At 33.4% G+C, this 72,089-nt stretch overlaps 1 long non-coding RNA gene across 1 annotated transcript; it reads left to right on the top strand.

Moving 5' to 3' along the window:
- Positions 1-29,184: 29,184 nt before the first annotated feature.
- Positions 29,185-38,528, top strand: LOC129219427 (uncharacterized). Its single transcript, XR_008580413.1, has 3 exons — positions 29,185-29,255; positions 32,131-32,222; positions 38,443-38,528. It is a non-coding gene; the product is annotated as an uncharacterized LOC129219427 (long non-coding RNA).
- The last annotated feature ends 33,561 nt before the right edge of the window (positions 38,529-72,089 follow it).

Here is a 72,089-nt window from a genome sequence, read left to right as displayed (position 1 = left end):
TCAAGAAGTTTTAGTATGTTAGTATGTGATAATAAACACATTTTATATAAGACTACTTTATTTAAAATCTTCAAAAAAAAAAAAAAAAAAAAAAGGAAAGAAAAAGAAAAGGTCGAAAGGTCGATTCAAAATCCATTGTGTGAAAATTCCTAACACTCAAGGACTTTTATTTGCTTTGAAGAAGTAAAGTATTTAAGATTAAAAAATGATTAAAATAAATAAGTGCTGAAAGTAGGGCTTCAATTCCCGAAATCCCGATCCTGAATCCCACCGGATCCCGCAGGATATTTAGCGGGATTGATCCGATCCCGCGGGATTCCCAATCCCGCAATTTTTTTCCATGCAAGCGTTTTCCAGCTTTTACCGCTCATAAAACGTTTATTTTCACAAGCATCATCTGAAGTTTGAACCTTCTTCCTCGTATATCTGCAAGAAGAGCAAGTAAACAGATTCTAAAACCCGCTGAGTACCCTGAAAGCAATGTTGGAGCACTTTTGTAAGCTTTAATAATGTACTCAAAACCTTTAAGTAACAAAAAGTTAAGTTCCAAAGAAGAAAGCAATGAAAATTCTGACATTATATATTCAGCACGACTTTAAAAGGGGTGACAGAAAATTGTATGAAACACAGGATGACTCTCATGACAGTGCAAAACTGCTCATTTTTTTGAATTCCTCTTTAAAAAGAGAGGTAAAATTAGCGAATTGATCAAAACACTTTCACTGAGACTGTGACTTGGTGAAATCAAGCAGTATTAACCCCTTCCTGTAACGAATCAAATTCACTGATACAATGAACAGCGTTAATGAAGCAACAAAAGTATTATCGATGCAAGTTAAATTGGATACAGCAAAACACATATCCAGCAAACATCGTTTTGGTCCGAAATTTGCAGTTCTTGAGCAAAAATCCAACATAAAAAAAGAAAAATCTATTTCAGAAGGTAATGATGTTGATGCAGATCTTTTTCTAAATGTCCACAATTATTTAATTTTAGTAAAACCAATTGCAGTGGACCCACAGCACGTGTTCTCATCAACCGCATTTTCTTTAGAGTAAAAATCCTTTACCATCCCGTACAGACAGCACACTTTTGTTTACCAAACGATAATTGCTGATTAAGATCTGACTTTGTAGTGCTTTACAATTGCTGTACGGAATTCAAGAAGACTATTAATTCAAGTAATAAAATCAAAGCACAATGTTTTCTATTTGTCATAAAAATTTAATGTTTAGACGAATAAAGTTGTTCCCACGGGATTTCTCTTTACAATCCCTAAATCCCGTGGGACTTAATTGGACGCGGGATTGGAAACCCTAGTCAGTGAGTAATGCAGAATTATTTAGGCTTTTTGTAGTATCTATATCATTACGAAGAATGCCTGCTTTAAGAGCATGTTAGGAACAAATATTTTGCTCAATGAACGAAAATTGAAAACTACATTTATCTAAAAATATTTATAACAGAATCATGAATAATGTGACAAAATGAAAAATGGGTAGTTGTTCTTCAAATTGACTTTATTTATTTATTATTTTTTAAGGGAGCTTGGATATTTTTTTTTTAATTAGACACAAAAAGAAACTCCCTATGCACCACATAGTATCACATAGGGCCCGAAGGTAAGAGGCACAACAGTACAAAATACACAAAACGATATTTTCACGACTCTGAATTTAGATGTAACTGAAATTTTTTCTCAAATTTCAAAGAAAATCGAAAGTTGTTTTGTATGTAACTTAGGGTGGTTCAAAAATACAAGCAAAAAAAAAAAAAAAACGTTTTTCCTAGATAGCAGGACACCCTTCAATATTTTTAGACTTGCGGATAGTAGTATACTGAAAGAATTTTATCTTCCTATTTCAATTGAAAGAGGGTGCTCAACCCCCTCCCCCAAACTTCATACGTATAGGGAGGGGGTTTAAAAAAGTACACTGAACTGAAAAAACAATGCTACATATTATAATATACAATAGTAATATGCGTATACATTGCATTAAAATAATTATTTCCCAAAAAAAAGCTGGGGAAATTAAATGTTTCTAAATTTGTTGCATTTTTTATACTACGGCTAATGTTAAATTAAGGGGTCATTGAGCACCCTCTTAAAATTTGAGTAAGAAGCTAAAACTTTTACAGCGTGATACTGTTAGTAAGTAAAAAATTAGGGGTGTCCTTTACTTTAGGTCGAAAAATACTTTTTTTAACCTCCCTAATGTAACTACAGATTTTTTTTCTATGTGAAATTGAAATATAATTAAATAATAAATCAACACGATCGGAGAATGAACTGCAGCGAGCGTAATTTTAAATTGGGATAAATGATTATTCGTATTTCTCCAATCCCAAATTTTCAAACACTTTAAAAGATTTGAAACAGGGAAAGCATTATGGAAATTGAATCAGCCTTTTACACGTGAACTGCTCCCAATCGCGCTCTGGTGAAATTCCCAAATAACGAAAACCGCTTAATGTAACCGCGGAAATGAATCAACGATAAATATTCCACTTGTATCGAGTTCAGAGTTAGTGAAAATTCCGGAAACGTCATTTGTTAATGAGTAAACTGTCAATGCGCCGTAAGGTTATTTTCAAATGGACATAACTCATGCAAATTATAAGCGGAGCTCAGAAATGAAAGCTCGTATTTACAATAGCAGCCGAACATGGCTGGAAAATAGGCGGCTCTTTAAATAGTAGCTAAAATGTGAAGGGCAAAACTGGAGAAATTCTTTAGTCGCCAGTAGCCGTTTAACAATTGCATTAGTAGCAACATTTTTTGAAATAGTCGTCACACTTTTTTTACTCCAAGTGCCATACTATATATTTTTTAATGTGTTGAAATTAATGGCTCTAAATACATTAATCAATGCAAGTCATATATTTGTAATAAATTAATGCATAAAGGCTACTTCTAAGCTTGGATTTAGGTGATAACAGTGTTACAATTTACTTACTGGCTTTTAGGCACTTTAAAGTCATTTTTTTATTTTTTGTGGTACAACACAAGATAACGTGCTAGGATGCAGTAAAAAAACTGTTTGACATTTTTTAGAAAAGTAAAATTCATTTTGAAAAGTGAACTGTACGAAATCAGTAAAGACCATAATATAGTGATTAATTCAAAAAATAATAATTATAATTTTCTAAGCATGAAAAGGAGGATGGCGGAAAAAGACGAGACGTGCAATATTTTCATTTTTAACAAGTAAAATGTTTGACATTTTAAATTTAAAAAAAAAAAGGAAAACCGTTCGAATTTTCAAAATTAATTTGAATTCTGAATTTTGAATTCAAATTATGTGTTTCGCAATCACGCGTTGCGATAGGACCTTACTCATTGGTTACTACCACTCACTCGCTAGTTTCTAGAAACGGTTCTGTCCCTCCTCTTGGAAGGTTACGTGTGTATAGTTGTGTATGTGTAGGCTTGTGTATGTGCATAGACCTGTGTGTATGCACGTTGGCGTGTGTGTATGTGTGTGAGTGTGTATGAGCGTGCGTGAGTGTAGGACATGGACGCCACCGATCAGGAGCAGCGGCTACCGGGGGACAGTGCACAGGACCAGAAGAGAGCCGCCGGAGCCGCGCCTGCAGAGAGCGGTGGGGTTGGAAAAGGAACCGGACGTCAAGGACGGCCAAATGCAAACAATTAGCAATCGGTGATTGCTCAAAAATAGATAAAATGCAATATTTTCGTAAAATTCAATTTCTGCCGCCCCTCCCCCCATTCCACGAAACAAATAAAAATATAAACATGTAGATTTTTTTCCAGTTAAATATGGAATAAAACTGAAAAAAAAAAGGATAAAAATGTAAAAACCTTGTTTTCGTCTTAAAATATAAAGCTCACCCTTCTAGAATACTTGAAACCTGATCTAGGACGATATATATTGCGCATCATTAATGGACAGAGGTGAGACGCGTAATTCATTAAGTTGGGTTTAGTAGCCTCGACTGAATACAACAGATTGAACTTGATTAACACCATCGAGTACAACACTTGTAACTCGATGGTGTTTGGCACATTATAAACAATGCGTTTTGTAGTGCCGCTTCGAATTGTTCGTAAAATATTTTAAAACTTATTCAACTGAGTCGGAATACTTATAAAAATATTTATTTTTATTATTTACAGTGTAGCATTTTTTTTTTGCTCCGAATTTTCCTCTGTTGGTGGAGGATATCGATTTATGCTGTGAAAACTATAATGTGCGTGTAACAAATGGTCTCTATTAAGAAAAACTCAATTAGAAGTGCTAGCTATAAAGCATCTATGAAACTTGGTACGTGTATGCATCAAAAGTGCGTAAATACGTAAATGTATCTGAAAATTTTTTTACTTTCATCTCCTATTTCAACTTTGTGTGAACCATAAATTACTTGATCCATAGAAATATCATCATGGATATAGCTTTCATTCGCAACAGAATTATCAGCATAAATGTCATGAATAAATTTCCCCATCAATTGATCAAAAATTCTCCCACACTTCTACGATCAATCAAATTCTCATGAACTCCAGTTTCCCATTCTTCACGCTGATTTGTCTGAGCATATGGAGCTACGAAAGAATAACCACCTTTTTACGACGAAATGGACCAATAAGATTTTTTGTTGGATCAAGCAGTGAATTTCTCACTCAATTGTTATGCTGTAGCAGCAATAAGTTAGTTCTTAAAAGTTGCCTTTTATCTGAAAAAGCATGGTTAAAAACATGGGAATACCTTATTCAATGTATTTTTTAAATTCAGATTTAGTTTCGATTTTAAAAAGTACTATTCTTAAACGATGCGCAGCCGCTGATTTATTTTTTCCACTAGTGCGCATTAAGTTACAAGTGAGGATAACTTCTACAAAAGCAGCGGAACGGTCTTGTGATTTTGCACTGGCTTTCAGCTAGGGTTTCCAATCCCGCACCGAATTCAGTTCCGCGGGATTTCGGGATTGTAAAGAGAAATCCCGGGGATCCCGGGATCGACTTTATTCTTCTAAAAACTAAATTTTTATGACAAAAAGAAAAAGTCGTGCTTTTTAGGAAGGACTGATTTTATTACTTGAATTAATAGTCTTCTTGAATTCCGTACAGCAATTGTAAAGCACTACTAAGTCAGATCTTAATTAGCAATTATCGTTTGGTAAGCAAAAGTGTGCCGTTCGTATGGGATGGTAAAGGATTTTTGCTCTAAAAATAATGCGCTTGATGAAAACACGTGCTGTGGCTAAACTGCAATTAGTTTTACTAAAATTAAATAATTGTTGACATTCAGAAAAAGATCCGCATCAACTTCAACACCTTCTGAAATAGATTTTTTTTTTTTTATGTTGGATTTTTGCGCAAGAACTGCAAATTTCGGACCAAAACGATGTCTGCTGGATATGTGTTTTGCTGTATCCAATTTAGCTTGCTTCATTAACGTTATTCATTGTATCAGTGAATTTGATGCGTTACAGCAAAGGGTTAATACTGCTTGATTTCACCAAGTCGCAGTCTCAGTGAAAGTGTTTTGATAAATTCGCTAATTTTACCTCTCTCTTTAAAGAGGAATTCAAAAAAATGAGCAGCTTTGCACTGTCATGAGAGTCATCCTGTGTATCATACAATTTTCTGTCATCCCTTTTAAAGTCGTGCTGAATATATAAATAATGTCAGAATTTTCATTGCTTTCTTCTTTGGCAACTTAACTTTTTGTTACTTAAAGGTTTTGAGTACATTATTAAAGCTTACAAAAGTGCTCCAACATTGCATTCAGGCTATACTCAGCGGGTTTCAGAATATGTTTACTTGCTCTTCTTGCAGATATACGAGGAAGAAGGTTCAAACTTCATATGATGCTTGTGAAAATAATCGTTTTATGAGCGGTAATACCTGGAAAACGCTTGAATGGGAAAAAAATTGTGGGATTGTGAATTCCGCGGGATTGAGAGCGAAATCCCACGGGATCAATCACGCTAAATATCCTGCAGGATCCCGTGGGATTCCGGGTTTGGAAACCCTATCACTGACAGTCGTGAACGTTACATGGCGTTCAGAACCTAGTTTGAAAAAAAGTTAAATTTTCGTTTTTTTTTTCACTCTAATGAGAAATTGCTTATGGTGAAAAACCTATAACAAGTGCTTATTTGTATTTTATTTTTCTGTTGTTTAGATTCACTTAACGCTACATTTTAATATTTTCGAAAGACGATTACTGTACATAATTTCTACAATCAATTCAATTGTTGACAATCAGTGTTGACAGTTAATTTATTTACCTTACCATTTGAATATCACGCAACCATTATTTTCAGGCGTTTCATCTCTTAATGAGCAGAATATTTATTAAGTTAGTCGAAACACGCGGCAACCGAGTACTTTTTCTTTTCTGCCGAATCGATAGAATATTTATCAAAACCATTTGCACACCATCATACCTCAACTAAATATTCGTTTTAATGGTAATTTAATAAGTTTTACTGTGATCAAATAAAAAATTTCATGTTATTTTGAAACACGCAAAAATAAAAACTGTCAAAGAGATCATCTAATTTTACGACATATAATCGTTCCTAAGTGCCCCATCGAGAAAAAACATATTGTTTGCAATATACCGACTGCCCAGTTATCACAACCAGAGACTGTAGTTTCATCCTTATTGTCGACTCATCAGTCTGGAGGACTGAAACGAGTTCTGTCTTAACCCTAGCTTAAGGACGGTAACTTACTATATATTATTGTTATTATTTATTGTTATTATCATTATTAGTTTAAAATGCCGCTTTGGACACTAATATTATGTTTTCGATATCACCACTGTTAACCCTAAGGGTACATTTACTGCATGTAGAAAACTGTATTTTAAATGAAACTTATAGCACTTGAAATTACTGTTAGAAACAGTAACAAGGAATTGGTGCCCTAAAAATTATAAAACTATGTTTTTCAACTGATGGTTATGGTTTTCGAAACTATTCCTAACGTCCCCAGAAAAAAAAAAAAAAAAAGTCTGCCATAAAAAAAGTTGTAGATACGTGTTTCGAGGCTACAAGGAATCTCTTTTAAAATGTGGGGAAAAAAGAGTATAAATGAAAAGGCATTCGATAAAGCGATTTCTTAAAAAACTGCTTGAAGGAAATTGGGATTTTTACGAGATGTCTTTTCATTTATAAGCTCCCCCTTTTTTTCATTGAAAAAGCGCCCTTTCATCCTAAAAAAACCGTGTCCGTAATTATTATTATTCGTTCAATTTTAACGCATTTCCTAACCCATCCATTTTAACAAGTGATTTCTCCTAGAAAATTGTGGCTTTTGTGGGATGTGTCTTTTCATTCATTAACTGATTCTTTTTTGCATTGATAAAAGGGTTAATTGCAACCCTCAAACACGCATTAGCAATTTTTAATGCTACGTATTTGTAACATTTTAATAACGTTATAATGATTTATCTTACAAAGCAGTGGGGGCCCAGTCCACGAAGTTAACTCCCGTGACCAGTAAAAGTTACTGGCATCAATGTTGCCAGTAACTTTTACCGTAAAATCCTATTTTCCTGTAAAATTTTACGATAGAGTAAAAGAGAGTTATGCCAAATGCGACAGTCAGGTTCGATCTCGAGAACCTTCTTATTGGCAGGCGGCTTTGCTGACCACCAGTTGGGACACATCGAGTGAGGGAAAATACGGTGTTATCTGTTTCGCACTATAAGTCACGTGGTATATCAATTGGCGCTGCAATCACTTTTTTTCGGTACAACTTACTGCAATTTTTTTCTCTACTGTAAACACTCCATTTTACAGTTATATTTACCATAAAAGTTTCCTGGGTTTTTAACAGTGTACAATGCACTAATAAACGGAAAATCGCAATTTTTGGACTTACGCTTGTCTGGCTCTGAGGTACAGATTTTACGAACAGCTTGCCAGTCCCGAAAAAAATATTTCATTGAAAACATGTTACTCAATTTTTTCCAAATCTCGAATTTCTAAGCATTTTTCGTGACCCAAAAAGTTCGTACAACTGAGCGAGAACCGTATTTAGTTTTCCTCGAAAACGCTTTCGCACAAAGCAGCTTAATAATAGCTTTTTTATTTATCAAATAAGTGTCGAGGCAAAAAAAAAAAAAAAGTGTCTCAGATTGAAACATATCATTCCATAAGGAGATGTCGATCCACGCTATCGACGTTATGATGAATGGACTGCAAACAATGTCCGGTCTTTTACACGCTACTCTAGCGGTCCTTTGATCGATATGACTGTAAATGACAAGCATTCCCTTCACTTTGTTCATCGATGCATCAAAAGAACTAACATAAACACGTGTCTATAAAAATTGAGTTCTTGTCATGTAAAGTGTACAATGGCAAAGGTTTTCTGTTTAAAGTATGACAGGTTTTTGTTGTTGCATACATGATGAAAGATGGATGATTTTTCTGCTAAGGTTAAATAGATGAATAAAAATGTTTTTGGCAATATAATTTAATAAATGTTAATGAACAACATTTTAAAGTACAAAATTAGCAGATTACTGCATACACGTGTTTCGGAGTTCAACCCCTTTTCAATGCAAAATAGTGAGCTTTTGGATGTAAAGTCATCCGGTGAAAGACTTACACTTGTTTCGGGTTTCAGGGAACCCCTTTTTCAATGCAAAATAGTGAGCTTTTTGATGTAAAGACATCCGGTAAAAAACTTTTCCTTTTACCGGATGTCTTTACATACAAAAGCTCGCTATTTATTTTGCATTAAAAAGGGAGTTCCCTGAAACCCCGAAACACGTGTATGCAGTAATCTGCTAATTGTATGCACTAAAATGTTGCTGATTTTGCATTTACTTCTCTGCATAAAGGTATTTATTTTTTTCTAATATGCATTAATATTAAGTTGTTAACCATACAATTCAACAAGGCATGTCCCTTTCCTCCCGTAACAAAATTTCATCAGAAACTAAAATCACCCATTATGGAAAAAATGCCTTCTGGAGGGGATTTTTTGATCAAAAATACCTTCTAAAGGAGGTTTTTTTTTTTTTGCTGAAAAATGCCTTCTGGGGGGGGGGTGATCAAAAATACCTTTGAAGGGTTTCTTTGATCAAAACAACCCTTTCATAGGCATAAACTACTGTATTAGAATATGCATTTATGTTAAAACCAATGACTCTAGGGGATGTTTTCACCCTCCCCTCCTTCGCTGCGCCACTGCACAAACCTTGCTTAATGGGGAGTTTTGTTCTGGTAGATTGTAGTTTGATACGCTGATATGAGCTTTGTTCCATCATTCAGGACCGAAGTAGCTCCAAGCAAATGTCGTCCTAACATTTGTCACTTTTCCTGGCCGTTTTCAAGTCAGCAGGATTTGAAATTGGTCGTCAATACTTCAAAACGCAAAACTTCTCTAAAACTCCTTCATGCCGCTTCTTCGCGAGATCACTTCAACCAAATGATTTGAAAAATGCTTAATTTATGTGAGATAGAGGAAAATAAACATTATTTACCAATAAGAATATGTCGTTGCAGGAAATAAAATTGGACTGTCCTTTTTTCGTTCAAGATTAGAAATATTTTTCATAAGAATTAAAACTACCTCTCCTATAAATTTTCCTCCCTATGTAACCGTGAGTTGGGGAATGTGGGGCTAGTATTTTTTATTTCTGGCAATAAATTTCCGGTTTAAAAAAAGTGTAAAATGTTTACCTTTTTTTTTCATGGGACAGAGTGAAAAATGAAATATTTTTGTGATGGAATATTTCCCATTCGATTATTAAAAATATTTTCAATCAAAAGAATCAGTAAATAAAAGGTTGAATGAATAAATGAAAACATACTGAAAAATAAACGAATAATTAAGCAAATAAATTTGTTAATGCATGAGGAAAAATAAATGAGTGAGTAAAAGACTGAATGAATCAGAAAATAAGTGACTGAATGTATAGATATAAATGCATTACTAAAGTAAGTTATGTTAATAAAGTATTTAATAAAGAATCTGTAAGAGATTTATAATGATAGAAAAATTAAACGAAATTAACTGTTTCACTTTGTGCCATCTACTTTGCCCCGCATGTGCTTGATGTTATATTGTACAAAATATTTAGAATACAAATAAGCTCAATATTAACTAAATCACCGAATATTAGAAGACCTCGATTAATATTTAAACTGTTAGTTGTAAGAATTTTATCATTCAATAAAACCAAAAATAATTTTCGACTTACAACAAAATATTACAATATATCAATTTTTAAAAATTACTTGTATTATCATATTCAATGATTTTCAGAGGTAATTTTTTTCTTGCCTGGAGTAGACTACATGTGTTACTACATAGTTAAAATATTACTAGATGTGCTGAGCTAAAAGCAAAGTAAATATTTCACGATTTCACTTTGCCCCGCTTTTCACATTTCCCAACTTAGTTACCTAAGGCTACCAACTGTTGGCTACCTACTATGCATTATTAAAAATTCTACATTGCTTCAGGTAGCAAAAATGTGAAATACAGTATTTTGATTGCCAATAAATAGTGTTGGAACATGAGGCCTTAATAACTAACTGTGAGCAACTCTGTGGGCTTGCGACGTTTTTGATTTTCTTTATTGAGTTTTGCATAAAACATGAACAACGTTAAGGAAAATTACAAATTTACGAAAATCCCATAAAATACATGCGCAATTGCCATTTTACGCAATTTTTTAACATTTTAATGCAAAACGACATCATAGAAACATTATCGATCATCATCTACGAAATTTTCCCTTCGGGCTTTGCTTAGTGCGATAAAAAAGTGTGAGCAGGGCCCATAAAGATGATTTTTTTTTTTTCATTATTATTGATAAGGTTTAAAATATTTTAATATTTTTTTCCTCTTCAGTACATTTTTTGAAATTTTAGATTTTGTCAAGTTAAACAAGAGAAGTAGTTCATTTTCAGAAAAATAATGACCTGCTAGTAAAATTTTCGAAGCAAAAATATCTTGTTTAAATTTCAATTGTAACGCTTTGCGTAACTGTTTATTTCCGCTGTTTATTCATGGGGGAAAAATCAGATTTTTTTTTCTACGTAAATACGTATACAAAAAAAATTTGAAATGTATACATATATTTTCGACATTAAGTTTTTAATAACATTGAAATTTTTAATATGATGAAAAAAAATATTTTTAAAAAGTTATTTTTAAAAATATTTGTTTTTTTTTTTTTTTTTTTTAAACTAATAAACGCGTTAGGGGAATGTGGGGCAAAGTGAAATGCTGAAATATTTCCTCTGTTTTTTGCGCCACCAATCTGGTAATATTTTCACCATGTTGTAACACATGTATTCTATTCCAGCCAGGCATAAAATTATCTCTGAAGATCAAATCATATGATAAAAGCATTTTTTTTAAACTGACTTATATTTCAATATTTTGTTGTAAGTCACAAATTATTTTTGTTATTATAAATGATAAATATTTGTTATTGACATTTTAAATATTAATTGAGACCTTTTAACATTCGGTGCAGTATGTATTTATTTAATATTAAGCGTATTTTTATTTTAATTGTTTTGTACTATTATAGTCAAGCGCCAGCGGGGCATAGTGAAAAAAATCATTTCGTATATTAATTTAATCATTTATTAAATCATTTACGCACTCATTAATAAATTCATTTCAATTCCTTTTTTTAATAATTCACTTATTTATTCATCTCTTCACTTATTTTCTAACTCCTACACTATTTTATTAACTCATTTTTATCATTTATTAATTAATTATTTTTCGTTTATTCGATTCATTTTCTATTTATTTATTCATTAATCTTTTATGAACTCAGGCTTTTGATCAAAAATATTTTTAATGATCAAATAGAAAATATTTCGAAACAAAAATATTTTATTTTGATCCATTAAAAAAAGGGAACAATTTCCCCCTTTTTTGGATGCTATAAATTTATTGCCAAAGACCAAAACATATATAATGTTTCAATGCATGTTTTATTATAAAATACATTGTTCTTTATTTATGTAGGTACTAAAATTTTCAAAATAAATTTCCAATGTGCTCATTTTGGAAAAGATAGTTATCTTAACCATCACTTTATCCAACACTCTCTTACTATTATTCACTCCTGTTTGTGGATGGTAGTGCTTATTTAGCTAGGTTTAGATTGAGTTATGTTTTGTAGCTAAAACTTTTTTTTTTATAATAGATTTTTTATTAAATTTATTTGTATTTAAAATTTTATTTTCAAGTTTGTGTTCGTTCTTTTAGTAAATGTGTGAATTAAATGCATTGAATATGTTTTTCTGGTACTTTGAAACAGCAAATGATTATCAAAATAAAGTTCATTGTTTGTCAGGAACACAAGTTATCAAGCCAATTGTTCACGTCTGTTTGCACTTGCAATGAGTAACAGAGATTGTTTTTACTTTTAAAAACTAAAAATTTCGACATTTCTTCCGAAATTATAAAAGTTCTCGAGACTTAATAAAACTTTAGTTACTAATCGTTGAAAATAATAAAATTTTGAAATAAAAATATTCTTTGTTTTTAAGAACTCCTGACTTACAGAGGATTTCTTAACTATTAGAGTATATTGTAATGAAATAGTAACTGGAAAACGTATTGTATCATGATTATGATCACGATTATCAAAATGTAAAAACGAATTTGTTCGATATTCTGTCGCATCAGATTATGTTTTAAGAACGTAGTAAAGGTGAGTATTTTACTAAATGTATTTAAATTTTCATTTGGGGATAGTTGGGGTAAACGGAAACAGAATTTCAATTTTACACCCTTCCTTTTTGTCTGGGTGAATAGAGAGATAAAAATTTTGTGCATTGTGTCTACGATTCTCTGAGAGTAACTGGTATGAAAATAATGACTGTTTGTTAGCCATTCATTGAACAGGCACGAAAGAAAGGCGAAATGCATTTTTTTTTTCGAGTTGAGTTTAATATGGTAGTACTGAGCGTTTGTAGAGTAGACTTTGTTGCTAAACTTAAACACGTAAGAAAGGAGAGAGATCAAGGTGAAAAAACACCCAGTTTTCACACATAATTTTTCTGTGCACTTCTTGTGAGATCACTTAAGATTAGTAAACGGATCTGCAAATAGATGGCGCACGCATCGCTATAGGAAGAAATCCTGACTTGAAAATGTACCGAAAGCAATCTTCGATTTGCTCGTTTAAACTAAATTATTGCTTTGCAATTTTACAAAAACAGTGCAGGTAAATAAAAACAAGGGAAAAGAAATGAAATATCAGAACCTTAACCCCCCACTAAAAAAAAATCTTTTATGAAATATGTAAACATGAAGTTCATACACTTTTCAGAACAAAACATTTATTCATTTATTCATATGGTGCAACAAAAGTTTAAATTAAAAAAACAAATGTAAATTATGACCGCATTTTGCGAAAAAATTGCCCTATCATGGTCGATTAAATGAATCAATCACCGACATTTTTGTGCTCAAAAATTGCAAATTACTGTAGACACGTGTTTCGGAGTTACAGGGAACCCCTTTTCAATGCAAAGAAGTGTGGGTTTTTGGATGAAAAGTCATCCGAGGAAAGCCCGAGTCACTTTAATCGGATGACTTATCATTCTAAAGCTCACGCTTCTTTGCATTGAAAAAGGGGTTTCTTGTAACTCCGAAACACGTGTTTGCAGTAATTTGAAATTTTGCGCACTAAAGCGTCGGCAATTTATTTAATTTTCAAGCACGAAGCTATTTATTCGTTATATGGTCTGTATTACATTATTATTGATTTGTTTCTAAAACTAACCTTACTTATTAAGCCACTATGGCGTCAATGTCATGAAGATCACTGACCCTACGACATCGTTATAACCGACATCGACTATATTTATAGTTACATGAACAGTCGTACTCTCTTATAGAGAAGTCATATATTACGAATTTAAAGCTACGAGGTAATAGCTTCAACACCCCATTTGCGTTTTACTACGTATTTTTTAACTTTACATAGCAAAATTACAGCAAAAAAGAAATTTTTATTTGGTCTCTTCGACGTCACTATAAACGGATTGCAACTATATACAATACAGCAAGATCCCATTACAACGAATACCAGTACAACAAAATATCCGTCTCAACAAAATAAGTTTTCAGTCCGGATTTTATTTCTATTACATTGCTTGAACTTCAACAACGAAATTCCCATTACAACGAACAAAATTTGCGGTCTTCTGAAGTTCGTTGTTATGGAATTTCACTGCATACCCAGTTGAAGAATGATGCTGTAACTTACCATACCATCTACTACGAAAATATTAAATTTGTTTTTTGAAATGCTACGCTACGAATAAAGTACGAAGAAAGACATGTACGTAAAACGTATTAAAAAGGTAAGATAAAAATTACTTCTTTTCAGTACTTAATTTTGTAATTGCAAGTGTGCCAATGAAGAAGGGATTAGATAAAAAGGCCTGCATAGAAAGACTTTCCAATGAAACTTATACCTAAAGAGAAAACGATCTATTTCATGCAAGCATAAGATCATTTTTTACATAGGTGCTTAGTGAAGAGAAAAATAAATTTACGCTCTTATCTAGTGTCTAATTTAGGAAAGTAAGAATTCATCTTTGTGATAGGGTCGCTAATTTATGAAAGGGGGATTCGTCTTTCTAATATATCTTACACTAAGTGGGATGCTGATTTAGCGTTTCGACTAGGTTTTCAGCAGCTCCACACTTTTAAAACGGTATACCATCATATTTTAGGAAAACTAGCTGTGTCTAAAATTTGCGGGGGTGGTTGGGCCAGTGTGGATCAAGTTGCTTTTTTAAAACTTTTGTACATCATGCATGTACAAATTGCAGATATGGTAAGTGTTTTCTTTTTCTTTTGTCTCAAGACGTAAAAAACTTTTTGACACTTTTTAATTGAAAGAGCTATACGAAGACACTAAAGACCATGATAGTGATAAATTCTATTTAAAATAACATATATATATATATATATATATATATAATTAAAAGAGTAAAACAAAAAAACACTTTTTAGGAATGAAATGGAAGATGGCTGAAAAAGAAAAAATATTAGATGCATTAAAAAAAAAAATCAAATGCAATATTTCAAATATTAAAATTTCTCCTCATCCCTCTGGTTTTCAGAGTTTTTTCTCTCCTTTTTTGGTTTTTATTTAAAATATAAAGAGTGTAAAAACACTTACTAAATTTTTATCTTTTTTCGCTATTTTCAATGTGATTACATAAGCTTTTGTAGTGACGTTAAAAATAGCTCTAATAATGTGATAAACCATCACGCTGAGCCGCACTTGAACCAACAACCAATAAGAGTGTGAAATATTTTTGTGTACCCGTATAAAATGTATACCGAACCATCAGTTTCGTATTAATTTATTTGCGCATTACAATATTTATGATAAATGCATTGTTTAATGAATAAAATTTTTTGTCATTCGATAAATGACTTCCACGGCTTTCCTGCGCACTCTTTTGTCAAAATGTTCCGTGACCATTTTGCATAAATGTGTCTCAATGATACAGCAAAATCTTCTTTATCAAATTACGGGTAAATATCAGCTTTCTCATATAGACCTTTGGCTTCAAGTAACCCTATAGAAAGGAATCGAATGGCGCTAAATCTCCTGATTTAAGGACAGCTTTTCTCAACTTTTTTGACCCACTGAAAATATTTCGCAGATCGATGAAGTTTTTTTTATTAAAAAAAAAAAAAAAGACAACTGGTATACTAGGTATTAAAAAATTGTCCATAAGTTAATTGTACGATTTTATAACGATTATTTTACAACAACATTTAAACATAAAGATAATTAATTATTGTAAATTAGGCATTATTAAATGTTTCTTCAAAATAAATCACAATTGAGGTAGAGAGGAGCAAAGGGATGTAAATGCCAAAACTGAAAATCTAGAGATAACCAGTGTTGTTCCTATACAACATGATTAAGAAAAGAAATTCAATGAAAGCCCGGACCTACCTATGACCGAAACTTTAAATGTGTTTTACTCAAAACTTGAAAAAGTCCACTTACATCCCTTTGCTTCTCACTGAATCAAATGAAAAGTGACCATAATCTCCGGGGACCAGCGGTTGTGAATCCCTGAAAGCCAACTCCGACCACCGTAATGAGAGAATATGGAATGTTCGATGCAGTAGCTATGGATTGTTCAACAATAATATCGCGTTGTTCTTTCTTGTATAGTTTTGATTTTATGCACCCTAAACTGTCCGCTGTCAAACTGTTTTGGTTTTTCTTTCTTGGTTGCCAACACTAAATTAATAAATATTGTGTTTAATTACATTTAATTCAGATCTTGCGTAAGTTTCGGGACACCCTTTAAAAAAATGATAAAAATTCAAGTCGGAGATGTTCCTGTAGAACTACAAAGGAGAGATATTTTGGCATTGTCGCATTTACATAATTACAATTCTATAGCTCAAAAGCATTTTCTTTATTATTTTTGCTATTCATTAATCATTGTCCGCATTTAAGCACTGTAAAAGCTATTTTCTCTACGATTGATGTTTCAGCGCAGAATTTGGGAGATGTGCCTAGACTTTCACGTTTAATTTCAATTTGAATTCACCCGATTATTTCAAAAGCCTTGTTCAAGTGAAAAGTGAAAGAGAAGCAGAAAAAGAAAGAAAAGAGAGGGAGAGAACAGTTTGTGCAAGACTACTCACCGTCAACGGAAGCCGATGTCGTTAATAGCATCTTTAAGGATTTGAAGCCGCCAAGTTAAAATTGGTATTCACGGATGAAAATTACCTGGGTGTCTCAACCACCAGGGTTACTCAACTACGCTCTGATCATGTATCACCTATTACACTTGATTGGGTCATTTTCTACCTCATTTGTTGACATTCTTGAATCTCTTATCTACTCACTGTGGGTTGTCAGAATGGAGAAATCAAGAGTAGAATTAACTGTCTTCGAAAGGGAGTCATTATTAGTTAATTACTAAACGGATTAATGTCGTAAGATTTCTTCGAAAAAAAAAAAAAAAAGAAAGAAAGCTGAGTGTATGAAAATTGCAGGATTACGTATTCATTTTATAGAGTAGCAAATTGAAGGTACCACTAAGGAAGTGTAATTTTAATGTTTCTGCTCAATGTGACATTTGCAAGTAAAATTTTAGTGAAAACATAAATAAACATTGCTGTTATTTTAAGCCTATGTAATTTCATTTTTCGTTTTAATTACATATCTGTGACTACCTATAAGTTGAAAAAATATAAGTAATACTGAAACTTTCGTTACTGAAGATCTGCGAGGCAATTCGTACGCAACGTAATTTTTTTTTTAATTTTTTTATAAGGTGAAAATTGTTTTGGATATGGGTCTCATAGGAGTGAGATCGATGCTCTGGTTTTAAGCCGAAAAATTAGTGAAAAAATGGAAAAAGCACTGAGGGAAAAATTATCGTTTTAGATAATTTTTCAAATAATTTAGGGGGGGGGAGAAAATAAAGGTCTTGCAGGTTAAAACGGAACACACCCTGAGTATACATATATAAAGACAGATAATTTATTAGAAAAAGGATTTAATTTCGGGTTTAGAAATGGATAATTTCTTGAATATGAGCACTGAAATCAAGAGAATTTGTCACATACAGGGTCGTAATTTCGAATTTTCCCAGCAGGGCGGGAGGAAGGGGTCAAAGGATGTCTATATTTTATTGGAAAACAGCAAAAAACACGCCGACTTATATATAAAGTTTCTTTCAGCAGTTTGCGACGCAAGTTGAAAATGACAAAAATAGTCTGCAAGAAACTGATATTAGATTCATCGTAAAATCTAAATAAGCATTGAGAAATGTTTAGAAATAAGTTTCTAAACTTGAATAATACACGGGCTCATGCTTGGTAGAGTAGTTTTTGTTTTCCATTTCACACAATAGTAAATGTTTGTTGAAAATACAAAGCATGAAAGTACGATTGACTAAATTTCAATGCGTCAAATACGTTTTTAAGTGCGTTAAAAATAAAACCCACCGATTTGCATCTCATAACTATAGGGTTCAACATACTGGTCTCGGCATAAAACTCAATTTTCCGCGAAATGTTTACAAATGCTTGCTGGTCCGTGGATCAAAAAAAAAAAAGTGTAAGCGGCCAGGCGGTCGATGATAGTTGGGTCTTGGGATGTTTAAAGTTGCTAAAGAACGTGACTCGTTATCTTCCACCCACGTTATCCTGTTCTCTAGTTTTAACAAACTTTAATATTGTAGCGACATTATTTTATTCTTCATCAAGAAAGGGTGTCCATGGCTTTTCCAGAATCCTAAAAAATAAAAAGAGGTAATTGCTTGTTTTTCCAAAGCTCGTCATCTTTGAAAATAAATACCTGCGTGACAATTGAAGCTATGCCAAGAATAAAAACACTTTGTTGAAAGGAAATTTACTCTCCATGACGTTGCAACCGGTGATTTTTCTAGCAAGTAAAAAGCTTTTGAGATATAATAGGAAAACTGAAAAAAAAAAAAATCCAAAATTCAAGTTGGTGGCCTTGCCAATTGGCGTCGCCTTGAAATGTCTAGGGGCCTGAGGGGAAGGGTCAGGCACGGATTAAAGGAAAGAGTAGTGTGAGCGACCGCCACCTCAAAATGAATTGTTAAGACCGGCAACAGAACTTCTATCAGAAAAAAACTCAAAAAATAGTCTGCAAAATGGACATTAGATTAATTGTAAAATCTAAATTCGGTACCGAGAAATGCTTAAAAATCAATAGTTAAAGTAAAAAGAACCAGAGAATTTGCTACCAGTGGATTATATTCCAGAAAATACGTACAAATCTGCGCTGGATGAAATGTAGTACTATTTTTAATTAAAAAATGTCTAGCTTTTTCTGCCCCATCTAAGAAATACTTTCTCAAAAATCTGCTAAGTACGCCGCAGTATTACGCTGTTCAGTCTGCTACCGGGTGTAACAACATTAAATTTTCTAAGCTAGGGGCTGCAATTGACTCCCCTGATCCCACTAAATGACGAACAAGTTTACATATGAGCAGTAAAAAAGGTAATAGTATGAAATAACTATGTAAATATAACATTTGCACAAAAGGGGGGGGGGGGTCTGGGGTAAAACTGACTCTTGAAAATTCCGAAATTGTGTTTTTAAGCACGCAACATTAGACTATATTTGGCGGTGTGAAGAAGAAAGAAGATTTAGTGGCATTTTATCGTAAAATGTTCAAACTTAAAGTTTTAAAAACGCGATTATTAGAAAGCACTTTTAATGTATTAGAACATACACATAAAATACTTTCTGATTTGATGGATGTTTTTGGACAGTTCAAAGAAGTTGAACATATATGTAACGTTTCAAAGTAAAGGCTGTTAAAAGTGAATATCAGAAGTTTAACCTTAGAAATATTTCCACTGACATCGTTACTATACTGTCTGATGATCGATATGAAGATTAAGTAAAAGAGTAAATAACTGATGAAAGATTTATAAAAGATAAGTTGATGCTGTAACAGAAAAGTTTGCTCTGTTAATCGGTCCGAATACAAACTTTAATAACACAAGGGATTCGAGATTCAATGTTACCATTCTGGTTTCGATTTTGAGAAGAAAACCAATTCTACTTCCTCAAGTTCCCATAGAGAAAGAAAGCAAACCCTCGAACACCCCCGATGCTCTATCCCGGAATATTTAATTTGAAACACACTTTATTTTGATCACATCTGAGGCGAAATTGAGGTTGGGCGGCAAAATTGAATTTGAACTGACAGAAAGGGGAGATGGAGGCTGAAATTTCTGCTCAAATTCGTGCCAGCAGTAGCTCTCGAACATCATTACACTTTCTTTACGCACTCTGTTTCCTCAAAACTGATCTCAAACGAGATCTGTGCGAGACAAAAACCACTAGCTTTTGAAAAAATTGCAACAGAAGGTGGAAGAAGCACATCAGAACGTGACTGAAAACTGAAGAAGAGAGGCAAGCGTACACCTTGCGTGACTAAAGGTGGAGGGAATATGACAGATCTTTCTTTGGTAGAAATTCTCTTTTCGTATAAGACGGCGCTAAAATAACGGATCTGTCTCACCTCTTTATTTTGCTAGTGTTGTTTCTAGACGGTAAAACAAAATGAAAAGAATTTCCCTGCTCGGAACGCTGCAAAGACTTAATAAGGCTCTCTGCGGCCTGTCCTTAATCGGTGGCAACCTCTTCGTCTTTTTCTTACTGCAAGAATTGCGTGCACTCGAAAAAATAAAATTCCATTTTTTTTCCTGTTAACTAACAGAAAAATTCTTTTTCACTTTTTAAGATTTTCAGATATGGCTGTGCTCAGGACTGTCCCCAACAGAAAAATGCTTTCTTGGTATCCTCATATATATAATAGCAAAAATCACCGATAGAGTAACGCTTTGACGTCACCAGCAATGAAGTTATTTACAAGCACGAATAACTCTACAATTGAGAAAGTTTATTAAATTTTGCGTATATTTTTACGAAATAATTATGACAGCTGAGAATTTTGGTCCCCCCTTCCCCTTTAACTGTTGCCCGTTTTTTAGATCCAAAAAGAGTTAATGTACTCCGACTTCGGTGATTTTGCCAGAACGGAACAATGAATAGCCCAAAATTATGCAACCAAAAATTTCAACGATCGAAATATAAATTTCGTTGCTTTACTCAAATGAAGAAGCTATTTTATGACCCGTCATATCTGGACGGGTGATTTTCTAGTAAGCAAATAGCCCCAAACCTCAGGATGAAATTGTAGCTGCGCTAGTGGTGGTATTTATTCTCACTCTCATGCTCACATCTGCTTAATTGCAAATTTTTATTCAGATGTACAGATGAGTCTCGAAAGTTCGAGGTTCCGCTTAATTCGTGATGATTACTTTATATTATCAGTTACATTTTTTTAGTTCCAGAAAAATGATTTTTATTAAAATCTGAAAATAAAAATCTTTTGCTGCTGTTAAACTTAACTAGATATAGCAAATACAGTAAGAAATGCATTGAGAGACTATAGTGGCAAACAGCACTGCCTAAGTGGCACGAAATATTCATCAACAAGCAGTACCCTCACGGCGACGCCGGTGCTAAGAAGATAAAGGAAGTCCGTTGAACAAAAGAAAAAAAAATCTAACCCCCCCCCCCTCTTCTGATGTGAAATGATAGTTTTTCTTCAAATAAAATGCGTACACACCTTTTCAAAAGACCAGTTAAAGTCTCTTTCGAATTTTAAACTATTCCACAAAAAACATAAAAATATTAACAGTAGCTTTAAAACTCAAAATAATTCTTCAATTACATAGTTCATCACTTAACGCGTTAAGCAACTACGCTACCGTAACCCTGCCCTTCAGCGAGTGAAGCGGTTTTTCCCCGACCTCCTGCAATTTAAAGTATTTCGCCAAATAAACAATGCTATAATATAAACGTTAAAAATAACAATCACAATTGATTAATACGACAAATCAAATTGTTTTTTTCTTAGATAAATAACTATCTTCAACTATAAGAACAAAAACAAACGTTGAAGAAGTAAAGAAAACAAAACCAAATAGAAAAATCATACAAAGTCAAATTATGTACCTGAACATCGAAAAAAACGCATTCAAAAATCTGTTTGCCGATCACAACAGCGTAGCAAGGGCATGATTCCTCGCAGCTATCGACACTGTCGGCCAGCGCCCTCTCGAAGAGTTAACTTAACACGCCATCTATTAGGAATTCATAGAACTAAACAATTAATTAAACATTTAATTTGCAATTACAAATATTTCGGTCAATCTGATTTTTAAAAAAAATAGCCTATCGCCTTCCTCAATAAATGGACTATTCAACACAAAAATAATTTTTCAGTTCGAACCAGTAGTTCCTGAGATTAACGCGTTCAAACTAACAAACTCTTCAGCTTCATATTATTAGTTAATTAATAAGAAAAATAATACAATGATACGTATATAATATAATTTTTACGAACCATTTTTAGCATCGTTTAGGATTTTCCCTGAAAAGTACTCTCGAGATTCGCCTCATGGCTGAACTCGAACCTACGCCCAGTGGAACGCAAGGCCCACACATTCAGGTCCGAGCCACCGTGACTACTCATATTCTGCGTTCCAAACATTTTATATTGTAATATAAATTTTCCCGTTTTCATAACATTCTTATTGCTGCTCCACTCCTATTAGTCATAGCATGATGTTATATAGCCTATAGCCTTCCTCAATGAATGGACTATTCAACACAAAAATAATTTTTCAATTCGAACCAGTAGTTCCTCAGATTAGCGCGTTCAAACAAACTCTACTGCTTTATATTATTAGCATAGATTACAAAATGTATATTAAGAGATGCCTCGGTGGTAATAACTTGATTCGCCAAATTAACATTGATTTGCCACAAGAACGTCTGAACACGCCTTTTGGAATAACTGATTATAGTCAAAAAAAGTAAGTTCAAAACTGACTCCTCACGAATCGTATACGAAATTTAAACCTTCTACAACTAACTGTTTTTATGGACGTTATGACAAACTCATCGAAATGGATTCAGGCACCGCTAAAATGCTTGTTTCGATGCCTACAAATTTGCACGCATAAACAAGTACAGACCTCGTGAAAAAAAAAAAAAAAGGAAATTTTTGTTTCGAGGTACCTATATAATTAAAAGCGAAATTTATGTTGCAATTTCAGTGATAATTGTTCATGAAGCCAATACTTCGTTTTCTTTGTACAGCGAAGTAAGAGAGGCTCATCCTTATGTCATCCAAAAAGTTTACAAATTTAATGTGGAAGAATTTTCCCGATAATTCGAGGTGACGTGAACCCCAATAACTCGGATTTTCGAGATTCTTCTGTAGTGTTAACCTCTTACGTAGCTTCAGGTTTAAACACTAAGTCTTCTTAGCTGATATTAATTTGAAAATGCAGTCTGCTAAAAAAAATTGCCAAATTAAGCCAGACTTTGCATTGAATTTGATGTTTTCATTTTTACTATCGAGTGCAATCTCGGTAAAAGCCTTTTAGCTAATCGCAGACGACCGGGAATCATCTTGTCGAATAAGAGGAAGAAGATTCAGCTCTTCTTCTTGGGGGAAGATTAAAAGCACTCAAGTTAGCACCCCCTGTTATCAGTGTTGATTTTTTTACATATCAATTTTTAATGGTAATTTTCATTTTGCATCATTTTTTTTTAAATTGTGAAAATGAATTGCCTGCTTCTGTAACGCTGAGGACCGTACAGTGGATGCCGGTTAATTGAATCAGCTGCTTTAATGAATCAAACTGACAAAAACAGAATAAAATCCAACTTTATTGAATTAGCCACTTTATGGAATCAAAACTGTTTAGAACAATTGCGATTCATATAAGCGACGGACACTGTACAAACTTCCATCTCAATTTCAATTATCCTTTTTCTTACTATCACTCCTCCCCTTTTATGCCCATAGTTTACGAGAACTAACGTGGGAAAAATACAATTTATAAATTCTTTGCATTCGATAATTTATAAAACACATTTTGAACTTAGGTAACACACATGTCCCATGGTCCATTGGACATGTGCGTTAACCCATAAAGAAAAATTGATTCTCTAAATTGGAAATTATATTACTCACCATGGATCACTATTAGGGGGACCGGAAAGTTGTCGTTTTTTTTTTTTTTTTTAAACAAATAAATTTTATGAGTTTTTATTATTTATCAACGATGTAATTACCCTCGTCACCAATATCTTTTGCCATCTAGTATGCAAACTTTCGATCCCGGATAAAAAAAAGTCAATTGATATTTATAGCAAAGTGTCTGCAAATGTCATCTTGAATAACAATCAAAATTTCAAGTTTTTGTCTCATGGAAAGCATGTTAGCAATAGGAAGAAAGAGAAATCCGATGGTGCAATTTGTAGCGAGAATGTTTCCACTATTATCAACAGAAAAGAAGTGATTCTGAATGATAATGCAAGATCACACTGTTCAAGGAGAACCCTTAAAAACTAATGAGCTATGGTGGGTTGCTTTACGTACCAACTCACCTAATACTACACCATCTGTTTTCCCTTTATTCAGATCGATATGTGAGAAAAAATTCTCCGATGCCAAAAATGCCGTCTTCAGATATTTTGTTTAATAACCGACTAAGTTATATCTATCCAGGATTGAAAATTTGTGCACTACACAACAAAAGATTGCTGATAACGAAGGTAATCACGTGGTTGATTAAAAACAAAACTTTTCAAAAATGATTTGATTGGAAAAAAAAACACATTACTTTCCGGTTTCTCTAGTATAATTTGTAATTATATTACCTTCCACGGATTCACTATAATTGTTAATTATAGAAACCAATTTTGCCAATTTGTTAACCCATACCCAAGTCCATGGGTTAACAATTTAGAAAACGTCTGTTTTTCATAATGAAAAACAGCGTAAATTAAATTCAAAATTCCAAGCGTGGAACATTTCCGTCTCCATTCAGTCGCAAATCCCTCTCACCTTATCTAAATTCAGCTTTCCGAAAAGCCGGCAATCTGTTACAGACAAAGCTCTCGTGTCAACCGATTTAATTCACTCAACACCCATAAAAGCTAGATCAGGCTAAGCCCGGGAGGGTTGTTCGGGGATTGTCAGGAAAAGGTGGATCAGGGCCTGAGTGGGGGCTACATCCTCCCCAAAATGAATACTAAGTAGTGGAGGGGCTGACAGATTTTATATTAAGGCTTTGAAATATTTCTGTCGTCTGTGTTTATCAAATATGCGAGCAAATAGTCATCTATTTGCTAATACAGTGCGGTTCTCTGTAAATGACCTGCAATATTGAGTTATGGTTGGATGTTATGACTTTTCTTCCTTTCAATTTTCGATAACAATGAAGGTGTGATAAATGTTTCAAGTGAAATAAATGAATAACAAAATGTGAAGGGATTTGGGGATATTTTTCGGATGGATATAGCAAAAATAAACGTGTGTCATAAGGAATTCAGTATACAAAGAAGTATAGCGGATCTGATTTCTCTTCGAGCAACTGTATAATCAGCCACATTTCAAGCTTTTATTCTTTATAATGCAACATATCCTAGTTCAATTAATTAGTATTACCTGTAAATTACTTGGAATAACAAAAACCAATGTCAGCATGTGACCAGATTTCATTTATGATAGAAATTTGTCCACGAAGTACAGCAAACGTTTAATTAACCAGGATCGGATGATCCAGGTTTTGGATAATCCGGGACGGTTCAAAAATTTTTTACTACTCTATTTTGAACAACAGAAGGATTGTACATCTGCACTACTATAAAGAATTTCTTCATAGTGCAGACGAAACAAGCATCGATAATTTCCCTCAACGAAACAAACACAATGAGGTAAACTAAATTTCTAGTGCATATTGGTAAGCATTAAAATTTCACACTTTTTAAAATAATTCTTTATTTATATTAATTGATGTCCTGTTGTACAATTTTCAGACACCACACTTATTTCTCTGAAGCAATTAGTTCGATATCTGTGCGATAAAAAGTGCCAAAAATCACGTAAAACATTAAATAACGTTTTTTTTTTCTTTCTAATCATCAAAAATTGGGTGATACAACGTCGGCAAAAATCATCCCTGTGTGCCAAATTTCATGTTTCTTTGGCCTTACCCTTTTCTTGTTAAGCGCACCACCCACACAAAAAATATCTTGTTTTTATCATTTTTCAAAAACTTTTCATCAAAGTTTGCACAAATGGGATTATCTTGGGCATTTGCTTATCCAAGCCATTTCCTCCCAACCATCCCGGTTAATCAGGAGTCTACTGGAGTAAACTTTTTAATGTAACAACAACCCAATGTGATGCAGCGCCCTAGTGGGTAAGAGCAGCGGTCGGCAACAGTTCGATCGTGGTTGGCAGGTCGATCACGAGCTCATTTTCAGTCGATCGCAGCAACAATTTAGACTTTTTTTTTGACCAAGTACTGTTAATAAATACGTACTGTACTGTTAATAAATACTGTTAATAAATAGTACTGATAATATAAGTGTAAAATATTTACTTTATGTGGAAATAAAAAGGGGTTTAATTTCAATATCAAAAGTTGATTTTTTTTTCAAAACTTTATGGATTTACAAATAGTAATTTCGATTTTTTTTTCCAAACATATCGTTTGATATGTATCGTAATTTATATGTTGAAATTATGTTTCGCAGTAAATAATTTCTTTTAGCCCTGGAAAAAAAGGGGGCACCATGAGTTTTGAATAGTATTCAAACAAATGTCCTCTATTGTTGGTGTAATTTAGAGCAAATAATTCTATTCAAACAAGCGTTCAGCACCTCAAGACCACGGGAGATATAAACATGCAACAGTCCCCAAAGTTAAAAATTTATTTTATAATTCATCGGATGCAAATGACTAATCAACTACTATATTTCTCCATGCTATAGGTAGACATTAGAATCTCAGTTTTAGCAAGAAATAAAGTGTAAAATATTTACTTTATTTTATTTATTTATTTATTTATTTTTTTTTTGAAAATACCGCCAGTGAAATACATCTGCCTTCATATTGTCATGTTCCTACTTTTGTTCAAGTTTGTAATTGAAGATGAATTGCAAGTAATGTCATAAATTTTCCAGCACTTTCTGAGTTGAATAATAAACAAGTAATATGAAAAAAAGTAATAAAAATTAAGTCAATTCCTACTTAGGCCAACAAAGAATAATTTTATTTTAGTTACTTCTTATTAAAAATTACAATACGTACATAATTATACATATATATATATATATATATATATATATCCTGCTAAATATCTTACATAAGAGATTTTTTTTCTCGCATACAAAGCTAAAATTAATTAATTAAATTTAGTTAATGAATCAATGCGAGAAAAAACTGTACTAACATCTAGTGTCATCTGCTACAAGTTAAAAGTAATGTATTTGAAAGTAATAAATGTGGATGGAAATGTATGTAAATGTGGAAAACTGAAAATTATTTTATCAACGATTGAAAATTTGAACAATATATATATATAAATACATAGAGGGAGAGTGTGAGTATAATTGAATGAATCAAATTTTGGAAATTAGTTGCAACTTTGCATATTTATGAACCATATAAACACAATCCATTTACGCAAAATTTACCGATCCAATTTTCACAAAATTTCACATGCATTTTATTTGAGTCCCCATTTGAGTTTTATGCATAAAAAATTACATACGAAGCTGCAAAGTTTATGGTTCTGAAAAGGTTCAAGTAAAGTATGTTTTAAAATATCAGTCATTATCGCATTTGGAACAACATTCAGGAAAACAGTCGCCCTTTTATTGAACAGATTTTTTAATTACTGTGGCATCTCACTGTAGAGAAAAAGCATCGGAGGGGATATTGTCTGAATTACAAATCACGCTTGTAAGGAAAAGCAAATCCAAAAGTTCCGGATTCAACTTCTACTCTTGGCATTTTTTTTCCCTCTCCTTCATAAAACAAAACTGAAAATGCGAGAAAATAATTCAATTTAAACTGTTAAATAGTGCAGGGTTCCCGATAGAGAGCGAGACCGCGAGAATCACGCCCTTTTGAAAGAAATATCACGCAAAAAAAAAAAAAAAAATGATGCGGAATTTTCTCGCGACTTTGTCACGCATGTTAAATTTAATTACTTAGAAATTAAAAGGGAAAGATAAATAAAGAAAGAAAAATACCTCCTTAAGAATGCTGATAAAGCTGTAACGGCTATTTTCAAAATCCCGATTTTGCAAAAATTGACCCTCTTCTTTGTAATGTTTTTCCTTATACTCTTTTGTTCCTCACCCTGAATTATCCTACAGGTCCACCGATCTATTGATAAGCTACCAAAGCGATTAATTAGTACAGTAAAATCTAGATTAACCGAAAAATACGAGAAAAAACAAATTTTGAGGACGTGAGCGTTGGAAAATTTCAGTTCATTTGAACATATCAATTCAACAAAAATCGCGAGTGCAAAAACGGTCCTTTTTCGTAACAGTACAAAAACTGCACATTTACATTTGTGAGTTTATATATTACTTTGTTTTTACTCTTTCAAAAATATTTATCTTCAATCAGATTTTTGTCAAAAAGTATATTTCCTTGTTTATTATATGAATTATTATAAACTCGATATTTTTTAACTAAAGAAAGAGTGATTGCCATGAAGTACTGGAGAGTTTTTGTTATATTTTGGATATGAACCCTGGAACAAATTTCCCCAATGGAAAATAGAGGATAGTAATACTTCGTCTTTAAACGTCGTAATCTTCGGCGGCATAAATATTTAAAAAAAAAAAAATCTACTTCAGTATTTAAAAATCTCACTGAAATCCCAACAGAGAGTGAAATTTTTCTCATCGTATTTTTCCCCTCAGATGGGAACCTTGTAGTGTATTGAAGTAAAAAATATACAGTAACAGATTTTTAGTATAAACAACAATGAAATGGGGGTACAATTTACTTTTAAAGTCTGCTTTGTAAAACGTGATTTCCCTTGAGTTTTTATTGTTCAGCTTATGAAATGACATCTGTTGTTGTTTTGCTGTGATTGAAAATACTCTGGAAACCAAGTCTCGAGTAGTATGTGCAGTGGGAAAGTCAATGGCAGTATCGAAAGAAAGAAAAGAGTTTCAGAGATATTTGAAGAATGCGTTTTTGATTAAAAATTTGAAATTTGGCAACTCAGAAAACGAATGCCTTTTTTCTGCCGAATCCAAATAAGCATGTTTGTACAATAAAACCGAAGAAAGATAGAATAACAAAAGTGCCAAAAGATGCAAAACGAAATGGTTGTACACTCTAAAAAATTTCCGTAAATTTAGGCGCATTGGCCATAAAATTATACGGTAAGTGCCCTTCTTCGAGAAAACAGGGCAGTGACCGTAATTGTAAAAAAACTACAGTAAATTTAAGTTGCGTTGACCGTAAAATTACGGGGCAGTCGTCCAGTCCCTTAATCTGTGCAGAATACGGTCATTCCCCGTAATATGCTAGCTGATAAAGATCACGTGTCGTTGTCACGTGTTTCTACGCAAAGAAGCGGGAAGGAGAAAAATCAAGATGGATGGCCTGTGTTGAACGAATGTTGTCTTCCAACTAGAGTCCCTTCCAACAACTTAACCTTTTCAATATGTAATGTATGATATAAGTCCCACAATATCTGGACCAAATATACGTATTGGAGAGTAGGGACTCTGACATACAGGCTCTCATCTAAGTATTGCGCCTAGGCATCGAAAGAAAGATGTTGTCTTCGTGCTTCGTCGCCGTCGCCATGTGATTCCAATGTCTGGATTCAAAATATTAAGTAAGTGGTTTTTTTTTCTATACTATTGTTTAAGTGTAATTTTAATCCACTGTTCTTTTTTTATTAGCTATTTTGATAACAATAATTTGTGAGCATTGATTGATGGCGAGTACCGAAGCTTCGCTGTAACGTTGAAATTTAGAATTGATATTGATTGTATCAAGACGTACTTCAAGACGTACTGCATGCAAACGTGATGCAATATAAACGCACAAATGAATATCATATTATGCTCCATGTGTTTTAATTTCCATAGTTTCATTCAAAAATTTCTGCAGTATTTTTCTAAATTAATGTAATTAATTAAAGATGTTGTGCATGATGACAAAATGAATTATTTACTAATTCTCTGCATGCTTTATATTCCTGGTTTTAAATAACCATGATCAATGACTAATAGGAATTGGTTACATTTTTTAGATTGTTTTTAATGAACTCAAATGTTACATTTAAACCATTGAAATAAAACATAGGTACGTAGTTGAAAATAAATTGCTTTAGGCTACCTATTAACGACAGATTCGTTTTTAGTACAAAATATAAATAATGACATCATTGTTTTCATTAGTTTCACAGCTATAAATGTTTAAAACATGTTTCATACATTTTTTTTTAATAGCTAAATCTTTAAACAGTTATTCATACAATTATTATAAACCAAAAATAATGTGATGTAACATGTATTTCATATCAACTTTCAACACTTAATTAATTACTGAATTGTTTCTGGTTCAATGTGCCTAAACTTATAAATTAAATGTAAATTTCTATAATAATACTATGTTTTACTATAACTTACAACTATTCATAACTTAAAATATAATATTTTGTATAATAATTACTGTAAGAAGAATGTTCACATCATTAACTGCTGTATTGTCTGAATCGCAGCTCTCTATATGAAATTGAAGCAGTTTTCAATTTGCTCAATCTGAGCGGACGAGAAGCCATGTCTTTCTAGTAGGAAATTTAGGCTGTGTTTGCATATGTGTGTATAGGATTTTTTTGGGGGGGAGGGGGGAGGAGGTGATTAAAGTGGTGAGATTGTGCTATTGAAATTTACTGTGGGTATGCCTTTTTTAGAGAGTCGTTCATGTGACTTATAAAATCAAATAACTTTTTATTGGGGGTTGTATAGCCAGGATTTCATTTCTTTAAGGGTCTAATATACAGAATACAGAGTGGTTCAAACGGGGTGACCCCCCTCCCCCATCGTATATTCAGTGTTATGTTCGTTACGCAGTCACTTTACAGTCTTGAAAGTAGTAAAAATCGGCAGAGCACCATCTATGTCGTAACACAGTGGAATTCTGCTCCATGTTATTGCAGATGTTTTGCTGGGTTCGGAGCAGAATTTTAAACGCAATGTTCTAAACGCCTAAATTAAGTGGAATATGGTGCAGAATTCAGCTGTGTTGCAACATGGATCTTGTTCAACTGAAGTTCTTAAGACTTCAAAGTAACTGTTAAGCCCAGCTCGATAAATTTTTGCCCCCTTGCAAAAACTCAGTGGGTCCTCTCCTAGACCAGCAGTGTATATTGTTTACGTAAATAAGTCTCAGTACTAGTTTTTTTTTTTTTCTTTTTCCCTCAATTTCTTGGGCCGTGGATCTCCTTAAGGATGTGTCCCCCCCCCCCCCCCGAACTGTAGGTACTCAGATCGGAGCCTGAATTTTACAGCAAACATTCAACCATAGTAAAATTAAAAAAGGGTTACTCCCGCTTTCGGACCACTCTGTGTATTATACAGTGAAGCACAGTTTATAAGTTTCTCTTGTATACGTTTTTATCATTTATACATTTTTAAAATTAGTCACTGCTGAGTTCAATACATAATAACGAATACCTATTATACTTTTTTCATTTAATAGGCTTGTTTCATGCAGTACTTTCAAAAACGTTTAAATCATGCTTACTTCAAGTTTTCTTATATACGACTAATGAAATTATATGCGAAACACAAATATTTTCATTTTTGAATTTTCTTGGTCATTTCAATTTGGGTCTAGATCCATGAACGCTCCCCCTGGTTGTACTGCTGTTTTTTGAAGTGTTTCCTTCAAATAGTGTTATAATCGAATGTTTGTTGTCAAAGGCGCGTTTCATGTTATTCTTTTGAATGATTTGGTTCTGGTATGAATGTTTTTGACTGGAATGTGTTTTAATCATAATGGTAGGTTTATAGGAGTCATGGTTGCAGGTCCTTGAAGTGGGGGAGGGGCAGTGGTGGATCCACAGAGGGAGCAATTGGGGTGATCCCCCCCCCCCCCGAATTCACAAACCTAAATTTACCTTTGCAAATTTAAATTTGTAAATTCGAAAAATTTCCGGAAAAGGTCTCCAAACCTCCCCCCCCTCCCCCCCAAACTCATCACAAAAAATCGCCAACTGTATTTTTACGACTTTAGTTCCAAAATTTTTTCAGGGGAGAGTCCTCAACCCCCTCTCTCCAATGTCATCAAAGATGGCCAAAATTTTTGAATTTTTCGATCTTCAATTTCAAAAAACTACCCGAAATCGAAAACGTTTTCGAAAATGTCGTTCATTCAAACTTTACGGGGTTCTTGAATCAGAAAGGAATGGGCCCTTACTGTTAATCCTTCTATTCTGCTTTTGAATTTATGCTTTGTCTTATGTGTGTACGGTTATAAAACTATTTCAACGGTGTAGTTATTTAGTAGTACTTAATACATTCTAAACTACTGGGCTTATACATTTTTCTTTTTAGTTTTTTTGGTTTTTGCGCAGTCGGGTTTTTTGTTTTTATTTAATAATTTTTTATTTAATCTGGATTTTTTTTATATAAATGATGCATAATCATACCTACCATTTTTTATTTTGTTCCATATACTTAGTTGAATTTTCTTTCACACAGACAATCCTTGCTTTAAAGTTTGATCCAGTTTGCACAATTGGATGAAAAATAACTTCTGGATCAAGAAGTGTTTCATCGGAATTTATTTAGAGGTATGTATTAATATTTTATTTTAAGAAATGTTTTTCTAAACTCTATTGAGCGACGATCAGTTTCTTTGCTCTTAAACTAACTATTTTAATTTTTCTACTTGTTACTTGTATTCAGTGCTTTTATTTCTGGTCGCTGTTGTATTTAAATGTTATCGATATGAAATAATAAAATTTTATAATAAATTTAAAAGAATATAAAATGTTCAGTATAATTGTGCCACAGAGTGATGTCCAATGAACTGGACACGAAAACAGAACTTTTCATTTTGTAATCTTAGGTAGTCTATTTGTATTGTATAGGTATGAGAACACGTCCTATTTGTATTGTATTGTATAGGCAGGGCGCCCATATGCAAAGTTGCAGGGGGGGGGGGCTCAAATATTTTCCCTGTGGTTTAGCTATATGTTTTCCCCATGGAAACTGATTTCAGGACGGATTAGAGTCATTAAAATTTGACATTTTTAATAACTTATTCATTAATGGCTGGAGAAATGTTTTTACATTTTTGCAAGGAAAAAAGTACTAAAAGCAAGGAAATTCTAATTTCAAGGGGGGGCTCTAGCCCCCCTTCACCCCTATATGGGCCCCCTTGCCTTATACGTATATAAACTACTGTATTTCGGATTGGCAACATGTGCTACAACCAAGGATACTTGGGTAGCTTTCAACAGTTAAAATCTCAACCCTGGCTGTCCCACTGCATACCCATCCATGCTCATCATTGGAGGGGGGGGGGGATTTCCCCCCTCCCTTTCTTCCAAGAAAAAAAGATGAGCATGACTAGGGTATGCACGGGCGCTGCCCGTTAGGAAGTTTTAGGGGCTGAATTCCCCCCAGAATCCTTCGTTTTAACACCCATTGCCAATCCTAATGCCTAACGCATTCACAGTAGTTAAAATGCCGGGCCTGATCCTACTTACGACAAAAGAAGTGCATTTGCCATCTTTTGTGGTACAACTTATAAATGATGAAAAGGTTGATATTAGAGGATTAGATACTGCTATTTTAGGGCTGGTCACGCTGAAGAATATTTTTAAGGTGCATAAAAAATTCTGAAAATACTTGGGTGTCAATTAAAGCAATAACTTATCCAGAAATAAAGCACCTTGTGGGACATAAACAATACTAATTAATTTTAAAAGCAATGAAAGGAAGTTGTATTCCAGATTTTTACTTTAAAAAATATTAAGTGAATTTTAAAAAAAAAATACTCCAATTGTTTGCAGGTTATTCATTAAGTATATTTGAGCACAAAGTGATTGGATAATAATGTCGGCTGAGAATTATGACCCTCACCTTGTATCCATCGTTGCATGTAAGATGCACAGATTTCCATATTTATTTTGAAAATACAGTCAAACCTTATTAAAACTAACTCCAAGGGACCTTTATAATCTATTGGCCTTCACCTTAGTTTATCTTATCCAAATATCAATCATTAACAATCGAAAGGACAGGGATCACAAATGTAGTTTATCTTAGCAGAAATTCATTTTAAGCGTGTTCAAAATAGTATGATATGTTTGATATTTTGTTTTCCAATTGCGATGTTTGCAATCTAAGAATTATATTAATCATATCAGTAACACTCATTTACTATTGAAAAGAACCAAAAGTAGACTGCTAATAAAATTTACTGTAAGGGTGTCTTTTTTAGGAATGTCCTTCTTTGAGGCACCGTCTTTTAGGGGATGAGCCTCCACTATTGTGGAAGATACCTTTGTGTTTTTTAAATGATTGTTTCTTTAGTGTTTTAATTAAATAGTGTTATAAAAGAATGTTTGTTGTCGAGAGTTTGGTTATTGATTTCTTTTGGATTATTTGATAGTTCAATTATGTTTTTGAGCAAATATTTTATTAGAATTCTAGTCAAATATTTGACTGAAAACTGAATATTTGGCTAAAAAATGTAATTTTTGTATTTTTATTTTATGGCAATTCAGAATTGAGGATGCTTATCTATTTTCTGTAGATTAATTATTTTGTTTTAAGCATTACATAATATTTTGAATGGTAAAACTTCCGAAATCAAAATGCTGCAAAATTTAATTTCTGAGTGTTTTCTTTGCACGTTATAAATTGCCTTTTTCAAACATTTGTGAGACGAGAAACGTTTCACAAATTGATTTTTTCTGCTTAGTGTTTCATACCTAAGAAGTCCAGTGGCACTTTGTGCCTCCTCATTGCAGATTTGAGTTTAATTCCCCGTTGGGCACAGTTGATTCGACCTTTCATCCCATAAGTGGGTCAATAAAATGAGTACCAAGCATGCTTGGAAACTAAACACTGGAGGTTCCACGTTCGGCTGACCACCTTACTAGAACACCTGCCTTTGCACCCCACAGCCCTCTGTCATGAAGATTGATATGGGCACGGTGGGATTGCCTCTAATTTTGCGCCACTGAGTTTAGTTTCATACTTATGACTTATAAGCGGTAAAAAAAAAATGTTTATGTGGCGTAAGATATAAAAGAAAGTGAAAAGCTACGAAACTTAAATGTAACATCTGAATGTTTTCTCTTGCACTAAAATCACCTCAAATGAGTCATTCTTCAAAAAGTTACTTTTCTGTCACATGCCTTTTACAGTAAAAAATTTTAGGAACAATTCATTTAACAATGATTTTTAATTTCATCAAAAATATATCGATTTAAACCTGCCACCAATTTTTGAATAATAAGTTTTATTTTAGTTTATTTTTGGTTCGTAACGTGTGAATTTCATTTCCGTGGCATGTCACACACCTTGTGCGGCTGTTTATGTTGCTTAATAACTTAATTAAAAGTATATACTTATTTATTAATTATTCCTTTCACAAGTGCCTCAAATGATAATTGTTTAAGTATATTTAACTTTTTAATATTGTGGTTTAGTTCATTTTAGTAGTATTTTACATGTATTTGAAACTACTAATTAAACCATACTTTAATTAAGAGAACTTAATATTATATTCCCACTAATCATTAAAATAGCTGATTGATTGCACAATTAACAAAACTACTACTTTGATATTAAATTGGTCTCAATTTTTAAATACTAAAAGTTTTTTTTTTCTTTTTTTAAAAAAAATTTCTACGAACAAGGGATTATTTTATTTTTTATTTATGCGTAAAATAATTAAAACTTAGCTGGGCCATTGTTTATGGTTACTTCTAGTAGGTAACACTTTCATGTAAGAACGGGGAAAAAAAGGAAACAAAAGGTTTCGAGATTGAAAAATATTTGCATTCAAAAGTTACGTTTTTTGAAGAATTACCCAAATGTGATATTAGTAAATAACAGGTTGGAAGTTTGTACTAGGGTACTATACATTCATTGTTTAAAAAATTGTTTGCCTACTAATTGTCAACTATTTATGTTATTTACTATTCAATTGCTGACTAAATATTAAGGTATTCAGCCAAACCAAGTATTCTGTTTTGTGTGCCAAATAGCCATCAGTATACCAAAAATCAACTGCATACTCAATGTATCCCTAATTTAAATGGTGAGCTTTTTCAAAGTTGGTGGGTATGCATGTTAAAACCCAGTGTGCATGTGTGGTTGAAAACATTGTCCTACTATTGATTGCAGTAATTTAGTGTAGTTGAGTAGTACTTAGGATGATTACTGAGTACTCGACCCAAGTTCTTGCTACTGGGTCAAGTACCGAATATAGATCTTTTTTTAACGATCAACTGACATACACAAGGGAAAATTTTCACTTATTGGAACATCTATATGGATCTTGAGCATGAAATAAGTTTTCAGTTAAAAAGGAAATCCAAAAAGATTTAAAGTTTAAAATTTAAAACTAGTTTTTTCTGAAGGTATGGAGGAAAAAATTGAAATTGATTTAAAAAACTTAATTTTTCCATGACAGTTCTTTCAAGCATTAAAAATTGGTTAGTCATACATTGGTTAGTTTCTTTGTACTTAAAAAATTTTTGATCAATAAATTTGCTGTCTCTTATTTTGGGGTAAAGGAGTTGAAGATTCCCGGAGTTTCTTTTTCCTTCCAACAATGCAACATGTTTTCTGTCTTTACTTTTCTTTTCGAACTTGGAAAAAAAATACAAATATTAAACCAGTACAAATGCATCCTTTAGGACTGGACTCGGAATCCGATATTATTCCCATAGCGAACAAAAGTGGTTTTATTCAAATATGTTTTATGTTTTTATTTATAAAATTTGTTTAAAAGTTTTATTTATGTATGGGAAAATGAATGAAAATTTATCTAATAAAATAGTTTATTTTTATTTATCCCTTGTGGCCCCCCTTAGCCCCTCTATTAGAAAATCTGCTACCATGCTTATGTATGGGGTCCAAAAGCTTAGATGCTTATGCTCTGAAAAAAGGTGTTTTCAATATCTGTTTATCATACTGTAGATGCCCGTCAGGAAATAGCCAGTATTGGCACTAAAAATGCCAAAATGTTTTTTCCCTGAAATTTCCCCTTATACTTGTACTACAGTTGCAGGTTTCCCCCGAGATCTTTGCAAGACTCCAAAGTGCTTTATGTTTAATTATATCTCTTAATGATCATCATTATTGTTTATGTTTTCAATTGATTTTTTTTTTTTTTTTTTGAAATTGATGTTCACTAAATATTCATAACCTCATTTTGTTTTCTTTTCAAAACAGACCACATATTTTGAATTGATGTCGGAAAAATGCTTTTCTTTGTCATTCGTTTGATTTGATGAAACAAATTTTTCGATATTTACATGTTTACCAGCTTTTATGCATTAAGCTTAAGATTTATACATTTTAGCAGTTACAATGTCTTTTGATCTAGCCTTAATTTTTTGTTTAATTTTATTATAGCTTATATTTCTATGTATGCATGTGCTTTTTCCTAGGATTCCTGGAAATTATGTAAAAATCCTTTGAACATCATATTAGGGAGGAAAACCTTATGAAACCAGGGAAAGGGGTGAAAAAAAATAGGGTGCTTTAAAATGCTTTATTTTGATTTTCACTATTTAGTAGAGACGTACCGAGTACTCGGTAACTACTCCGCACTCGGCCTACTCGGCCAAATTCTGATCAGATACTCGGCCAATACCGAGTAGTTGCAAAAAATTGAATATTGTCCAAGACAGATACTAAAATTTATAAAAAAAGAGCAAGCATTATATTCTGCAATCATTTACAATTAAAATTTATAAGTCAAATTTAAATTTTGAGAATAATGAAGTTTGTAATGCTTCAATGGAATAAATCTTTATTTTAATGTCCCCAAAGTTAATAAAACTTATTTATTAAAAATTACGCAAGAAATATAAGTATAGAAAATATGGAATTTTTATATTAAAAATGGATTTTTGCTACAAACAAAAATTAGTTATAAAAAATGTAAAAATACCTTTGCTTAAAAAATAAAACAACCTTAAAAGTACAGTGCAGGAACTCTGCAGACACGTGTTTTGGCATTACAAGGAATTCCTTTTTCAATGCACAAAATGGGGGCTCGTAGATTTAAAGGCATCCGACAAAAGTCGTATTTTTGAATGTCTTTACATTCTTTAGCTCACATGTTATGCACTGAAAAAGACGTTCCTTGTAACGGGGGGAGGGGGGCAGAAACACGCGTCTGGAGTGTTCCTGCACATTTGTTTTATCTGCTTTTAAAAATTATTTATGTTTGGCAGATTAGAACTATAATTGATTGGTATACAGTGAAACCCTTCCTAACGGACACCCCTCTTATGCGGACAATTTTTAATTCCCCAGTTCCAATGCAAATAACATTATTAAACCCCTGTCCTGCGGACACCTCTATATTGCAGAAAAAAAATTTGTCCTGTTAGTGTCCGCATTAGAGGGATTTTACTGTAATTTGTTTTAATTCCAACTTGATTAATCATACCTTTTATTTATTTATTTTTAATTTAAAAAATTATTTTTTCGTAAAATTTTTGACACAAACAAAATTGTATATATATAATGCGTAATTAAATTTCAGCAGGAATTTAGTTTTAAAAACTATTATATGGACAAGGAGGTTTATACTACTATTCCAATAAGTTCAAAATTCATCACATGTGTGTCAGTGGTTTTTCATAAAACATAATTGGTACTTGAAACTCTGCCGAGTACTCGGTAACTCGGTACTCGGCTACTCGGCCAAAGTGCTACTCGGTACGTCTCTACTATTTAGTGAGAATGCTGCTCTGCTTTAAATGTGTGAAAAATAAATCATTCTTAATTTTCCTTATGGTGATTTCTTTTTAGGGCAATATTTTGGATAAGTTACTGAACTAAAGGATCCAAAAGGAATAAAGATTTGGAAAAAGTTATTCAACCAAGTTTTGAAAAATTTGACCATAATTTCTCTTCTGAAAAAGTTTATTTGTAATTATGTTGTTATTTAACTTGTAATTAGTGTAAAATAAACCTTTTTGATGTTTTAAACTCTTTGTTTTCATTGTTGACACTTCTGGATATTGTATCTTCTTATTTCTTATGTAGACATGCTCACATATTTTTTTGGTAATAATTTTTGAGCTAAAATTCTTTCTCTCGATAAAATTGTTTTCGAGATGCTTATCTTTAATAGATACTTATGGTGTTTAAAAATTAATTTATCCTCAAGTTTATGCTAGCTAGTAAAAAATGCAGTCTATTTTTGAAGTCGACTGCACAAGTTTTTAATTTATGTATAATTTAATTAATTAATAACTTTTTAAATATGAAGTATAAATATGTTTTTTAATAATTTATATAACTTTTTTGAATGTTCTATGTTCTTTGAATGAACGAGGTTAGCAAACAAGTAAAGGCAATGGACGAACCATTAAAAAAACACTAGTTGCCAATATTGGTAACATGTGTTTTAGCGATGAAACAAATTATTGTGTATGTAAGCATTTTACATAAAATATTAAGTGTTGTATTTTACTATAATCCATACAGTAAAAAAGCTTTACTGAATTTGTTTTTTGTTTTTTTTTTCAGTTAAGTTTCCCTTATTTCACGGGATTTTTTCCATATTTCTGTTTATACTTCTCTCTCTTAAACATGCATTCTCATTTTTAGCGATCATTTAATAGAATATTTATAATTCAGGCAACTGGGGTCCTCAAACTGCATTACTAACAGTGTTAGCCTATTTTACGCATTAATTGAATTGTAAAAATGACTTGCATTTTATTGTGTTCTTAAAACTTTTATTTATAACTTGGTTCTTATATGACAATAAACTAAGTTTTAAAGCACCTAATAATTTGTGAGCAGTGACGATAAAGAATGACATTTTTTTATGAACATCATGTTAATTTACAGGAGGCAGTGACCATAGAAAAGTTTTATGAGCATAATGCCAATTTACGGGCAGTGATCCTAGAAAACGAATTATAGCTTTTACGGAAGTAATATCAATTTACGGGCAATAGGCGTAGAGAATAAATTCTAGCTTTTACGGGAGCAATATCAATTTACGGGCAATAGGACTAGAAAATAAATTTTAGCTTTTACGGGAACAATATCAATTTACGGTCAATGGGCATAGAAAACAAATTCTAGCTTTTACGGGCACATAGTCAATGTACGGGCAGTGGCCGTAGAAAAAGGAATATAATTTTCACGGGCACATTGTCAATTTACGGTCACTCCCCTTTTATTTTACGGGGAGGAAATTACGGGCAAACCTATTATTTTTACGGTCATGAAAGATTACGGGCAGAATATTATTTTTACGGGCAGTGACCGGACCATTTTCTGCCGGTCACTGACCGTATTCTAACGGTGAAATTTCTTAGAGTGTAGATACTGCCATTTACAGGGCAGTATGCTTAAAAAGTGTACAATGAATTCATTACAGAGGGAAATTTTTCGGCAAATTAATTAAACAATAAAATGAGTAATTGAATACCTATAATGAAAGACAATTTGAGAACAAAAAAAAAATATTATTGTTGCGATTTTGCGAAGGTATTAATCCAGAAATACTTTCTGATATCATCCAAGAAAGAGAGAAGAAATTTTAACAACTTACACTTATTCCTTGCTATATTAGCATCTCTATCATGAAATACTTATAAAAAAAATCTCTTTAACAGTCAGAGCCCGATTAAGAAATTTTGGAACAGAAGGCCCGACACATCTGTTGAGGGCCCTTTGAATTGTATATCTGAAGAAAGTGCTGCTGTGGAGTTACAATCGAGCATCTTTTTGTCGTTGCATATGGGCTCTAGGATAGAATATAATATGCTTTCGGATATATCACTCTGAGTTACTGAAAAAAATGATTATATACTCTCTTAAAAAATTCCAGCGATTTTAACTCAGACTGAGTAAATTTTCACTCCTTTCCAGTGTCGAAAACGCACTTTCCTTATAGGAAAGAATTTCATTCCTTTTGCGGAGCGGTTATTTTCACTCCTTTTGGATAAGCTAATTTCACTCCCTTTTGATAAGTGTTTTTCACTCTGTTTAAGACTAAATTAAAATCCTAAATGAGTGGTTGCTTTCCGTTTTGGAAAGCCGCTATTACACTCTTTTTTTAGAATAAAATAGGTAAAATCATTTCACTCTCCTTTGGTGAAATTGTTTTTTAAACGTGTTTTCATGTGCTTATGCTGTGTATTTGAATTTAAAACTGTTTTTAAAACTTATTTCATTTGAAAAAAAATTAGTTTTTTAATTTAAAAAATGAAAAAAAAAAATGTTTTTAGTGTTTCCGAAGAAGATGCACAAGAACTGTATGGTAAGTACGAAGAATTTTCTTTTTTATTAAAACTTTAACTGGTAATATTTCTTGAACTACTCGTATATCGTTACAAATCACCCACGTGCAATATTACGTACATTTCCGAATCTAAAGATTGAAATAAAACTAAAAAACCCACACAGTTCCAAATAAATAGATTTAAAATTTTGAAACTCTATATTGATTTTCTCGGTATGCCTTTTAACATTAATGTTTTAAAAGTTACATCAGTTCAAATTAATTTAAAAAGTCACTCATAAATTGTGACAAGATACGTTTGAATTCAATTTTGTTTCTTCGAGGCCATTCATTAATTACGTAAGGACAATTTTGGCAATTTTTGACCTTCCCTTCCCCCTATGTAAGGGTATGTAAGACTCCCCCCCCCCATCTTAGGTAAGATTCTTTTTTTTCTTCACAATAATAAAATAACAAATATTACATCACTGGGATCGTTCTTAAATTAACTATCTTTTTTTTTTTAATTTTTTTAAAAACATTTTTGAGTAAAGAAATGTTTACTGTAAGGAATCTAAACCGAATGTTTTTTGATAAATAATTTTTGTATATGATGCGATAATAATTAAAAATAAGACATGCAAAACACAGTGCGATTCTTTTATTATATTTTACACGTTTCATTCTTTGAAACACAAGTAAAAAACAGCTCATCCTATAATACATACTTTTACCTTCCTGAAGGAAATGAAATATAAAATTTGAAAAACCACTTGACCGCGGATTTCTAATATAAAATATCGGCTTGGAAAATATTACGTAAGAATGGATCTACCCCCCCCCCCTCTCCAAGCAAGGGTATGTAGAGAATTTTTCACCCCCTCCCCCTCAGGACCCTGAATTAATGAATGGCCCGTTACACATATGAATGAGTGTATTATACAAAGTTTATGATACTCTTTAAAGTTTATTATACACAAAAACAATGTTTGATTAATTTAAAATATACGCAGTGGTTGGAGCTCCGACCATCGGGAGCGGATTCGGTATCCGACCTATAGATTTGCGCATGGTCGGGTCTGTAACACCTGCCTAAAATATATATACAGTACACACACACCAAAGATGGTAACGACTGTTTCAAATGTCATATTTTTGATTCGATGATCGAAATAAAATTGTTGATGAAAGTTTCATTCATTTGGAAGAAAAAGTTACAAAAAGTTCGCCGTAACATTGCACGTGGATGATTTGTAATGATATACGAGCAGTTCAAGAAATATTAACAGTTACAAGTTTTAATAAAAAAGAAAATTCTTCGCACTTACCATACAGTTTTTGTGCACTTCCTTCAGAAACCTCATTCGGCAACAAATATTGTTTAAATTCATTAAATGAAGACATTTAGATAGCGACATCCACTACCAACGTTGGGTAAGCCTAACGTGGAGGTATAGAAGATTCTGCCTAAACAAAATCACGTGACAGAATCGAACCAATGAAAATGTTTTTGAGTCCTTCTTTTAAAGAATGTTTTTATATTTCGCTCATCAAAGGAGTGTGTCCGAATTTCACGCGAATAAAGAAAAGTTTTAGTCTTGGGTTTTTCGTAAAGCGTCTTTTTTCGATAAAGCTAGCACTCAGAAAGAATGAATGCACCCGCAATAGATTTCACTCTTTTCAAGAGTTATTTTTTCGCTCTTTTGAATTAAGAGTGTACCTTTACTAGCTGTACCCGACGCGCGTTGCTACGCCAACAAAAAATACATCATTATACTGATTTTCATGAAAATCGGTTGAACGGGGCAGAAGTTGCTACTCTTGAGTGCCACCTGGTGGCGAGTGGCTTCAATGAACATATTATGCACCTTCTCCGTGGAAAAATACATATATACACTCTTAATTCAAAAGAGCGAAAAAATAACTCTTAAAAAGAGTGAAATCTATTGCGGGTGCATTCATTCTTTCTGAGTGCTAGCTTTATCGAAAAAAGACGCTTTACGAAAAAACCAAGACTAAAACTTTTCTTTATTCGCGTGAAATTCGGAAACACTCCGTTTGGTGAGCGAAATATAAAAACATTCTTTAAAAGAAGGACTCAAAAACATTTTCATTGGTTCGATTCTGTCACGTGATTTTGTTTAGGGAGAATCTTCTATACCTCCACGTTAGGCTTACCCAACGTTGGTAGTGGATGTCGCTATCTAAATGTCTTCATTTAATGAATTTAAACAATATTTGTTGCCGAATGAGGTTTCTGAAGGAAGTGCACAAAAACTGCATGGTAAGTGCGAAGAATTTCCTTTTTTATTAAAACTTGTAACTGTTAATATTTCTTGAACTGCTCGTATATCATTACAAATCATCCACGTGCAATGCTACGGCGAACATTTTGTAACTTTTTCTTCCAAACGAATGAAACTTTCATCAACAATTTTGTTTCGGTCATCGAATCAAAAATAGGTCATTTGGAACAGTCGTTACCATCTTTGGTGTGTGTGTGTGTACTGTATATATATTTTAGGCAGGTGTTACAGACCCGACCATGCGCAAATCTATAGGTCGGATACCGAATCCGCTCCCGATGGTCGGAGCTCCAACCACTGCGTATATTTTAAATTAATCAAATATTGTTTGTGTGTATAATAAACTTTAAAGAGTATCATAAACTTTGTACAATACACTCATTCATATGTGTAACATCCAATTCACTAAGTAAGTGTCCTGACGGGGAGGGGGTGGAAAATTCTCTACATACCCTTGCTTGGAGGGGGGGGGGGGTAGATCCATTCTTACTAATATTTTCCAAGCCGATATTTTATATTAGAAATCCGCGGTCAAGTGGTTCGGCAAATATTATATTTCATTTGCTTCAGGAAGGTAAACGTATGTATTATAGGATGAGCTGTTTTGTGTTTCAAAGAATGAAACGTGTAAAATATAATAAAAGAATCGCTCTGTGTTTTCCATGTCTTATTTTTAATTAGTATCGCATCATATACAAAAATTATTTGTCGAAAAAACATTCGGTCTAGATTCCTTACAGTAAACATTTCTTTACTCAAAAAGGTTTTAAAAAATAATAATGATAGTTAATTTAAGAACGATCCCAGTGATGTGATATTTGTTATTTTATTATTGTGAAGAAAAAAAAGAATCTTACGTAAGATGGGGGGGGAGGGAATCTTACATACCCTTACATAGGGGGAAGGGAAGATCAAAAATATTGCCAAAATTGTCCTTACGTAATTAATGAATGGCCCCGAAGAAACAAAATTGAATTCAAACGTATCTTGTCATAATTTATGAGTGACTTTTTAAATTAATTTGAACTGAGGTAACTTTTAAAACATTATTAATGTTAAAAGGCACACCGAGAATATCAATATTTCAGTTTCAAAATTTTAAATTTATTTATTTGGAACTGTGTGGGTTTGTTTAATTTTATTTCAATCTTTAAATTCGGAAATGTACGTAATATTGCACGTGGGTGATTTGTAACGATATACGAATAGTTCAAAAAATATTACCAGATAAAGTTTTAATAAATTAGAAAAGTCTTCGTACTTACCATACAGTTTTTGTGCAACCTCTTCGGAAACACTAAAAACAGTTTTTTTTTTTTTTTCACTTTTTTAACCTAATTTTTTTTTTTCAAATGAAATAACAATTTTAAAAACAGTTTTAAATTCAAATACACAGCATAAGCACATGAAAACACATTTAAAAAACAATTTCACCAAATGAGAGTGAAATGATTTTATCTATTTTATTCTAAAAAACAGTGAAATAGCGGCTTTCCAAAACGGAAAGCAGTCACTCATTTAGGATATTAATTTAGTCTTAAAAAAGAGTGGAAAACACTTATCAGAAGGGAGTGAAATTAGCTTATCCAAATGGAGTGAAAATAACCGCTCCGCAAAAGGAATGAAATTCACTCCTATAAGGAAAGTGCGTTTTCGAAAATGTAAAGGAGTGAAAATTTACTCAGTCTGAGTTAAAATCGCTGGAATTTTTTAAGAGAGTATGGCAATTTTCATAATAATCGGTCCAGTATCAAGTGAAGCCTTGACTATACTCAAAACGCAGTTTGCAAGATCAATCAATCGCTAAAAATATCAAATAGAAAAAGTTTTAAATCTCCCCGTTGCATGAAAAGCCATAAAACAAGAAAGAAAGAATTTATTTGTTCAAACTCAAGAAAAATGGCAACAACTAACTTCTTATCAATGAGATCTTTCACGCGAATTAATTTCTGCAGCCGATAATTTTATTCGTATTTATCCAATGGATTGTGACTTAAATTGGAATAAAAAAGGAACTATCGATCGGATTTTTTTTCGAACTGGTCTATAAACATTCCTAGTACCAAAAATAACAAACGGTGAAAGTTTCAGCCAGATCTGCCGGGTAGTTTCTGAGTTCATGGATGACATACAGACAAACATTCATTTTTATATACATAGATTAGACTCAGGCTACTTACAGATGCGCATGACTATAATTTCATACGGGCCAACCTAAAGAGTGAAAATTAATTTCAGACATAAGTTTTTTTTTTCTTCCTTTTTTCTGATAATGTTGCTGTATCCATTAAACAAAGTCCTTAACTTTTTCTTGAAAATATTGGTAAACCAGTGTAAAGAACAGGCCGAACCTCATATAAGCCTATTGGTACCTAATGGATCTTTTGGTAAATCAGTTCCTATTGACAGTGCCCTTCCTCAAAAAGCTTTAGGTCCCAAATGCGGCCCATGGCCCTGAGACTTTTCTGAATCATAACATAATATAGATTTATTTTTATTTATCTTATTATAATACAAATTTGCTCAATTGCTGTGATCGTGTTAAGCGGTGGTCCTTATCATACCAAATCTATCCATGCAAGTAATCGTGGTTGGTAACAATGCAGTGATTCGAAATCGGAAGCGAGGATTAAATGAGAAAACGTAACATTAAATTATACATTAAAGACTGCGGGAAGGGGAAAAGATTGAGTTCTTCGTATTCTTAATTTGAAGTTACTCTTTTCTCGATGCTCGAAGTTAACTAAGCGAAGATGAAATTAAGTTTTAGAGGCCGAAAAGTATTTGAATGTTAGTTGAAATGCTTTTAAAAGCGGCATTAAAGTCAGAAATAGGCGTTTACTTTCACGCATAATTAATCACGAGCGCTGCAAAATTCTAATTTTGTGCCGAAATCAGACTAAATCCAAAGCGAGGCGAGCATTAGGAGGTTTCACGCGGAGCGTGGTGAATTAAAAATTGCGAGGATTCGAAAAACAGTCTTCGAGAAAGAACAATAATAATGAAAAAAAAAAGTTCATTTCTGAGATTCAAAAAATTGTCTTCCCGCTTATGGCTATTTAATTGCGAAGAGTGTAAAAGAAGGTTCGCTGAAGAAAAGAAGGAGCTAATTGTTTTTCTCGCATTAAGGCTCGGAGAAAGAATTTAAAGCAAAATCAATAATGTATATCTTTTAAAAGCGAAGGCTCGAGAAATGAAACAAATAACCGGTTAATAAAGTGGAGGGCGAATGAAGTGTGCGTGAGACTCTTTTTTTTTTTTCCCTCCCTCCGCCAAACAAGTTTGTTGAGGAAATCGAAAACGCCCCCAGTCCGAGAAAGAATGACAAAAATGAAGCGGCGCTTTAAACTTTCCGTGCCAATGTTTTAATTCGGGAGTTATTTTTATTTTTAACTAGCGCGCCTGTAAACAAGAGCCGGTCAAATAATGAAGCGTCTTATGAAGAGTGGTCAACGGGTAATTGAAAGCGGGTAGAAGAATCGCAGGTGCAGGTTTATTGATTCGGGCATTACAGCTGTCAATTGGAGCAGGGAACAATATGCATCGATCGGCGCTCGGGAAGTCGTAATTACAGCAAAGGCACGCCTGGAATTCGGAGGTAGACTGAGCCCGAACACGATCAAATCATTGTCGAGCCCGAAATGACTTTCGTTGGAGCTTTCGACGAGACCGTTATAGATGACTCGCTCGGATCGGCATTCGGGGAAATAATCGTCCCCCCTTCTTTACATATTAATCTTAGGCCGCCGCTTAATTGGGGCCCTCTGGCGCCGGAATTAATGAGGTGGCCGTTTTTGAAGCGTGCCCAAAAATGAATACCGTGTGAAATTGCAGCAGTTCGATTTCGTCAACGCATTTTTAATTACTTAGCGTTTTTCTAATTATTTCGGCTACGCCAACGTTTTTGCTCATTTCATTAGGCAAAAGCGCCCTTTCGACGTTTTTTCTCCGGCTTTTGTTTGCCCGCTCGCTTTCCCTTTTTTTCCTCCAATCTTTGTTTTTCGCTCCTTTTCATTTTTTCGCCTTTCTATCTAATTTTCTTATCGATTTCATTACGGATGGAGCCCGCAAATTCTAATTATAAAAAGCTTTCTTTCCTAGGAATTTTCGAATCCCTTCCGCATTAACGCTTCGGCAGCAAAACCAAATTCGAATCAAAAAAGATCCGCGATGATTGCCCAGACGCTTTGTAATTAATGCGTGCTTTTAATCGATCTCCCATTGTCTCCCCTGGAGGGGCGGTTCCGCAAAAACAAAAACCGGTCCTGGCTACTTCTGCTCCAATGGGATGGCCTCGCTCCCAACCTGACCTTCGGACCTCCCACTTTTCCAAACTCTCACTCAAGTACACCTGCAGGGCCCCTACTCACTCACTATCCTGGTTACTCATTTCAACCACTACAAACGTCTTTCTTAAGCTTGCGCTCCCCCTCCTGAGGGTCACATAGGTCCAATCATTGCCTCCAAACCATCACTTTCACAATTCGTTGTGGAACGCGTTCCTCCGCTAATCGACGAAAACGAAGACTTAACCTCAAAAACTACGTGGCAAAAATTTAATTGATGGATAAAAACACCCATAGTATGAAAAGGTTTAGGAAAAAACTAGAAACAATATTTTTAAAACATGGAATTATTTGCGAACGTCTTAGGACGACATAATATGGTCGCTCGACCTCTCCTTTGAAAACAGCTTACCTGCCATAAAATCTCTTTTACTGAAACAACGCTATTCGATTTTACGAAACCTCAATTTTATGAACAATTTTCGTAGTCTCAAACAGTTCATAGTGTAAAGGGTGAAACAACCAATTCAATACAGTATTAAATACAGCATTTGTGGTGCCTTGCCAATTTGGAAATTAAGGAAACCTTCCGTTTTTACAAACAGAAACAACACTTGTCGGAACTAATTGTAACAATTTTTTTTTCGGATATCAATTCAAAGCTCTTTTATTTTTCCTTCGAAGCCTCGAAATTTCAGTACAAAAGAACGAAAAATGCTGCTTTTTAAGCTTCAAGCAGGAAAAAAATGTAGTGTTGCAAGCTTGAAGTAATGATTTAAATGTTTAATCTTTACATTTTCCTTTTTCTCCTTCTAACCCTCAGCTACAAAAGTTTATCTTGCTTTGCTTAGAAAATGAATGCCATGAAAGCTTCAAGTTGAGTCTATATTTTGCTTTAACGCAGTGACAATGTAGAAGCAAACAAACCTTGGAAGAAAAAAATAATTAAGTAACAGGTAAAATATGTGTGAGGGTTACATATTTTCATCACGCAGTAGAACAGTACCAAATGAATTTCTTTACATCTACAACCTCCGACACATCTTCACATGAAAAAACTTCCACTGAGATTAAATAGCTACCTGAGACCTTGATAAAAACTTCGCTGTCGTGGAAAAATGAGATTTCGTGTTGGTATTGAGAAAAAGCTCTTGGGTAGAGAGGGTTTCCAAATAAATAAAGACATTTTTCTTAAACCTAATTACGTCCACAGCGAATTTGAAATTAGTTGGTAAATAAGTGTTGTGTCACATGAATATCCTTTAAGATATTTTCATTTCAAATGCTAAATGAGAAATTAACTGTAAAACAATTTTAACTTAAGAAAATGATCTTAATAACAGAAAATAATAATAATAATAATCCAGCTATTTTGCAACAATCGACACACAGTGAACACAGCCTTTCACTTTGTATGAGTCAGACCTATAATACTCATATAAAGTGAAGAGGTTACATTTGTCAAAAAAAGAACTGATTGTCATGTGTTAGCTAAATTTTTTATCGATTCCTCAAAATTCGTTTATCAACTCTCAAACAACCGTTTGTTTGGTGAAAGTAGTAACAATTTTGATTTCCGCGCGGAAGATAACATGTCAATTAACCGTCAAATCACCCGCATCTTCGAAAAGTGACTTAAATAAAACTACCTACCTTACAACAAGGAGTTGTCGCAAAAGCAATAAAATTGCTCATATTGTGTATAGAAAATTCTTAGAGCAAACTGTAAAATGATCTCATCTACAAAAAATAAATTTAATAAAAACTACATTACAAAAAATTAAAATAATAATAAATAAATAAATCATTTTTTAAAGCAATCAAATTAATTCGTCACCTCTTACGGAAAGAAGAAAGAAGATGGTGCGTTTGTCAAAAAACCGCTGTTTGTTACGCGTGAGCTGGTTTTTTTTATAAGGTTGTTTGACTGTTCCCCTTTATATAACACTAGTCTAAAAAAACCCTTTTCTCTGTTACATGGGGAAAAATACCTGATCTTAGTGTAAAATGATGAGCTGAATTCAAATATGCAAACAGATTTCCTCCATCACCCACAAATGTTTTGTAACACAGGACAGAAATTTGAAAGAAATGCGCATATTCACATGCATGACTATTACTAAAATAATGATCAAAAATGTAGCTATTGTTCTTTTCTTTCTGTATTTGGCATCAGAAACATCCCTTTTAAGCATCTAACATTAATCAGCAAAAATTTATACACTTGGACAATGGGGGGGCTCCTCCAAAGATGCGTTTTTTTAGCGAAATTTTAATAACACTTAGAAATTCTGGTTTTAAGTATTCAAATTCAACACCATTGTTACAAAATCTCAACAAAGTTTTTGAAGAGGCCCAATTTAATCATGGATGTAGGACTCCATGAATTTAATATGAAAGGCCAGTTGAACAACAGGTCCAGTCTTTTTTTTTTTTTTTTTTGAATTCTTCTTGCCATTGCTATCTTATGTGCATAGGAGAAAACAGCTTTGTATTAATAAATTTAATACTTAAATTTGTTTAGTTTAATATTTGGCCCGAAATAATCGTCCTATTATATGCGTTTTACTAAATTTTATCTAAAAAAGATTTACAAATTTCCATATGTTTCCTTCATTTCGATTGAATATGTTAGTGATACCGATGGCAACATGTTTCAATTATGCAATAGTATAAGCTTTTAAACTAAAAGAATTAATACCAAGTCTCGTCTGTTTGATATTAAAATACAAACACATCCATTACAGAGTCAATACTATTACAGTATACTAAAGCATTTTCTTTAGAGTAAAATCTATGAAAGGACAAAATTTCGACTTAGAAGGGAGAGCTCCTGAACATAGGCAGATTTAGGACTCAGTTCCAGGCGAGGGGGGGGGGAGGGAGCAAGGTTTCTTTAATTTTGAGCAACATTAGTTGCAATCAGGGTCAGATTTATGCTTAACGGCGTACCGAGGTATTTCAGGTATGAAGTCCCTTTGTAGTCCTAAAGTCACCAACGATAGTCAGGTCTACAATTGAGGACTTTGATGCAAGAACCAGTTTAGTCCAAACTTTTTCTTTTTTTAAATTCATTTCTGCGTGTGGAGAATGTAGGAGTTTCGATTGGTGCAGCAACGAAACATGAATATAAGATCAGACCTCTGCTTACTAGTGTTGGGAAAGATATTAGCTAACCAGACACTGATGTTATTTGTTGGTCTTACCAAAAATGAGTGATTCTGGACTTTCTTGACTCTTGCATCAAGGTCCTCAATTGTGTTTTTTAAATTTAAATATCAAAAAATTGCTGACAAAGTCTTTGAACCTTCGCCATTCCCTTAAAGTCACTAAAGATGGATTAAAATTTCAGTTTTTGAAATTTGTGTTAGAGCTCCGTAATCATTTTATCTGCCTAAAATTGATTTCCGTTTCAGAAAAAAAATTCCAGAGGGAATTAGTGTTTCCCCCAGACCAAAAAAAGGGGAGTGCGTTTTCAGATAAAAGGGTACTTTTTAAGAGAAGTTTTGTAAAACACAAAAGGTGCTTCTTTTACTTTTGTGTTTTCTAGGTGCATATACAAAGTTCAAGTGCTTTCGATAGTAGTTATTTTTAAAATATTGAAAAGCTTTTTGATGTTTAGTTTTAAAGACAATGCAAAAAAACATTCAGATATGTTCTAATCAGATTCTTGTGGATGAGTTATTGAAACGAGAGAGTGAAGTGTTTCAAGGACAGGAATCTTTACCTTTTGAAAAAATTTTTGCTTTTGTGAAGTTTTGTTGAAACTTTTATGGGGCAAGAAGGGTTGATCAAGTTAAGGGTCAAAGATTAGCTTAAAAGCGGAAGGGCAAGGTGCCCTTCTAAAAAATATAGGGTGAAACACTCGGGAAGCCTGTCCCCTTTCCTTTTAATGTTTTCAAATTTAATATAAGATTATGTTTTTAAAATTTCAATTTCGAAAAATTCCGCAGGAGAGTCGCCGGATTCCCTACAGTAACTAAATGTAGTTTAAAATTGGGTAGAGTACACTTCAGTTTTTAAATGCTTCCAAATGAGATCACTGAGCCTCCTTCTCTCTCAAACGTGACCAATTAGTCCACTTGCATACTTACGGTAAAAGACACTCCGTGGGAAATTTCGTGAGGAAATTATGAGACCAATTTTAATACATTCCTTATGGCCTATATAACTATGCCTCACCGGGTGTTTTGTTTGAATTCGTGTCAGACGGCCTGTGTGACGTCATTAATCCAAGATGGCGGCTGCACTAGATGTTGAAGAAAATTCTCGGTTTTAACACGTTTTTGAGGCCTATTATGATTTTTTTTCAACTTGTATTACATATTAAATATTTTAATACGATTACTTTTCAAATTTAAAAACATTGTCCAGATAAAATAGTTTTTTTTTTTTTTTTTTTTTTTTGATTTTCGATTCAGATTTCATGAACTTTTTTTAGTTACTAATAGCAGTTAAAAAATATTTTGGAAAGCTTGTATGATAAAATAAAATTTATTATTCCATAAAAACATGTAAAATTATTTGCATACACGTGTTTTGGGGTTATAAGAAACTTTTTTTTTAATGTAGAAAAATTTCCAACTTCCGTAACTTAATATCGGAAACAATAACAATTTTATTACTTACATTTTATGTACTCTAATCAATGAGTAAATTATTTAAACTCTGATTTTAATTAAAAAATACAGATTTAAAAGTAAATACACAGTTCTTACTTAAAGTTCTTCATCTGAAGTGTCATCAATATCGCTTTGTTGGCTGTGATTTTCACATAAGTCCTCATCACCTCCACACACACAAAGTTCAGTGCATGAAATGTTCTGAGATTTGCATTTACATGAAACAATGCATTTTCCCTTTAGACAAATGCATCGAACTGGCTTCAAGATGAATTCAGATGCACAAGGAAGTATACACATAACTGGAGCATAGAAGTTGTCTTTCTTTTCCCATCCGAAGTCTAACGGTGACGGTAAATTCGGGTGCTGCTGGTCAGCAAGACGCCACTCTAATACCTGATAATGCGCTCTTAAAATGTATGGTGACAAAGATGCTCTTGTAGGAGGCAAATTTTCATTTTTAGCCTCCTGCTTGGAAAACATGAACCAACGAAGTTCTCCAATGTAAGAAATCTTGGTCAGAGGCACATACACGGAGCAAATAAATCCTTCAATAGCAACTATATCATTTGCATTAAATTCTTCGGTTGACCCCAGATGACTCAGAACATCAAGAGTATCTTTGTCTGCCGTCTTGTAAATTTTCGAAAAAGATGGTATCCCTTTCCTAGCAAAGGAACATATTGTATCACATCCTGATACAGCATGGAGTCCTATTCCTATCCTATTCCTATTCAGAGTCACAGCTGACTACAACTGTATTTATGTCGAGGACTGCATACTAAGTGCCTTGCCTCCATTATTTTATATACCGATAGATGGCAGCACCATCACCAGATCGAACAGTTAATGAGAATTTAGAACTAGTCCAGGAGCTAATAGCTACCTGGTGCTAGCACCCCCAGAGGTATCATTTCACTTGGAGGACATTGAGACCACGAGCATATTTAACGTCGCCCAGTCCCCTTCAATGACGACGGTGGGTCTTCAACCATCGAGGTTCGAACTCAGGACCCTCCGGCCCCGGATCCGATACTCTACCGATCGGGCTACCACGGCCCCATAGAGTCCTAATATTCCTTTAGTTTTTTCGGGTCCTATTGCTTTCACAATGCTGGTTAGATCGATCATTCTTCGATTACTACCTACACCAGTCAAAAATGAGCATGGGCAGTGAAATGATTTTAACCAGAACAATGATAGTAAAAATACATCAGTGTCAGGGGAATATATATGAATACTGGTTGCCCCTTCTCTAGAAGCATGAAGACAGTGCAGTATTATTTTAACATCTGCCTCTTCATGACTGCTTTGCAGTGCAGTCACAACACCTTTTAATGATGATTTAGCATCACTTCTCCAACTAACGATTAGGTCTTTATCAATGCCGCGTGTGTACATTAAAGCTTTATCTGCCAGATAAGCTGTCAAATTATCCTTTGTTTTTATGTGAGAAAGTAGGGTTTTCACCTGTATATTTCCAATATTAGTAGAATCAGTTATTTTAAACTCAATGGGTGTTAACGTACTCACCCTTTTTTTCCGCATGGCAGATTTCAGCGAGTTTTCGATATATGTGTCAAACACTAAGTGTGTTTCATCCTAATTTAAAAGAATTTCCTTGATCTTATTATTAAATTCTGCAGCTAAATCATTACATGTTTTCACTAGCTCTGATTTCTTCATTGATTGTGGCTCAGCCATTCCACCAATAACAACAACACTGTAAGATTTTCTATTCATTTGCTTCGGTATTTTTGAGTATTTCATGGAGTTTGGTAAAGAATCTTTGATGCTACTGTCTACTTTTTATGAGCCACATTCCTCTAAAATCTTCATTAACTTTGGTTTGTTTTGGGACAATTTTATCGACACGTCCAAATTAAACATAGACTGTGGAAAAGCCGAAAATTCATATGCACCAAGTGCTGCTTTTAAATCAATGTCTGCTCGGCTCCTCGATACAACCAGCAAACGGGTAAATAACGATCGATCAGCTTTTAACTGTAGAACAGTGCCAGCTATATTTGTCGCAACTTTCTTCATGCTATTTTTACATAGATTTAGTTTTTCTTTCTTCATTGGAGCCCAGAAGTTCTTATTTTCAGTTTCAATTCTCTCTCGTTTGAAAGTGGCGTACATTTCACGGCCTCTGTTTAAAATGCTTAATACTTCTGTTTGTGTGGCTTCACAATATACAGACTTGGTTGTTGTGTTAATAAATTCACTGCCATTATATGTTATACGGTTTGTTGATACTCTGATGGCATTATATATAGATTGCACATCTTCATGTTGTCGCTTTCCTCTTAAACTTGCCAAATGATGATGTTTACTCCTTAACATTTCATTTAATCCAATCATTGCTTTAGTTTTATCAGAAAGCCTTGCCAGCTCTAGAGAGGTCAAAAAAAAAAAAAAAAAAAAAAAAAAAAAAATCGCGCTAAAGTATTTTTCTTAATGAGTTATATTTAATATTCCTCCAATTACTTTCATTCTCCTATTCTCTTGTTCTAAAGCTTCATCTGACCCTAAAGCACAAAACGGTTCAGAAGACTTTTTAACAACCCAATGTCTTTCCATAAATTCATTCCAAAGATTTGGATGCTTAACTTTAAGACATTCCATATCAGTCAGGTACCATGATATCATATTTGCATAATTTGTTAAATCCAAAGCAAAGAAATAGGGAACGAAAGCTTCCAATGAAGAAATGTGTAATTCCCAATTTCCAGACCTAGCAGACCGTATAAAAAGTAGTATAGTATCAACCATATGCATATATAACAAAACAAGTTTAAATATTGGTCTTCCACTTGATTCTGTATCCTCAAAATCTTTCATTTTTTCATGTATTTTAAAATCTATTAATATCTGAATTACATTTGAGTGAAGTTCTTTTGCTTCACCATACTCTTTTTCTTGAAAGCAGTAGATTAGTTTTTGTACTTTATCATCGCATTGAAATTTAATTTCTTCATTGTGTGTATAAAAGGCATCGAGATAACATTTGAATAGTGCAACCCTTAACGTAGAATGTGCTTCTATAGCCCGTCTAACACACTTTCCTGCAAGAATTTTCGACACTACAGTTTCACTGTCTCAGTCAAAGTGGCGTCGAGACCTGTACCATCTAAATATAACCCAATTGCTAGCAACATAGCCATAACCGTATGTAATTCACCAGGTCTAATAATCCAATTATGGGACAAGTTTTTGTTTGCCATAAAAAGTTTTAAAACTGGTTTGTATAACCCAATATCCATGGTAACTACTATCGGTGAATTTTCCCCTAAAATATATTTAGTTACGTCTTCCAGTTTCTGCATGAAAGTAAGCTGTGTTGAAAAACTTGAGCTGCAATCGATAAGAGGTAATACACAAACACGAGTTTCAGTGATCTGCTGCTTTTTAACTATAGAGTTGTACGCGGACCAGTTTGGAATATGAATAACAGGTTCAGGGGATTGTTTTGCGTTACTGGGGCGCGTTCTAAAAGATGTAAGAAAAGCTCCTCGTAAGGCGCAGTTATACAGGTTATTAGGAATTCTGTTAAACGATTACACAACTCAAAGGGTCCTTCAAAGTAAATTTGTCCCAACAGTAGCTCGTTTTATCTGAACAACAATAGTGTTGAGTGTGTTAAGTGATTTTCAACAGAAGGACTGGGTCCGCAAATGTAGTTCGCTTTAGCAGTAGTTCGTTATAATCGTGTTCGAATTAACGAGGTTCGACTGTACTAACGTTTAGTGATCTTAGCATGAAAAATAAAAGTATTTTTAACTGCGAAAGCTCACCCGAGATACTTTTAAGTTGCTAATTAGAATGTGCCAAGGTAAAAAAAAAAAGGATTTATCAGAATTTTCTTTAAAAATGAGTCAATAAACAAATAAATCAAATATTTTGTTTTTAATTTATAATAAGAAGGTGAATAGAATATTTATCAAGTAAATTCACCATAAAAATTATCACAAAATACCCAAAAATAAACTCATAATTTCAAAAACTCATCAAAGCCGCCATCTTGGATTGATGACGTCATACAGGCCGTCTGACACGAATCCAAGCAAAACACCCGGTGAGGCATAGTTATATAGACCATAAGGAATATATTAAAATTGGTCTCACAATTTCCTCACGAAATTTCCCACGGAATGTAATATGCCCCCCTACTAAATGATAGTTTTGCGTTTGTTAATTGTTCAAAGTCGAAACGTTTTCGTAGAGAGCTCCCGATGCTTCCCTGTTCCATTAATTTTACCAAGGGCAACCTAAAATTGCATTTCTAAAACTTCCCATTTCGGAGAACTTTTGGAAGGAGCCCTCGACATTTTATTGTAAACAAAGATACACTGTTAAAAAAAATTCCTGAAAATAACGGAGAAAGTACCGGCAGCAAAGTTGCCGTAAATATTACGTTTCCGTTCAATGACTTTCCGTGATTTAACAGAAGTTCCATTTCTTTTTTCTCCGTAGTTGTAGTTTTCCGTTAATAAATTTCTCGTGACTGAACGAAAATTCCATTTCTTATTTTTCCGTTCATTTACGATCTTTCTGTGTTTTAACAGAATTTACGTTCCTTATTTTTTCATTGCGATATTTTTTCCATTTCTCACTTTCCCGTATATTTATGTAAAAAGATTTTATTTTCAAAAAATATTTAAAAAAATATGTCAAGTATTGACTTTTCGTTTCATTAAAAATTTAGTTCTTTAAAATGATATATAATACAGATATAGTTAACTATTCTAAAATTATTACTTTTTTTTATTTGCATTTGTTACTCAAAGATTTTTTAAATTAACATCTGGAAGAGAACTTACCTAACATACCAAGCATCCATTTGCTGACCAAAACTTTTTATATCAACGATATTTTTATTTGCAGAATATGTCAAATGAAATGCTATTAAAAGCAGATTGACGTTATCATATAATAATATACCTGATAGAGAGTACCGCATATCTATTGTGTTTAAAAACAGAATCATTGACATGCACGTGAAGAATTTTTGGTTCCCCCCCCCCCCCAGATGCTACATCCCCCCCCCCAATGATATCCAAATTTTTCACTCATTGGAATCGCAACGTAGATTTTTAGTACATAATCATTATTACTTAAGCATATATCAATCAGTTCGTTTTACCCGAACTGTTTTTCCAAGAAACTTGCAATAATCTCAAATAAGTTGTTGGATAAGATCTTAATAAATTAAATTAAGTACTTATTGTAGCCAAAACTTTCATTGTATATATTAAAGATCAACAATACACCTTAATTTAGAGATTTAAAATAGGTACTTTCAGTATTCCAAACTGTGAAGCGAATCCCCCCCCCCCCCCAAAAAAAAAAATAAATAAAATGAGTGACTTTTCCTATCTTGCTCGCACACCACGATAATCTCCGGTATAGATACGAAATGGCATTTAGTGTATTAACTTTCAAGAATGCGTAAGAGCAATAAAAAATAACTCTATAATAGTTGTATAAATTCTAAATAAACTATCATCGGAATTCTATCAAATGCGTATTAAGAAGGAAAATACATTTGTATTAACATGTACAAAGATATTCAACAACACTTACATATGACCAGTGGTGCTAAATGCATCTGGATACAGCTAATCCAATAGGCTTTATTTTAAATTGATAACACGAGATCCTTAAACTATTCTCACTGCTAGAGCACACAATATGACTAACGAATAGAATTGTTCAAAGTATTGAGCAAAATATTAAAACCAAAAAAATATTCTAATACTGACTCAGTAAAACACACATCAAATCACCAGGGCGATCAAAACACATCTGCCAGTCTAAAAATGGCGCGAACATTTCTCCAAACCTACAAAGCTCAAAGGCGTATAAACAATTTCGACATACGAGTATATTACTCTCCAAACATGAAATAGCAAGCTATCTATTTTGTCTACAGCATCTGAGTTGTTATTCTAAATATGCTTTTAATTAGCAAAATGTAACAGTGCGATTAATAAGCACTATCAATAAGTGATGTTTATCATGACTTGAAGACTAATCGGAGCAAAGTACAGCACAGCGGCAACCCTAGAAATGGAAAAATTCCGTTTTCGTCGGGATGTTTACGTTTTTGTAAGGAAAAAATACATTTTGAAGCATTATGGAAATATTCTGTTAAAATCAGTCAGAAAACTACCTGAATTTTCAGGGTTTTTTTTAACAGTGTAGGCTAAAATAGATTTCATTTTGAAAAAAGAAAAAAACTTAGAAAAACAAAATCATTTGCAACCCCTTCTTTTCCCTCTCCTCAACGTTACCGAAAATTTTAAATTTTAGGTTTTTAACATCAATTTTAAAAATACCGCTTGGAAGGGAACTCTGGAACCCCTTCTCCCGATTCTTTTCTCCTAATGCCTATATAGATCAACCAATTTCGAAAAAATTCCGGGGGAATTTACCCGATTCCTCCATTTTCTTGAGTCCTTCCTATGTTGTCAGTATAGAAACCTAAGGATGTGTCTTTTCAGACTTATAACCATTAATATCTTTCTTCGAAGGCACATACAAAATGCGTCAGTGTTAGCTTTATTTTAAGTTTCACTTTTTTTTTTCAGAAGTTTAGAACTTGATTTAGAAACTTAAAAAGGAAAATAGGAACTAGCGGTAGTTGAATGTCTATGCTCGACTCGGAAAAATAGAGATCCGGTACTGGTTAGTTTAACTTTTTTAATTTACAGAGGTGGGCTAAAATACTCTTTCGCCCACTGGATCAAGGTCAGCCAGTTCGCCCTTGTTCTTGAACGTTTCCGAGTAATGACTGATTTTAACCGGGGAGATTTCCAAACTCGTCTGAAAGTTTTAAGGACAATTTCAGAAAAGGTACTTACATTCAGCGAAAAACATTCCTCGTTTTTCCAAGATATCTTACTGGCAGAAATTTGGCACTTCAGCTGTGCATTTTTTTCCCAGGAGCGTTTCTGAATTGTCCATTTTGCTCTTGCGTTTAGGCTTCCACAGAGAAGCTTGCTGCAGAAGTTTCACAATATTCTGCATGTTCTTGAAACTGCTGCTGAGATTCATTTTTTCTACGTTCGGCGCCATAGTGGTAATTTTGGAAATGAGACAGCGGATAGACTAGCTAAATAAGCATCCTGTTTTGATATCTGTTCAACGATGTCTGTTCCGGGATCTGACTGGAAATATCCTACTAAAGAAAAAACTTTCGAACTGGAATGTGGAATTTCTTACTTCATCAAAAGCAATGTGGACAAAGAGATTTTTCCTGATTATTTCTCGTATAACTAATGCAATATAAACATGCACTAGTATAGCAAAAATACTTGACGTCGATGATGATGGCAATGATAATTACATTTAAAGATACCTTTAGTTTCATTGAGTAGATTTAAATATTTTTAGTAAATATGTACATATTTGACAGTGTGCAACCAATATATAAATCTTACACAACAGAGTAAAGAAATTCAATACTTGTTTTAATTTGTAGTGCACAAATCCTATTGAGAAGCGAAAACTCCACCACTAAAACTTTAAATAAAACAATAAGCAGATACCCTATAAAATATCAAATTTCTTTGCATGCTATTTGATAATTTTATTTAAAATTCTCCATAATCTGTTACGAAGTTAAAACTCATTATTTTATATACACGTTGCCAAAAAATAATAAATCTCCCGCTTCCATAGATAAAAAATGAAACCCCTCTTCGATATAAAAAGCCATTCCTCTTTGGTATAAGATGAAGAAACAAATGTTAATTTCCATAACAAACAAATAAAAACTGCACTGAGGCAAATATTGAATGTGATTATTTGAAGGAACTGAAGATTGATAAGTCTGAGGCAGAAACTTTTCGTTTTCTCGAGAGCTATGATTACCTTTAGCAGTTCAAAATGCATGCATAAACTTTAAGCGATCAATACAGTAACACAGAATTTACTTAGACCCCGTTTGAAGTTCTGTCACGCAAAGCAGATGCTTGATTTTTTCATCACCAATCGATACTGATGTAGATAAACTATCTTTACATGATATTTTCCAGGTTTTTTTTATTCTTCAAGAGTAATGTTGAAAATTAGTAACTGAGCATTTTTAAGAGGCATAAGAGAAATAGTTTGTTGCATACATTATTTCTGAAAAATGAATGGCTAATTAAAAGCCTTTGAATTATTCAAGAGCATCATTTTTTATTATTATATTTTGTTGGAATTTTTGAAAAAGTTCATTATGGCAATGAGGCGTTATACGAAATGGAGTAAGAGGATTTGCTCCTGGCTGGAATTTTTACAGAGATTTTTTATGTATCATCACCTGTCTCCATATTTTCGGTACTGATATTTTGGTACTGATTTACTAATTTAAAAGTTGATAAATAATTGAATCTGATAGTACTATGAAGCAAATAAGGTGTTGGATTTTTTCATCACCAATCGATACTGTTGCATATAAGCTATAAGAATCTTTACATGATATTTTCCAAATTTTTTATTCTTCAAGAATGATGTTGAAAATTAGTAACCGGGCATATTCAAAAAGCATAAGAGAAATTGTTTGTTGCGTGCATGTCTTGTTTCTTAAAAATGAATGGCTAATTAAAATCCTTTGAATTCTCAATAGAACATTAAAGAATATCAATTTATTTAAATTATATTTTGTTGGAAGTTAAACCAGAGTCATTGCAGCAATGCGGGGATCATCTGAAATGCAAAAAAAAGAGGGTAGTTTTACTCTGGGGCTGCAATGTTTACAGGTATTCTGCATCATCACCTATCTTGCTTTTCAGTTTTATTTTGTTACTGATTTAATGATTTTAAAATTGATAAATAATTGAATCATATTTCTGTCTCGCAAATCACATTTTTTTCAATAGTAAAATATAAACAAAAGGCTTTAAAATAAATGGAACAAAGATTGATAAAATAGGTAAGGATATAATAAGATCGTGGCCATTTAGACAGTTAATGGGTTACACTCTTGATAAGAAATAAAATTGAAGCAATTTTCAAGGAGTGTCACAGAATTATTTATTTTCAAGAACTCGAGAACAGTTGAAATTATTTATGGCACGTCATTTGCACTTTCCACTCTCTGAGTATCTCATACTTGATTGTATAGTTTTACTGAATTGTAATCTGTAAGAAGCACATGTCATAGAAAAAACTTAGGATTTTTCATAACAACATTTTTTTTTTTTTTCAATCACAAGTAGTGCAGAAAAAGAATAAAGGTATTGTAATAGTTTTTATTTGTGCTAAACAGATTGACAATATTCAGTAGAAATAAGATCAGTGGTGTTCACATTAGGCGCTCCCATAGGTTCTCCATGTACGCCGTATATTCTCAAACATTTTTTAGACATATAGCGTATACCCTCAAATTTCAAAAAAAATCATATAATGACATATTACGTATATGATCGCATATACATATTATGCGTAATGGATTACTGGGAGTATACCCTTAGAAAAATAAATGGGAACATCACTGAGTAAGATCAAGGCAAGCAGTAACCAAAGAACTTAAAAAATACCGAATTCGGGATTAAATATAGCAAGATATGAAACGTGAGAGTCACAAAAAATTTTCTCGAGCAATATGTTTCAGAAACGCGAGGACTATGATTTTTGCACGATAATACAAGATGTATCGAGGAATTTAATTTGTCACATTTTGGTTTCCCCCTTCCCCTTGCATTGAAACAAATTTTAAAATTTAAGGTTTTTCACAACATTTTTTTGAATATTCAAGGTTTTCGAGCACTTGGAAATGAAACTTATTTTCCAAATTCTTTTTATTTTTTTAGGAACGAATCATGCATTGTTTTCGGGATTTGGGGGCCCCCAACAAAGCGGTAACCCAAAGCTAGAGCTTGTTTTACGTAAATCCGCCCCATATGGTAATATGTGCATAGTTTCGAAAAAATGATTTTTTAAAATCAAGTTTATCATTTTTGCTCACCCTGTATAAAGAGATTTTAAAAATGAGAGCTGAATAATAAAATTAAATAAACGAGCTGATGTGTGCCTCACATGACTTCCTTTTACTCCAATTTAATGTCATTTTCCCATTATTGGTAATTTTAATGTGATTCAATAGTTTACTCTTTAAATATCACCAACAGTGGCCAAATTGAAACCAGATTTAAAAAATAAAAAAAACCAAGTTGGTGACAGATTTGGCGACCAAAAGACTGGCGCTATATCGCCAAGTGTCCGCCAAATTGTAACACCACTTGAGTTTACATCGAGATTAACAATGATTTCCCCAAAAAAGGGGCAAAAGACCCCCTTAGAAACACCCGAATGCAACCAAAAGGGGAGATGCACAACTAGACCTCACTAGGAGTCTACGTACCAAATTTGAACTGCCTTGGACATGCCGTTCTTGAGTTATGCGACATACATACCATACGTACATACAGACGTCACGAGAAAACTCGTTGTAACTAACTCGGGAATCGTCAAAATGGATATTTCGGGTGTATATACGTTTTTAAGCACATATCCACGTGTGGTCGAGTCGAAAAAAAAACTCAACATTCATTCGGGGGTAAGCAAAATGGAAAATAAGGTCGATTTTTGAGTGAAAATTTTTTCGCGAATACAATACTTCCTTTTTTGTAAAAGGAAGTAAAAAATGCGACGAAAATTAAAGTTAAACTAATTCTACGAGAAAGGGAACTTTGACCGAAAAGCAGTACCGAAACAGAGCTCCGGTGTTTCGACGTAAGTGACTCCTGTTTTCATATTATCTGCTAATTTTCTATTAAATCCTTGTTCAGCGGATGTTTTGTGTGTACGAAAAAGTCATTATTTAAACTGCTGTTGACAAGAGTTTCCTTGCAGATTACACAAAGCGGCTTAGATAATCACGCTTCTCCAGTTTAATAAAAACGCATTTCTTTCCAAGTTCAACAATTTGTTTCTCTCTTTTTCATCCATAGGTAAGACGGTAGATGACCGCAGTGTTCACTTTCAACACCCTGTGCTGTTTTGAAATCAGAAGTTTAAGTTGAGCCAACCTTGCTTAATCTGCGAAGTCTCAGTGTTCGTGGATAGAAGAGATAACGTGTTTTTCAATATTAATATGACTAAGAATAATATAAATCTGGTTATCTTCTTCATCATAATTATCAATGTTATTATTGATTATTCTCCTTCGCCCTCTTCTTACTATTGTTATTCAAGAGCTACACTATTTAGCTATCTTTTTTTCCTATAACGATTAAAAATTCCGCTATAAACATATTGTTTTTTCGAACTTCCACTTCCTTTATCCATTTCGTGATTCCTCAGAGCAGGGCTTCTCAAACTGTGGTCTACGGACACTTGGGATTCCGCCAGCCCTTGGTAGAGGATCCACCGCAAATTTCGGGCGGAAAAGTTGAAAAAATGCTAAATGATATTTTAATAATGCTTTTGCATTTAAAAATCAGAATTTAAATCTTCGAAGCATGGAGTTGTCCTTAGAGCACTACTTCACGACATCTCTCGAGATGCAATACTGCAAGATCGTGCCTTGGTGGTCGGTCCGTTTTTTGTTTATACAAAACCATGCAGTCTGTTTTCATGTGAATACGAATTCATGGTAGATATAACTTCAGACTGGACATTGAAATCTACTTTCCATAATACTTACCCCCATTTTGACTTAATCTAAAAAACAAAAAAATACCAAACGTGTGTTTCTCGTTGGAAAAACAATGTTTGTCTTCCATTGCTTGCTTCTTCCACATACGCGAATCCATTTTTTCAACCCATGCAGCCACCAAAACTTAACATCAAAGCTGTCTAGGTTTTGAACCTGATATTCGACTCCAAGTATAAAAATTTAAACCCAATGTATTAAATTGTGCCAGATAAAACAACCTCCACTGTCATTCATCCCATTATTCCTACATGTATAAATTTGAATTTTAATCGATTTTTTGCCGATTGATTTCTATCTCATCAATTTGATTTTTGAACTCCAATATTTGTTAATAAAGTTAAGCATAGTATAAAATACCTACCTGACCAAGTACTTTTTAAAAAATAATAATGTTTCCCTCTAATTAGTAGCGGCTAATTTATTTAGTTCAATTAATTACAAACTAAAAACATCTATTCACTCTAATGACTGGGGTACGCACTGAATATTAGTATATGAAGGGGTCCGCTGGCAGCAAAGTTTGGAGAGTTCACGAACCACCGATTGGTAACCCAATGGCTTAACTATTCTCTAAAAATGAATTTGAAGAAAAAAGGAAAAAAAAAAGGACAACCAACAGTCCAAAACAGTTGTTCTTTCTTCGAATTCTAATTGTAATTAAATACATATGATAAATTCATACAGCACAATTTCATTAATGAAAGTTTGAATAAAAATTATAAATGTTAAAATGAACAAGAAATAAGCAAAAATTAAAAAAAACAAAACAAAATTACCTAGGAATGGCACAATATCGATAGTTAGAGTCATCTTCTTGAAAACTGCTTGCTCCATGCACTGAATAAGGTCTTATAATATCTTTGCTTTCTTTTGAAATTTTAATATCATTATCAAAATTTTAAAAATAAATAAAAACTCCACTTTTCTTTTTAAACAAGTACGAAGTAACTGTATTACTAGTTAAAATTAATCGTCGCTTTTAGGAATAAAATATGATCACATACATTTTCAGTAAACTAACTATAATGATTGGGGGAGGGGGTAGCCTAGGGGGCCATATATACACCCCAGTGTAACGTTAATGTCACTCTAAAGCAATTGTTCTTTCTTAAGCCTACAATTACAACAGCGTTAAAATACATTAAAGAAAAGCGACACTATGCCATTTTCATTAGTTCGAAATACATGTTAAATACTAAAATAACAAGAAACTGAAGTAGAAAGGTAAAAAGTATTAATGACCACTCTAGCACTTTCATCTACTTAAAAATTTCTGTTTCATAAAATTTCAGGAGATTAAAATAAACTGAACCAATAGAATGCTGTCAGACGTTTTCAAACGCGTGAAGGAATGTCTCGAAGGCTGCCCATAAATTATGTTACACTTTTTTTTTACAAATTGAAACCCTCTTTCCCCCTTTGTCACAAAGTGTCACACTTTACAGTAACCCCTCCCTTTCCTTTGTAACATGTCACGCTGCTTTTCATAAGTCTATTGTATGAAAAAATGTGTGATGCCACACTTTTTGTTACCCCCCTCTCTTCCCTTATCACAAACTGACATACTTCCATGTACCCCCTCCCCTCAAAGCATGGCATCATTTGTGGACTACCCCTAAGTCTGAAATAAAAATGTTTCGTAAAGCTTCTTTCGACATGTTTAGAAAACATTGCAGCTTTCTTCAAAAATCTCGTGCACGCTCTGTTACATTTGAGATAGATTGATTGTCTCTTTAAAAGAGTCGTAGAGTGAAACAACATATGAATAGCATAAGTTTAAATTTCATAAAATAGTTATTTAAATTCAATACAAGAATGATAAAATATCAAAACACATGTCTAGACACAACATATTCAGGTTACACACAAAACCGAAGATCGCAAAAAATGCACTGAAAATTACAAGTGAGGAGCCACACTACAAACAAAAAAAAATCCTGAAACTGCAGTAAAAGAAAAACCGAGTCCGAAAATGCAAAAGAAAAAAAAATGCATACATCATCGACGCCGGCAACTCTGGCCTTGTGACTAACATTAGAAATTATAGTTTTGCAACAGAAGAAAGCTGTAATGATTCCTCCCCCCCCCCCCCAGACACCGAATATATTTTTTATTTTAAGAAATAGAAAAATAAAGTTAGGAGTTTCCACCTATATTCAACATGACTATAAAGTCCCCTCTCTTCTTTGGCTACCATACACATAATTTGTCGAAAGGAATGCATTTTGAAGTGATAAATTTATAAAATAAACGGTATTCAGTGTTGAAGCATAAGGCGCAGAAAGGGATGATAATAATAGATCATGGATACAAGTCGAAAATTACAGAGCATGTCTAATATTCCATTTTAAAAGAAATCGCAAGCATTCTGTTGTTAGAAGAAGCGAGTAGAAAAAAACTCACCCACCAAGATCCGAATTCGAAGCAGTGCGACCATAAGTATATGGTTTTGTGCGTTCTAAAGATTGAGAAAAGCTGTAATTTAGATAAGTGCTTTTGATGAAGGTGAATTTGATTTCGTAGAAATGGCGTTTGTGCCCAAGGACATTCTTATCCTAGTACTTAACGCCTTTTAAATCGGCGTTAAAAGAAACTAATTATGAAGACTGATTTCTTATTTTTGTATGATTTAATGTCTGGAAAGTATGCGTATAAAATTTTTGCCTTCACATACATAACAAATATTTATATATATGCAGGTGTGAACCTGCAAATTTTTCCAGTAATGTAACACCAATTGAATCCTGAGTCGTGACCAATTTTGTGTGAAAGGGAAATATTTTTTTTCCCCAGAAAAGGCAGTAGTAGAGTCATTAGAATTTGTATGCCAATAGTTATACACAAGAAAATGCTTAGCTATACTTTCAACTTCAATTGGCACAATTAGAAATATTAAGACTGGTGCTCATTGGCGCAGCCAGAAATGGAGGGAATTTCTTTATCAAAACAGTCCTTTCATATGTTTCAATTTTTGTATTAGAATACGCATTTATGTTTAAACCAATGCCTCTGCGGGGGGCGGGGGGTCCCCCTCCAACCCCTTCGCTGCGCCACCGTAATTTTATGCGAGAGTCGGTGGGGTGGCGCACAGTGGTTCAAGGGCGGAAAAAATAGCCATTTTTAAGTTTTAAGATAAAAAATATTTCATGCCGTAATTACTTAGCCCTTGAGTTGTAGTAACTTACTCCATAAGAGTTTTTTGAAAAAAAAAATCGTTTTTACAAAAATAGGCCAAGATTGTTGAACAATTATATTTTTACTTTTTTCGGATGTACGCCTTATACTTCAGTTTTAATTCATTCGTTCAATAAGAAGGACTAAAATTTTATAAGAGTCATTTCTGATTGGTTTTTCACACTTATAGGATGCATATTACATTGTAGTTAAAAATTAAAAATTCATCAAAATTGAAAACTACCTGAAATAAAAAAACATCATTTTCTTAAAAATATAATGAAAAGTATTATTTAATATACTTTTATCGACGGCTTCCGGTGAGCTAAACTTTACATGTATCAATAGTTTAATCCTTCCTGTAAATAAACAACAACATTTTAGCTGCGACCACCTGCGACTGCAGTCGTGGCAGATGTTTATGTTTGATCTTCGCTATTTACGAATACCAATATAGTAAGTTAGAAAATAACTCGTAACGGTATGACAGGGGTGAATTGCTTTTTTATCATAGGAATTGGTCATCAAATTTGACATGCTCCAGACTAACGTATGTCACACTTTCACTACTTTGCAGGAGAGCCTAAAAACGTTTGTTTACAGTTTTCGAAAGTTGGGGCTTTTGAAACATTCATCAATAAATATAGAGGATTTTTAAAAAACAGATTTACGTTGTTATGGCTTAATGCGGAGCATTATTCTACATGCAATGCAGTAGTAACCTGAAAATAACAATTTTCGGACCCGTTTGATTTTAAAAAAGATACATATGAGAAAGAAAATTTTAAAACTCATACAGAATTATATATAAAAAGTCAAATAATCATTCTGTTCATAAAACAATGAAATTAGAAAATCATTAAACGTTTGAAATTTCTGATTTCCTCTTCGAAATCATTCAAGTATAAAGCTGTTCTCAGTTTGTCAAAATATTGTTCGAGGGTACAAATTGCAATAAATAAACCTTGCGTGTGGCGTGCGGCTGATTTAATTTATATTTTTCACTAAAAATAGAAATGAATTTGAACTACAGAGAAACCCCGATTTCACGTTTCTCAAAGGCCTGAATCAAACATAAATTACATAAAATATGAGAAAACGTCAATGCAAATCCAAAAACATTAAATATGGGAAAACGTAAAATACGGGAAATGTATAAAAAGCAAGAATCAGATAAAGAAACAAAAATAGTAATAAAGGTTGCTGCGATGACGCTTATAAAATGTAAAAATGCGATATTTTACAAAAAGAACATTATTGTACACACCAGTTTAGATCATTCTAACACATTAAGTAACGAATTCGGGAGTTTGGGTTGAAAATAGTCAGTAATAATGAGTCATTGAATTCAAAGTAAATACAGCATCTTCCAGGATTGGAACACTTTGCAAAGTTTTTTCCTGGTCTTTATGATAAAGAAAATAGTCTTACACTATTATTAAACTCTTAAATGCAGTATTGAAAGAAGAGACGAGTTGTGTTTCCTCTTCGTCTTGTTCATCATCATTGGCGGCCGATAAGTCCATAAGGTCAGCTACGGATGGGGCAGAAGCGTTTCTGTTTTCATGGATTAACTTTCAACAGAGTGAATTATGTTTAAAAATGCACAGAGGGAAACACTTTTCTTAATTTTAAAACATTTTTTTTCTCTTTTTTTTAACAGCCAAGGGAAAACGTAAAATGCGGGAAATTAATGAATAACAAACTTTCCATCCGGGTTAAATTAATATTATTAGTGTACGGAAAAACTGGGACCTCATGATAAAAAACGTAAAATGAGGGGGAAAACGTAGATTCGAGGGACGTAAAATCGGGGTTCCGCAGTGAATACGATCAGCAAGCATGAAGATAAATATTACCATGCAACAATTTTAACAATTTTCCAAAGCACTTTTTGAGAATATTCAAAGTTATTGAATTTTTTCCGCTTTTTTGTCGTTTTGAACCAGTTTGGCGTCGTAGTAAGGTATTGTACTTCTACGCCTTGAACTCAAGTTCTGACCCGCGGGGGCCACAATCTGTTAATTTTCGACATGAAAAAATTGGTCAGCACCCATATCGTATGATTGAGTGCATGTAAAAGATCCATTGGGTATTTGTTTGTCTTTGATTGGTGCTCGGAAAAATTGAAGGGCTCGGGGCAAAAATACGATATGCCACATGATGTGTATTTTTCAGTAGGCCATTTTCCAGCTTAAAATATTTGTAGAATTTTTCAAAGGATTATATATTCTGCAATACTAAAACCAGATTTTTTTCCCTCCAAATGACATAATCCATTGCCATGTTTATTTCAATTTTAGTTATGAGAACAAAAATTTTGATCGAAAAGTCACTCTTTGTGGCTTGTCACATTTCTGCCCCGAGCCCTTTAATTAGATCTCTAATGCAAATTCACATCGAAGACAGCCCAGGACCATACATGTGTGTCTTATCAATTTTTTCTTCCTTTTAAACTTTATCAAATTGCTGAGTTTCGGAAGCCATTATACGAGGCGTGTTTTTAAAATAAGTTCCGTTTTGATATAAAAAAAGAACGAGTACAGATAGAGCAAAGAAATTTATTGCACAAAAATCTACCATCCTTACGCTATTTTTTGACATTGCTCCCGTGATTTTCCAAGCATTTGTCATAGCGTGGTACAGGTTTTTGTATACCTATTCGTAGAAAATTGCCGCCTGTGTAGTCAGCCATGGGATAACATGTTCTCTGAGCTCATTATTGCTGTTGTGCCACAGACCACGTAGGAAAGACTTTAGATGCCGAAACAAATGAAAGATGCTGCGAGCGAGGTGAGGGCAGACCAGAGGATGTTCAAAAACGCCCCAGCCAAAGCCTTGTAAGAGTCCTCATGGTTGACTAAACGGGCGGTAACTTTTTACGAATAGGTATACAAAAACCTGCACCACGCTATGACAAATGCTTGGAAAATCACGGGAGCAATGTCGAAAAATAGCGTAAGGGTGGTAGATTTTTGTGCACTAAATTACTTAGCTCTATCTGTACTCGTTCTTTTTTTATATAAAAACGGAACTTACTTTAAAAACACGCCTCGTATTTAGCTTTTCAGTTAATGGTTCCTCACTTTTTTTTGTAGAAAGTTACGTTGATAACTGTGGAGCTGTCCATAAATGATATCACACTTTTGTTTCAGCATTTTTGACCCCCTCTCTCTCCCCTTTGTCACAAAGTGTCACACTTCAACTCTACCCCCTCCACCCTTTGTCACGTGCCACACTATTTTTTCATTAACATATCCTTACGAAAAATGCGATGTCACACTACTTTTAACCCCCTCCTCTTTTCACAAACTGTCAAAATTTTGCGAACCTCCACCTTCCATGTGTGACACCATTTCTGAACAATGTGTGACACAACCCTGTACCTATTTGTTCTGAAAAACAGAAAAATATCTTTCGATTTCAAAGACATCAATCGTTCACCGAACTTATTCACCAAAGACATCAACCGTTCGACATCACTCGTTCACCGAAAAGAAGCTTAATACCTCAGTAATGTAGCAATGTCTGAAATTATACATTTAAGATCTCTATTTACAATTTGCCGTTCGGGGAAGAATCGCATCTTTCAATTTTTTTCTTTCCGTTCAGATAAAATTCTCAAATGACACTGTCAGCTTTTTCGCTCTTAAATTAAACAAACGCGAGCATTTCGAAAATGTAAATGATCAATTTTACAGTTTGGGATATGAACTCAAAATTAGATTTCTGGCAATGGAAGATAATAGGGGGAAAAAATCTAACTTCGATTGTAAAAGTAAAAATGTATCTCTGCCTGTGGCTGAGGTCTTTACAGTTGATTTCTTGAAAAAAAAAAAAATCCCCCCTCCCCCCCCCCCCGAATTTCAAAATAAATTGCTTATTTATTTTGAAAAATAGAAAAGTATCTTTCAATTTCAAACATGCATCAATCGTTCACCGAAAAAAGGTGCTTAAATACCACAGTAATGTAACAATATCAGAAATTTAGCACTTAAGATCTCTATTTACAATTTGATCTTGGGGGGGGGGGGAGAGGCGCAACTTTTCAATTAATTTCCTCCCACTCAGATAAAATTCTCAAATGCCACTGTCAGTTTTTTCGCCCTTAAATTAAACAAACGCAAGCATTTTGAAAATGTAAATGATCGATTTTACAGTTCGGGATATGAACTCGAAATTAGAATTCTGTCTAATCTAAAAGTCTGAGGCGAGCGGGAGAGAATTGAAAAGCCCCATAAAATAAAAAAAAAAAAAGGAGAAAAAGACGGGGCAGAAATGAGTTTTTGGGATCCCGAGTAGTCACGCGTAAAAATCGCTTCTTTCTATCCGAGCTCGCAGGTTGGAAAATGCGCATAGCAGAGGTTCAGAGCAGCAGAAATATCGCCCTCTATCAGTTCCCCTCCACAAAAGCTCAGACGGATCCAAAATTACTTTGCCTATCGTTGAGAATTCCGTCTCGGGGAAATGGCCCTCAGTTTGGAGAGCTTCCCCGGCCCCGTGGTGGAAAACCCTCCCATCGGTGAGCGGCGTTTTCCCGCGAAAAGGGAGGAACTTCGAGAGACTGGAAAAACACTGCTCACCTCCCCTTTATCGCTTGTTTTGACACTTCGTTCATGCAGAAGGAGATAATGGGTGAAATGCAACTAACTAGAGATGTTTCTCAAGTCATTTACCGAGACTGAAACAACGAGTGAATTGAGCGGAAATCTATTATTAAGTTTTCGATATTGGGGTTTTTGACTGCACATTGATCTTTAATGAAAGTACCATTCAACAAATTGAACTCATCTGAACTTAATGTTTCGTATTTCATCCAAATGACACACTTAAGTGTGCGATTCCGATTTTTTTTTTCTTTCTTCATTTTTTTAACGTCATAAATTTTGAGCACCTACAAGAAAAAAAATGGCTCACTCTAGCTCTTAAAGATATTTAAAACTTTAAAATGAAATTGCAGCTTATAATATGTCATCTAGCTAATTTGACTGAAATTCAGTTAATACTTTTTGAATTGAACTGTGATGCTTAGTTGTTACTAATACCATTAACTTGGGTAAAAAAAACGAGACTTAGTTGGTTTCTTACCCCTACTGGCGGAAAATAAAATCCTATCTAGAAAGAATTAGTTTAGGGGAAGAAAATTTAGACCAAGTATTTGCCAAACGGCTTGAG

The sequence above is a fragment of the Uloborus diversus genome, chromosome 3 (assembly GCF_026930045.1).
Source record: "Uloborus diversus isolate 005 chromosome 3, Udiv.v.3.1, whole genome shotgun sequence".
NCBI classification, from domain to species: Eukaryota; Metazoa; Arthropoda; class Arachnida; order Araneae; family Uloboridae; genus Uloborus; species Uloborus diversus.
This window is presented reverse-complemented; position numbering and strand designations above follow the sequence as displayed.